The 72089-nt window shown below is 42.4% G+C and overlaps 3 protein-coding genes across 3 annotated transcripts; all 3 read left to right on the top strand.

The window, feature by feature from the left end:
• The first annotated feature begins 23965 nt into the window (after positions 1-23965).
• On the top strand, positions 23966-25977 carry LOC137341579 (potassium voltage-gated channel subfamily A member 1-like). Its single transcript, XM_068004797.1, has one exon. It carries the CDS (start codon positions 24037-24039, stop codon positions 25507-25509), a length of 1473 nt encoding a protein of 490 aa, XP_067860898.1. The 5' UTR covers positions 23966-24036; the 3' UTR covers positions 25510-25977.
• Positions 25978-36910: 10933 nt separating this feature from the next.
• LOC137341829 (potassium voltage-gated channel subfamily A member 1) lies at positions 36911-38466 on the top strand. The gene has a single exon (XM_068005341.1). It carries the CDS (start codon positions 36982-36984, stop codon positions 38452-38454), a length of 1473 nt encoding a protein of 490 aa, XP_067861442.1. The 5' UTR covers positions 36911-36981; the 3' UTR covers positions 38455-38466.
• Positions 38467-50466: 12000 nt separating this feature from the next.
• On the top strand, positions 50467-52056 carry LOC137341828 (potassium voltage-gated channel subfamily A member 1). Its single transcript, XM_068005339.1, has one exon. The coding sequence runs from the start codon at positions 50584-50586 to the stop codon at positions 52054-52056; it is 1473 nt and encodes a 490-aa protein (XP_067861440.1). The 5' UTR covers positions 50467-50583.
• Positions 52057-72089: the final 20033 nt, after the last annotated feature.

Raw genomic sequence — 72089 nt, 5'->3', positions numbered from 1 at the left:
CAGTTGTGTTCACGACTTGTTTTAGGTGACATGGTTAATAAATTGTAGTAATCATTTAGCCCTAACTCCAGATTATCCAGTAAACCTTTCGGTCTATAATAAAATACATGATAAAAAGTTGCCCTTTTTATTATGTATTATATTTCTTTAATTTTTTTAATAGAATTTTACATATTTTAACATTTGATGAGGTTGTACCTTTTGATCTCTTGCTACTTGCTGTAGTATGTACTGCTACACTGGGTTCACTAGCATGGTTGTGCATGGTGAACAAGGCATTGTTAATTGTGTCAGTACAATTCATTAGTTCATAAATAGGGGAGCTGAATGGAGTTGAGGAGAGGGGTCATAAGAGATCCTGCTTACACTAACTGGTGCTTACAATCATGGCCCTTTGCCAGGCTTCAATTGCAGTGCCGCTGCTAACTTCCCTGTCCCGTATCAGCCTGCTGTCCCCTCCTGGAGCATTGTTTACATATTTATGCAGGGAAGGAATATTTTGTATAATGTAAGGTTCTAAGTAGTGGTCCCAAACTGCCTGTTGCTTCCCCAATTCCAAATGGAGACCATATATCACCTGTCCTGATTGTCATGTTCTAAAGATCTTTCACTCATGATTGCTGTGTGGAGAACTGCACTTTGACGCAATGGAGGTGAAGAATGTGAAGATTTTGCTGGAGTATGTGCTGCTGGAAATCTTAATCTCTATCAGGCATTGGGCTGCATCTGCAGGGTTTCCAAGGGTGTTTGTGGGATTTGTGGGTTCCTGATTCACCATATGGAATGACTGGTCTATGATTCATGGTCAGAATGCATGCAATATTGTGTATCCAGCAATGATTGCATGAGATGGTGGAGCTTATTGAATCTATTCCACATGTTGACCACTGTTTCTCTAAAGAAGAATTTCCTAATATTAGTCCTAGTTTGAATCTATGTCCCACCTTTTGTTTTCATCTCGCAATTTAACATAATGCAATCTTCTGGACCTATCTTTTCTATTCTTTTAACAATCTCATATACATCTAAGATCACTTCTCAGATGCATCAGACCTTTAACTCCAGTGATCAACCTTGCTTCTCTTCTCTGCAATACATCCAGCGCTTGAATGTTTTGCTTGTGTCTCAGTGACCAGAACTGGACTCGATAGTCAGGTATGACCTAACCAGAGCATTATACACTTTATTCATGACTTATTTTGACTTGACTATGTAGTTCAACATTCTATTGGCTTTGTTGAATGCTGCTCTGCATTCAGTGAACATGCTGAGTGTCGTGTCTAAGACTCCTAGGTCTCTTTCAGCTTCATTGCTAGCTATTTCAAAACCATTCATAGATTATGTGTGTTGCTTATTTTTCATCCTATGTGCAGTACTTTACACTTGTCATGTGCTATTACTCTGTCCACTTATATATTTTATCCAACTCATTCTGTAATTTTTCAGTTGCCGCCTCCTAATTTGGTGTCATCTGCAAATTTGAGCACTTTGATAATTGATTCTATTATTTTACATGGGATAGAAGACTAATAAGTCTATATTTGCCAGTGTCTGTTTTGCCCCCTTTTTTTTGAATATGGGCATTACTTTAGCCTATTTCCAATTCATTGGTACCACATCAGTATCCGGGGTTTCCCTCATAATGGTTGTCAGTGTCTAACAAACCTCCTTCCTAGTATCTGTGAGCATTTTGCGTAAAATATAGTCCATCCCTGGTGACCTATTTGTTTTGAGCCCTTTTAGCCTGCCTAGGACTTGCATCTCATTTATATTGAAGTCGCTGATGTTACTTGGGATATCATTTAGGCCGGCATGTTTCTTATGTCTTCCTTAGTGAATGTTTGGAGGAGGTCATTCAGAATATTTCCTATTTTGTGCTCATCCTCCATTTCAGTTCCATTTGTACTTTTTTAAGGTTTCACCTCTTCTATCCCTACCCTCTTAGTTTGTAGTATTGATTTTTTGTTGTTTAGCCTCTGGTACTATGCCATTTCTAGGTCTCTCTTTGCCCCTTTGATCACCCTTTTAATATGTTTCTGTATTTGCTTATATTCATCCCCTTTCTCCCTGCAGGATTTGTAGAGGTTGTTTTTTCCTTCTTATCTAACTTTTAATTTGTTTCTTCTTCTATTTTTTAATCAAACATTTGTTTAGTCTGAGCTTGTTGATTTTTAGGAATGTATTTATCCTGCATGCTCAGTGTTATTCATGTAAAGGTGTGTTGTACTTGGCATCTATTGAAGTATTGTTGAACAACCTACCACAATCTATTTGCTTTATTTGTTCCCTCATTTCTTTGAATTTAGTCTTTTTAAAGTTATATACTGGACCCCTGATATTGGGCATTTCTGACTCCCAGATCATGTCTATCATTCTCTGGTTGCTATTCCCCAGGGTGCTACAAGTTCCATTTCCTGTGTGTTATCTGGGTTATTAATGAAAATCAGGTTAAGATGAGCACTGCCTCTTATGGCATCCTTGGCATACTAGGTCAGGAAGCAGTCATGCATTGCATCTACCAACTCTGTTTCAAAACCACTTGGGCTTTCCTAGTTTATATTTGTTGTATCAATCATGCAGGCAAGGTATGTGTATAATACATGTAGACAGGTAGAAGCAAAGCCCTGCAACTAACATCAAAAGAAACCATTCCTGAATTTGCCCATCTTAACCTAGGTAGAAAATATATCCCTGATTTTGGCATTCCAGCAAAAATTGGGGTTATGCTGGCCCAATTCAAAAGCAAACCTGCATCCATAGCTCAGGGATTGGGCAGCATCGAATTTTGCAATATAAGCTCTGCCACCCCACCCCCCCCCCACCCCCACCCACCACCCCAATATCAAATGGGTTACAGTCAAAGGAAAGCCTTTCCCAAAGTGCTTGGCCCTTTGCACATTTGGCTGGGGATCACAAAATGAGAATAAAGAGCAGCTCTTGAAAGGCTGCAGCTCACCATAAAAAGGGACGTTATAGTAGTGAAAGTAAAATTGACAAATTGTTCACCATGCACAGCAGAAAAACGTAGGCAACACTGCTTCCTATGGTGCTGAAGCATTGTCGGTCCTGTTGCAGGAGGTGCTTCAAAGGAGAATGGCTCTTTTTGGGGCTCAAGACCATCTTTCAGTAAAAGCACAGGTGAAGGGAAGTCCTTGACTGAGTCAATACCGTCATCCAGCTTCCCTGTGTCTGGCTGCTAATGAGGGAGAAGTATGCTAGTATCAAGGGGAAAGTAAAGTTAACTCCATTTTACTCACATTTCTTGTGGAGCCCATCAACTATGGTACAAATTAAACTTACAAACAGCTACACTGTTCAAACTTCAACTGGTACCTGCCATATAATAATTGGTTAACAGGGATTGATTCATTGAGCTAATCATGCCATATATTGATTGGTTAACAGCTTCCTGGATAATGGCCATTGATGCGCGTGATGTTTCTGTGGTCAGATGCAACCTGAACATTAATTGAATATAAACCGCAGTGGGGCTGGAGTGCTGGGGCATGGGGCGCTGGAAGCATTGGTAAGGAAGTGGCAGGATCTGTTGATTGTAAGAGCAGAGGGTCCTGTGGTGGTAGCACTGGCGTGGGGTTGCTGATTTGGTATGGAGCACTAGGGTAAAGTCCTATGTTGTCTCAGAACAGGACAGTAGAGTTCCCTGATTATTCATGTATTGGTGGGAGAGATGGTCCTAGGGCCTGGTATATATTAAAGCGGGAGGGGTGTGGGCACGCTGGTGAGGGAAGCCCCTCAGTGTGGAGGAAGGAGTCTGTGACCATGGATGTTTGTCATTTGCCTGGGGTTTACATGGGTCTTCCGCCGAAGTTATGGTGAACAATTGGGAGAATTCGCGCAGAATTTCAACCTCAAGAAATCCTGAGCGCTCTGCCCACAATTTTCCAATTATGTGCTGGCTATATGTAAGGGGTATGATTGGCCTCGTAACATTTATGTTATTATAATATCCAAAGCCTCCACTACATTTTAAGGTAAATTTTTCAGCATGTGCACTCCCAGTGGAAAGCCTCGCCCATTGGTAGCACAAATGTGGAAATCATGTACGTGGCGCATGATTTTTTTTTAGCCATTACAAGGCTACACACCAGGAGTACGCAAACAGAAATTTTACCAGATTAGATACGATTGCTGGTGTATGCTGACAGTTCAGATGAACTGGATTTTTGCATAAATAAGATGGAAATGTGCTTTAAAAAGTGTTTCTTGATTTGTTAGACAGTTTGTTTCAAATAAAAGCAAAAAAAGTAGAAAAGACACAGCAGGCGTACCAGCATCTGTAAAAGGAAAAGAAGATTTGTCATTTTGGGTGTAGGCCCTTCACCAAACTAAACATACAGACCTTTAATCAGTAATGTTTTTTCTTAAATCCCAGTTTGAACTCTAGACTTAAATGGCAGCTCAGCAGGAAGTAGTGATTGAATTTATTGTAATGGAAGTTTGACTCTAAGCCTGTTTGTATTGATGAAATTCACTGACCGGTTACATTGACAGATGCACCCTGAACATAAACATTTCTTACTGGATTTTGGTGATACCGACTGGGAAATTTCAAATGAGACAAATTCCTGCTGTTAATCTACTTACATCAAATAGACAGCACTATAATACAATTATTGTTCAGTAATAACGTGAGTAAAAAATGAGTACTTTACTGGTAGATTCCAAATGAGTTAATACATTGATCAATTGATACATTCTGATGATTTTATGGAGCAGAGGGATTATGTCATTCAGTATCTCTTAATGGATTTTCCTGTAGCAATGCTCATTGATTAGAGGAAGCCTTGTGCATGTCACTTTGTGACAGTCAATTCTAATGAATTAGAAAGGTTGGAAATGCTGCCTGATATGTGGCCACTTGGGAGTAACAGGTTCTTCACCTTCCCCAGCTAAGTATAATCAGGAATTACAGAAAGCATGTACAGCAGACTGCCCCTAGTTGAAGAATAGCTCATCTATTCTCCGATGTTCTGCACAAATCAACACATTTTCTGCATAAACCTTTTGACCCTTTTGCAGAAGGGATGTAGTCAATAGCAAAAGCACCTGATGGCTTTTATCTCACATATTGGTACATCAGCTGGCAAAACAACAGGATGTATCTGGAGACAGCTACAGTAAGGATACATATTGTGTTGGTTGGCTGGTAATTGATCGGAGCACAGAAAGCCACAAGAGCACCAATTGGGAAGTTATGTATCTGCTGTATTCCAAAAACCCTGCTTTTGCCTGGTGTAAACGGGCCGGTATCGTCTGCTGTTCTTTGGGTGGCCTCCAGCGGTCCCTTTAAGGACCGTTGGTTAGGCCACTCAACACCTGTACAAATGGGTGGAGCATCAGCTGTGCCCATTTGTACCTCAAAATTGCAATTGGGGTCCTGTATGCATCATAGGGCCATGGTTTGCATATTAAAATTGGCCTCCCACCTGAAAAAGGTGCGCACTTTGACTGCCCTTCTCAGAGCAATACCGAAGATGCCACAGTTGAGCGCCAGCATTAATGGGGTGGTAACATGGAAACAACACCACCTGCCAAGTCACACGCCATCCCGACTTGGAAATATATCGCCGTTCCTTCATCGTCACTGGGTCAAAATCCTGGAACTCCCTACCTAACAGCACTGTGGGAGAACCTTCACTACACGGACTGCAGCGGTTCAAGAAGGCGGCTCATCACCACCTTCTCAAGGGCAATTAGGAATGGGCAATAAGTGCTGGCTTTGCCAGCAATGCCCACATCCCATGAACGAATTTTTAAAAAAGTGATCCGCGCCATTTTCAGGCCATTTCTGCCCCATTTATGCCAGGAGCAGGCACAAAATCTGCCCCAACAGGTGGGCAGCAGGCGCGCTTCACCCGTCTACTGCGCCTCACCCGCTGACTGCGGCCTGGCCCACTGACCACCCATTGCACGCCTAAAATTAAAATTGGCCCTCTTGTTTGAAGAAGTAATGCTGTGTTCAAGTTATAGAGCTCTAGATAATGACACAATGGGCGGGTTCCACAGGGAGGTGATGTGTCAGGCTTCATTGCTGGCATATTGTGTGTGCCCTTTGGACTGTTATAGAATGCTGAGGTGTAGCTGCAGCACCTCTTGAATTTGTAGCAAAAACATAGAGGTCTGGCTTGAGCACTAACGACTCCAGTGGTGATAATTCAGTCAGAATCTTGTATTGGACTGATAGCGTGTGATGGGTGTGATGTTGGTCTCCTGAATGCCCCGATTTTGAATGCAAATGGAGCAGTAGCGGGCAGAAAATAAAGTGCCTGTTCCTCCTATGTGGTTATCACTAATTTTGGTAATGCCCCTGATTTTCTTCGAGTCATAATTCCTGGAAGCCAGAGTTTCCTGCTAAATCAGGCTGGAACCTCATCAATAATTTCAAATTGGGATCAGGTGACATAATTACAATGCCGGCAATATTTTCTGACTAACACTAGTTCCTGCTCGTCTGCCAATCGTGGGCGGTACATGCCATGAGGCGGCCATTTCAAAAGCTATTAAAAAGGATCTTTAGCTGCTCTCAGGCAAAGCTGTATGATGCTTTTGGAGATATTTCTTGCAGTAGCTTGTGGGCTTTTTGACCTTAACAGATTTGTAAGTGCTTCTAGTTGCTATTGTAGGTTCTGAGCTTTTAAAGGGCTTCAGGCATTTCTTGATAGGGTTCCTTCAAGGCATCCTATTTTGGGAGGAACAGGAAGGAACAGATGGAGTTGCAGCTACAGAGCAGTAAAAGGAAGTGTTCTTGGAGAGATCCATACTCTCCCAACAGAGTTTACAGGTCCAGAAGAACATACCTGCAGTTCTCAGAGGAACATTGCTCAAGAAGGCTTCAGTTCTCTTGGAAGTTAGTGTCAGAGTTGAGTGACATCCTGCAAAAAGACATGCAGCCAACTGCTACAGCTAATTGCTTGCTGCAGTCCTGGTCACTGCAGCCCTGAACTTCTTTGCCTCCAGCTACCAAAGGAGATATCAGCAACATCAATCAGTCTGCAGTCTATGCTTATATTAAACTGATGACTAAAGCCATATTTGCTGAAACGAACACATTCATCACCATCCCTAAGGATATTTGGAAGCAGTAGGAGAGTGGTCTGGGGTTCGTACAGATTGCAGGATTCCCACAAGTCCAGGGCATCATTGACTGCACCTACACCACCCTGTGGGTTCCTTTGCACAACAGCTGCCTTGATCCTTCTAGATTGTGTTAGCCATTTGTTGCCCCACTCTTTGCCCCTGCACAGCAAGTTAAAGGCTGGCTGATTGGAGAGAAGGGTTATCCCCTTCACATTTGGCTTATCACTCCTCTTAAAAATCCACGCTCAGCTGCAGAACTCTTCTACAATCAGATCCCTGGGTCAACTGGAGCCCTCATCAACAGACCATTGAAGTCCTCATACAATGATTCAGTGCCTGGACTGGTCTGGTAGCTTTCTGCAGCACAGCCTAGAAAAAGTGATCTGTATGATTGTGGTTTGCTATATGCTGCATAATTTTGCTTTATAACAGGGACAAAACTTGGAGCCACCATTGGTGGAGGACCTTCAGCATGATAAGGAAAAGAACACCGATGACAAGGATGCAGGGAGGAGCCAACAGTTGCCTGCAGCCAAATCTGATCAACAGCCGCTCATTGAAGAGAACTTCAGCTGAATAATCCATCCTCCCCTGCAATTAACAGTCAGGTCCAACATATATCCCAATTCTTCCATCCTACAATCAACAACATCTGTCCAAATACCCAAATTGATATTTGTATCATCTAACATTGAAAGATCACCACGTACTACAGGAACAATCTCTGCACATAAAGATTTGAAACAGCATTGTAGTTTTACTGGCTTATATTAAAGCCTACAAATTAATTCTCACCCCAGTGTGAGCCCTTAGTGCCTGTCTGAAATGCCCTTTTACCTACACCAGTGCTTCCACATGTTGTTCCTCCAGTGACTGCAATATGGGAAGAGGGAGACTACTATGGCTCATTCAAGGGCTCATAACCTCTAGGAACTAAGGCCAGATAGAGCCTGGCTGCAGACTACAAAAACTCAGCAACTGCCATGGCAGTCTTGCCCAGCTTGCTTTCTGGCACCAGGCGAACATTGGTTCAGGGGATCACAAGGCTGTAGGGGGTGGTGGTGTGTGTCAGCTTCACCTCTGACTTCTGAGCGGTTCGAATCGCTCCCATTCCCTGGGTTCTAGACCTTGGACTTATTTGTGGGTTGTGACAAAGTGCAGCAGACAACTGGTTTTGGTGCAAGAAACTTTGACCTTTATTCAAGAGAGAAAATACAACACAACAATCTTAACACTCTAATAAAATGGGGAACACTTCGGTACACACGAGGGAAATTACAGTAGAAAGATACCTCACCCCTCCCAATCCCACTGTACTAGCTAAGTTGGACTCTAAAGGGCCAGAGATAATGCTCACCAAACGAATCCTTGACAGTAATTCACCCAGAGGTAAGTCAGAAATAGATTGTAGAGTGGAAACTTTGCGGATCTTCGGTTTTCTCCCGAGTTGGTTTTCTTTGGTGGCCCAATATTACCCGATTGGTTGGTGGCAATATTCGGTTGGTTGTTTCGTAAGGCCCTTGTTGCCGCGAGGTGTCTGATGGTCACTGGGGCTGTTGCTCTGGTTTCTTCTCATGTGTCGGCCTGCTTCTAAAGCTGCTGACCTTCCCTGTTGCCCAGCTGTTGAACAATCCTTTGCCCTTGTAGGTCTGGTTGACCAGTTCTCTCACGTAGGGTTCGTTGGTTTCGCTGGAAAACTGCTCTTCCTTCCAGAGACAGGCAGAAAAGGACAAGCAGCACACAAGCGCCAGCAAGATCCAGAGAGAGAGAGGTTTCGAGTTTCCACTTCTATATCCCTCCCTTACAATGGTCTTCGTCACTTTTTAAAAAAAACACTTCATGTCTGTTTAAACAGTTCTTACAAAGTCCTTAAGAATCTTTGATGTCTTTTTGATGGTCCCTCATCATGTTGCAATTGCTTCTCCCAATGGGTCATTGTTTTGATTCTGATTTGCTGATCACCTAGTATGCAGGCTTCCTTTTGTATCCAACATCCTAGGTGTTGATCGGTTTTGCTTTAAAACAAAGACATGGCCCCACCACGTCTGGAGCAGTTGCCTCTTTCAATGGCAGTGAGTGTCGACCACCTGCTGTCGGTTTTGCATTAAAACAGAGACATGTCTGAAGCAGTAATTCTCCCACATTCCACTGTGTGTTGTTGATTTCGTCTGGTGACCTCTCACCTATCCTTCCATCTTAGGATTTTGGTCAATGGCCAAAGTTTTCCATACTCAGGTTTTTTTTAGGGTTTTTCTCCAAGTTTTGGGGGATCTGCGAATTTTTAGAATCTTACAGGCGACAGAATTATTGTCATCATAAGAAACGGCATCCTGTTCCATTCCCATTACATGACTGCCCCTTCTACTGGGTTGTGGCTCAGCACTCCTACTGATCCATGGGAGAGCACAGTCTAGGACAGCAGTAATCTGAGTGAAGCCTCTATCACTTAGTTGCCCAGTATGTCCAAGGCAGAGAAGATGGTTGAGCCCAAAGCCTACATGGCCTCGGAGAGATGCTATTACCGGGGTTACAAACTCCTGCAGGGATGGCTCACCTGGAACAGCCATTGTGGTGACTACTTGATCCATGGTTGACTACAAAATGTGCATGCCACGTGTGAGAAATCTCACAATTGGGTAGTTAGCTCCACTGTAACACATTTTACTGGCAGGCAAGTATTGCCAATGCATTCGGCAATTGTTGGTGCACAGAAATCAGCTTTTAAATGCTGGGCCCCTGAAATCTGCATCTCTATCCTCATCAGCAGAGGTAGGACATGAGCTGACTCTCTGGTTAGCTTGTTCATTGGCCTTCCTTATCACCTCCACCTACTCCTGCTCTTGCTCCTGCTCACTTATGCTGGTGAATTCCCCCTGGTGCAATCCCCAATAACTCATTATCTAAATCACGCAGAATACTGATTTCTGTGCTGCTGCTCAGCAAGGTAAGAGTGAGTGACTGTGTGCACTATTATCAGAATTTTCATCAGTCTATCTGGCACTATTGGTTAACCTAGAAAAAGGAGAGAGGAACAAGGGTTAGGATGTAAATGTGAGGAAAAGCAATAGCAAATCAATGGCAGTGCAGTGCCACACCTCGTGTCATGTTCAGGAAGTTAGTTAGTGCATGACTGAAAGAGTTAAGTAGGAAAGCAAGAAGAAAGGAAGCTGTCAACAAACTATGCTGTGCCAGGCCCCCTGTCTCACTATCTGCGATGTTGACTGCTGTCCATCTTCCTATAATGTTAATGGCACCTTCTTCCAGAGGGTGAGTGGTTGCAATGTGTCGTGGCCTCCTTCCGTGCTGATTGTGTGCCAGCTTCTTAAAGATTTCTGTTCTTTATCTCCTCCAGGCCTCAAAAACACCTTCTGGCCCGCTGTTGACCCATTCCTGTTACCTCCAATCCGGCATCCGAGCTACCCCATCCCACCCCCCACCCCCACCCCCACCCCCAACAGGACTTACCTATAGTTGGTCAATGTTCCGCCAGAGGAAACTGGTGAACTGCAGAAGAGCGTCCATTTGGCACCTGCAGCTCACCGAAAATAAATGTTAATGAAGCTCAAACCTGAAAACGGTTTGGGTCTCCTGATTGCCACATTGGGCGGGCTCTGTGAACACACCACCAATATTGCACCTGTTTAGTGCCCAAGTAGACAACCTCCCCCTTATCTCTTTGGAGTTAGAAATATGGAGTAGGGCAAAATTATTAGAAGATTGATTGAATCATAAAATGTTACAGCGCAGAAACTGGTCATTCATCCCAACAAGTCTGCATTGGTGTTTGCCTCCACTTGCGCCATCTAGTCAAATCTCACTCCCATACCTCTTTTTACCCTATCATAGCCCTTAATAATCTTGAAGACTTCTAGCAAGACATCCCTTAATCTTATCAGCTTTAGAAAAAAGGCCCTGACTTCTCAAATCTCTCTTCATAACTGTAACTCCTCATCCCTGATGATATTCCAGTCAATCTATGCTGCACCTTTTTCATTGCCTTTATATCTTTACTATAATAGGGTGTGCAAACAGTACACAATACTCCAATTTCATCCTAACTAATGTCCTGCACAAGTCAACATTACTTTCATGTTTTTGTATTCCATGCATCCAGATAGAAATCAAGGATTCCCTTTGAAAAAGAGAAAGAAAGTACTTGTATTTATATAGCGCCTTTCATGACCTAAGGACATCCAAAACGCTTTATAGCCACTGAGGTACTTTTGAAGTGAAGTGGCCTTTTCTACTTGTGTTGCCATTTTAATTGACCTGTGCACCTGCTCACCAAAGTCCCTTTGTTCCTCTGTCGTTTTAAAATCTTACCATTTAAACACATTTCCTTACCCTTACAATTACAGCAAGAACTTGCATTTATGTAGCAGCTTTTAATTTGAAAAAACGTCCCTAGGTGCATTTACTTATATTTTTCTACATTGAGCTGTATCTACCACCAATTACCTATCCTGCTAGCCTATTCATATCCTCCTGCAGTCTTTCATAATCTTTATTGAAATGTTACCATATTTACCCTCCCCCATCTTGGTAACATCACCAAATTTTAATATTTTCCCTCAATTCCTAAATCCAGATCATTTATGTATATGGTGAATAAAAGCAGCCCCAACATAGATCACTTAGAACACCACTCACCACAACTTCATTTTACATTTGCCCTTTGCTTTAAAATCTTCAACCGTCTTTTTCATTTAACATTTCCCTTATTTCCATGTGCCATTACTTTTGCCATAAGACTCTTATATGTAAGAAGATGGTTTAAAATAAGCATAGAAAATATTGGTTCGCTTAGTGTCTTGCATCTTAGCAAGAGGGCAGGTGTACGTAGGAGGGCAAAGGTCAGCATCACTGTGAGGAAAATAACTTACAGAAACCCAAGAGGTCATTGAAAGAGTGCTGAGGCATTAGAATAGTGAAAAACAGTAAGATTCAAGAGACAGCTTGTCCTAACCTAATATAAACATACTAAGACCTGATAACGGGGAAAGGCTATGTAAACACTAAGACAATCCTTGGTAGTTTTTGGAGAGTCAGCACAATGGGATGATTTATGACCATGAGATAAGACCAGTGGTGCTAACACATAGAACAACACAGCCAAATAGTATAAAGATAGGGCATGCTCCCTCCCAGAAGGAAGTTATGTTGAACCTTTATAAAGCACTGGTTCAGCCACAACTGGAGTATTGTGTCCAATTCTGGGCACCGCACTTTAGGAAGGTCATGAAGGCCTTAGATAGGGTGCAGAAAAGATTTACTAGAATGGTTCCAGGGACGAGGGACTTCAGTTACATGGGTAGACTGGAGAAGCTGGGGTTGTTCTTAGGGCAGAGATGGTTGAGAGGAGATTTGATATCAAGGGGATATAGACAGGCTGGGTGAGTGGGCGGAGATTTGGCAGGTGCAATACAATATTGGAAAATGTGAGGTTATGCACTTTGGCAGGAAAAATCGGAGAGCAAGTTATTATCTTAATGGCGAGAAACTGGAAAGTACTGCAGTACAAAGGGATCTGGGGGTCCTAGTGCAAGAAAATCAAAAAGTTAGTATGCAGGTGCAGCAGGTGATCAAGAAGGCGTTTATTGCTAGGGGGATAGAATATAAAAACAGGGAGGTATTGCTGCAGTTATATAAGGTATTGGTGAGACCGCACCTGGAATACTGCATACAGTTTTGGTGTCCACACTTAAGAAAAGACATACTTGCTCTCGAGGCAGTACAAAGAAGGTTCACTCGGTTAATCCCGGGGATGAGGGGGCGGACATATGAGGAGAGGTTGAGTAGATTGGGACTCTACTCATTGGAGTTCAGAAGAATGAGAGGCGATCTTATTGAAACATATAAGATTGTGAAGGGGCTTGATCGGGTGGATGTGGTAAGGATGTTCCCAAGGATGGGTGAAACTAGAACGAGGGGGCATAATCTTAGAATAAGGGGCTGCTCTTTCAAAACTGAGATGAGGAGAAACTTCTTCACTCAGGGTGGTAGGTCTGTGGAATTTGCTGCCCCAGGAAGCTGTGGAAGCTACATCATTAAATAAATTCAAACAGAAATAGACAGTTTCCTAGAAGTAAAGGGAATTAGGGGTTACGGGGAGCGGGCAGGAAATTGGACATGAATTTAGACATGAATTTAGATTTGAGGTTAGGATCAGATCAGCCATGATCTTATTGAATGGCGGAGCAGGCTCGAGGGGCTGATGGCCTACTCCTGCTCCTATTTCTTATGTTTCTTACTTCTAAGTGTTCAAAAATCATGACTGGTTTAGATAAAGTAAATAAAGAGAAACTGTTCCCATTGGCGGATCGAGAACCAGAGGACACAGATTTAAGGTGATTGGCAAAAGAACCAAATGCGATGTGAGGAAAAAATTTTTACACAGCGAGTAGTTATGATCTGGAATGTGCTGCCTGAAAGGGTGGTGGAAGCAGATTCAATCATAGCTTTAAAAAAGGAATTGGATAAATATGTGAAGGAAAAAAAATGGCAGGGCTACAGGGAAAGAGCAGGCAAATGGGGCTAACTGGATTGCTCTTACGAAGAGCCGGCAAAGGCTCGATGGGCCAATAGGCGGCCTCCTGTGCTGTAACCATTCTATGATTGTATGAAAAGTTAGAGCTCTCGAGAGGCCGGTCGGAAGTCCATTGCCACAGGCAGTCTGCAAAGGTCAGGTCTGATCCACCTGGATTTGTGGACAGGTCAGGTTGTATTGGTTGCTTTTCATTAATGTAAGCTGTAGACAGTTGTATTATAACTATAGTACTGTTGAATGTAATGTTGAAGACAGCTGCAGTGCAACTCTGTTATAAGTCATTCTATTAAACTTGCTATTTTATAACCACTTGGGCTAGAATCAAGCGGAAGTTGTTATTGATGGATTAACAATCTATAGCTGCGACAGTAATGAGAGAAATCCGCTAACATGATCTCATGAAACGTTTTTTGAAAATTCACATAAACCACAGTTACTGCATTTCTGTTACTTTCCCCTCTGTTATGTCTTCAAAGAATGACATGCCTTTTAGAAATCATTGCTGACTGGCCCTGATTAACTTGGTTTTCTCCGAGTGCTTGGTAATTCCATCCTGTATTAGAAACTTCAGTAGCTTACCGACAATTGAAGTAAGACTAACTCGCCTACAGTTTCCTTACTAATCCCTGTCTGCATGTTTTGATAAAATAGGTATTGGCAAATTGTTCACACTGGTGAGAAAGAAGGATGGCGAGGTTCAGATCTACCAAAAAGGGATGATTTGTTGTGGCTGGGAGTCTTTTTCTGCTGTTTCCTTTATTTTCTATTTCTGAAGGGTATGTTGGATAATTAATATCAACCCTTCCATATTTACAATGTTTTCAGAAGATATTGTCATAAACGATATGTTCTGGATAAAGTAAACAAATCAGGGCCTGATGGAGCAATTTTGCAATCTCAGCAGAAAGTTGCGCTCAGAGTTGGGCGTCGCAGAAGTAGCCTTATTTTAAACCCATGCTCCATGTGAGCACAGTTCCCCACTGTGAGGGTAGGATTGCATAATTACCCCTCTTGTATTGGATTCACATAACGTAGTCACTGAGCACTTTTTGTGAGTGGGCTGATCTAAGGTTCTTCACCAAGTTTATCACACTCCAGCACTTGAGTTATTGCTCCTCCATCTGTCTCTAATTTATTTTAGAAGGACAGTGGGAGAGTTGGTATCTTACCCACCTTTGCAGGTCAAGACCTACTGTGATGCTATTGCTAAGAGTGTCCAATTCAGCAGTAAAATCTCAGTAATGTTAATGTTACATTAGGGTTAGGCATTTTGAGGGAGAAATTCAAATTTGTTTTGCCCATTTTCAGGGAATAAAATGAAAAAATTATATCTACCTCTTTGACCAAGTGTTTGGTCACCTTTCCTAATATAGGTGGAGCTAAGAAATAACAAGGGACAGAAAATTAGCATCTTTGAAAGTAGATGAATCATCAGGCTGGATGAAATGTATCCCAGGCTGTTAAAAGAAGCAAGGGACGAAATAGCATCATTTTCCAATCCTCACTGGATACAGCTGTGGTGTCGGAAGATTGGAGGACTGCTAATGTTGTACCATTGTGTAAAAAGGGAGCGAGGGATAGACCAAGTAATTATGGCCAGTCAGTCTAACCTCTGTGCTGGGCAAATTATTGGAATCAATTCTGAGGGACAAGATAAACCGTCACTTAGAAAGACACAGAGTAATCAAGGACAGTCAGCATGGATTTGTTAAGGGAAGGTTGTGTCTGACTAACTTGATTGAATTTTTTGAGGAGGTAACGGGGAGGGTCGATGAGGGTAATTTGATGTAGTCTACATGGATTTTAGCAAGGCTTTTGACAAGGTCCCATTTGGCAGACTGGTCAAAAAAATACAAGCCCATGGGATCCAAGGGAGAGTGGCAAGTTGGATCCAAAATTGGCTCAGTGGCAGGAAGCAAAGGGTAATGGTTGATGGATGTTTTTGTGACTGGAAGGCTGTTTCCAGTGGGGTTCCACAGGGCTCAGTATGAGGTCCTTTGCTTTTTGTGAAATATATTAATGATTTGGACTTAAATATAGGGGGCATGATTAAGAAGTTTGCAGATGATACAAAAATTGGCTGTGTGGTTGATAGTGTGGAGGAAAGCTGTAGATTGCAGGAAGATATCAATGGACTGGTCAGATGGGCAGAAAAGTGGCAAATGGAATTCAATCTGGATAAGTTTGAGTTAATGCATTTGGGGAGGGCAAACAAGGCAAGGGAATATACAACAGATGGGAGGATACTAAAAAATGTAGAGGAAGTAAGGGACCTTGGAGTGCATGTCCACAGATCCCTGAAGGTAGCAGGACAGATAGATAAAGGGCTTAAGAAGGCACATGGGATACTTTCCTTTATTAGCCGAGGCATAGAACATAAGAGCAGGGAGGTTATGCTGGAACTGTATAAAGCACTGGTTAGGCCTCAGCTTGAGTACTGTGTAAAGTTCTGGTCACCACATTGCAGGAAGAATGTAATTGAACTAGAGAGAGTACAGAGGAGATTTACGAGGATGTTGCCAGGACTGGAGAATTTTAGCTATGAGGAAAGATTGGATAGGCTGGGGTTGTTTTCTTTGGAACAGAGAAGGCTGAGGGGTGATTTAATTGAGGTGTACAAAATTATGATGGGCATAGATAGTGTGGATAGGAAGGACCTATTTCCCTTAGCAGAGAGGTCAATAACCAAAGGGCATAGATTTAAAGTGATTGGTAGAAGAATTAGAGGGGAGTGAGAAAAGATTTTTTTCACCCAAAGGGTGGCCGGGTTCTGGAACTCACTGCCTGAAAGGGTGGTAGAGGCAGAAACTCTCAACTCATTTAAGAAGTATCTGGATGTGCATCTGAAGTGCTGTGATCTACAAGGCTACGGACCAAGTGCTGGAAAGTGGAAACACTGGTGAGAGTAGTTTATAGGCCCCCTAGCAACAGTTATAATGTTGGACAGAGTATAAATCAGGAAACTAGAGGAGCATGTAACAAGGGTAATGCAATAATCGTGGGGCCTTTAACCTTCATATAGAGTGGGCAAACCAAATTAGCAAAAACAGTTTGAATGACGAGTTCATGGAATGCATTCGAGACAGTTTTCTAGAACAATATATGGAGGCACCAACGAGGGAACAGACTATTTTAGATCTAGTATTGTGTAATGACATAGGGTTAATTAGTAATCTTATAGTTAAGGATCCTTCTGGGTAGAGTGATCATAATATGATAGAATTTCATATTGAATTTAAGAATGATGATGTTAAGTCCAAAACTAGGGGCTTAATTTTAAACAAAGTCAATTACATAGGTATGAGGGGCAAGTTGGCTAAGATAGATTGGGAAATTAGATTAAAAGATATGATGGTAGATAAGCAATGGTGAACTTTTTTTTAAAATTCATAATTCTCAAAGAATACATAGTCCCTTGAGGAATAAAACTCCACAGGGAAAATGATCCAACTATGGCTAACTCGAGAAGTTAAGGATAGTATTAGATTAAAAAAAGATGCTTACAATGTTGCCAAAAAGAGTAGTATGCCTGAGGATTGGAAGGGTTTTCGAAATCAGCAAAGGATGACTAAGAATTTGATAGAGGGAGAAAATTGAATGAGTAAATTAGCAAGAAATATAAAAACAGATCATAAGAGCTTCTACAAGTATGTAAAAAGGAAGAGATTAGCGAAAGTAAACGTGTGTTCCTTAGAGGCAGAGACAGGAGAAAAAATAATGGGGAATAAGGAAATGGCAGAGATGTTAAACAAATATTTTGTATCTGTCTTAACAGAAGACAACAAAAAAAAACAACAGTAATAGTGGGGAACCAACAGTCTAATGAGAGTGAGGAACTTAAAGATTACTAAAGAAAAAGTACTGGAGAAATTAATGGGACTAAAAGCTGACAAATCCCCTGGACCTGATGGCCTACATCCTAAGGTGGCTGCAGAGATAGTGGATGCATTGGTTTTGATCTTCCAGAATTCCCTAGATTTTAGAATGGTCCCTGTGGATTGGAAGGTAGCAAATGTAACTCTGCTATTCAAGAAAGGAGGGCGAGAGAAAATAGGGAACTTTAGGCCAGTTAGCCTGACATCAGTAGTAGGGAAAATGCTAGAATCTATTATTCAGGGCATAGTACCAGGGCACTTAGAAAATCATAATATGACTAGGCAGAGACAATATGGTTTTCTGAAAGGGAAATTTTGTTAGATGACTCTATTAGAATTTTTTTGAGGGTGTAACTAGCAGAGTGGATAAGGGGGAACTAGTGAATGTAGTATATTTGGATTTTCAAAAGGTAATCGATACATAAATAATTGTTACAAATGATTAGGGCTCATGAGATTGGGGGTAATATATCAACATGGATTAAGGATTGGTTAATGGATGTGAATTGGAGGTAATATATTAACATGGATTAAGGATTGGTTAATGGATGCGAAAAGGGGGTAATATATTAACATGGATTGAGGATTGGTTAAATAAAACACAGAGTAGGAATAAACGGGTCATTTTTGGGTTGGCAGGTTGTAATTAGTGGGATGCCGCAAGGATCAGTGTTTGGGCCTCAGCTGTTTACAATATAGTTTAATGACTTAGATGAAGGGACCGAGTGTAATGTATCCACGTTTGCTGATGATACAAAGCTAGGTGGGAAAGTAAGCTGTGAGGTGGATGCCAAGAGACTGCAAAGGGATATGGACAGGTTAAGAGAGTGGGTGAGAAGATGGCAGATGGAGTATAATGTGGCGAAATGTGAAATTATCCACTTTGGTAGAAAGAACAGAAAAGCAGAATATTTTTTAAAAGGTGAGAGACTAAGAAATGTGGGTAGTGAGAAGGGTTTTGAGTGTCCTTGTACATGAATCACAGAAAGTTAACATGCAGGTACAGCAAGCAATTAGGAAAACAAATGATATGTTAGCCTTTATTGCAAGGGGGCTGGAGTATAAGAGTAAAGACTTCCTGCAATTATATAGGGCTCTGGTGAGGCCACACCTGGAGTAGTGTATAGTTTTGATCTCCTTACGTAAGGAAGGATACACTTGCCTTAGAGACGGTGCAACAAAGGTTCACTAGATTGATTCCTGGAATGAGAGGGCTGTCCTACGAGGAGGGATTGAGTACAATGGGCCTATATTGTCTGGAGTTAGAAGAATGAGAGGTGACCTCATTGAAATGTATAAAATTCTTAGAGGGCTTGACCGGGTAGATGCTGAGAGGCTGTTTCCCCTGGCTGGAGTGTCTAGCCCTACGGGTCACAGTCTCAAGATAAGGGATTGGCAATTTAAGGCTGAGATGAGGAAAGATTTCTTCACTCAGAGGGTTGTGAATCTTTGGAATTCTCTACCCCAGAGGGCTGTGAATGCTCAGTCATTGAGTATATTCAAGACTGAGATCGATGGATATTTGGACACGAAGAGAATCAGGGGATGTGGGGATAGGGCGGGAAAGTTGAGTTGAGGTTGAAGATCAGCCATGATCTTCTTGAATGATAAAGCAGGAGTAGGGGCCATATGGCCTACTCCTGCTCCAATTTCTTATGTAGTATCTTCTTATGTGGCTCTGTGCCAAATTTTGTTTGATAACGTTCCTCTGATGCACCTTGGGACATTTTACTACATTAAAGGCGCTATATACATGCAAGTTGTTGTTGTTGTTGATAGGGCAAAAAGTTTGGGTCATGATCACCTGCGTCCGATCTCCCCCGGAAGTGCGCCAGCTGCCATATTGGATTGGTCAACTTTTAGTTGTCTGGGGTGGCCACCTGAATGTAATGGGGACTTCATTAAAATGTTAAAGTGATGGCCCTTTGCCTGTTGAAAGACCCTTTTCCCAAAATAAACTGGGCGTGCCTGATTCACTGATTCTGAAGCCCACGCAGTAATTCTTTGTGCCAGCAGTCAGGAAGTAGGCTGCCTCTGCTTAGTCTTTCTAGGCTGCTATTGGGTTGTAGGCCTTTTTGGCTGTCTTGACTGCTACAGCAGTGTTCAAAACATGTGGACAGTGACATTTTGGAATTTTAGCTCTATCTGTGCACACAGGCCTCAGCTAATTATGGGTGACATTATGGGCATGTTGCCCAGTCTGCCATTGAGGCTGGAGGATGCAGAGCAGGAGAAGGAGGGGAGTGGCAGGAGGACTTGCACCACGCGAGTGTTCCGGAATAGAGCATCTTATCTCAACTTAACTGAGGAACAGTGTGTCTGGCAGCTGACAAGGGAGGCTGTGACAGACGTATATCACCTGCAGCAGCATCAATTGCAACCCAGAACCAGGGCATACACATTGCTGCCTGTGGCTGTTATGGTCACTTTGGCCCTGAATTTCTACACCTTAGTGTCATTTCAGGCTACAACAGGTGACATATAACATAAGAGAATTTGCAGTTGAATGTTGCATCAGGCATGTTACAGATGCTCTCTTCATTAAGCACAACCAATTTATCATCTTCCCAATGGAGCCGGCAAAACAAGAAGAGTAAGCTCTGGGCTTCACCAGAGTTGCAGGCTTTCCACAGGTGCATGGCAACATAGACTTGCTTGCTCCATGTGAAGAACCCAGCATCTCCATTAACAGAAAGGGCTTCCACTCCTTGAACGTCCAGCTAGTGTGTGACGACAGGCAGTGGATCATGCTGGTCTGTGCCCAATTTCTGGCAGTAGTCACGATGCCATTATCCTGTGCTAGTCGTCAATTGCCTCTCTTTTCCACCCAGGCCATTGGGTGTTAGGTTGGCTGCTTTGGAACACTGGATCTCCCCTGACCAACTGGCTCATGAGTCCTGTCAGGAACCCGAGCACAGATGCTGAGGAGCACTACAATCAAAGTCATGCCTCAAAGGAGCTCTGATTCAGCCAACTATTGGTATTCTAAAACAAAGGTTCCACTGCCTAGATATGTCTGGAGGCATCCTTCAGTACAGTCCCAAGAACGTCTCCAGATTCGTTGTAGAATGCTGCATAGTCAATAACTTCATCCTGCAAAGGGAGCAACCCTCAAAACCACCTCAGGAGGAAGACAAAGACAAATTTTGTAGGACGTGATTAATGCCAGAATATCATAAGCTGGGGATCACAACAAAACACCATCTTTTAAGAAGGAGGATAAGGAATCTTCGTCCCCATGCCTTTCAGAAGTAATTTGGGGAAATAGAACATATTGACCATGGTAGATTACACATCCAGGTATCTGGACACTGTACTTGTGTTAATGGACATGGATGTGTCGTTAGAAATGTTTACTTGGGTTGCATTTCCAGAAGACATTCTGTCTGAGCAGGAGGCTAGTTTTATGTCTCAGCCAATTACACACTTGTAGCAATATTTTCTGATAAAATTGCGTTGAACCACCCTCAGATTAACAGGCTGGTAGAGAGGGGTAAAGGCACACTGACTCAAGTGCTGTGTACATAAGCTAAACTGTACCCCAAGGACTACCTATTGCTTGCAGTGATGGGCAAAAGAACCAATGAGGTGCTTGCCTGCCAGGTTTTAAGATCTTTGCCTATTTGGCCTAGGAGGAATTTTGGGTTCGTTTATATTGTGATATTGCTATTAAGGTAAATTTGGCCTACAGGGGGATATGTGCCAGCAACGCACCAGCAATCTAGAATGTGTATTAGATCCATTAGTTGGGAACAGACAAAGTAGCTAACAGAGTGTGTTTCTCGCATACTGTAGCCGTTTGAGACAATGGGGTTCATTAGTGCATTCCAGAGGGGAATTGGATAAAATGTTGGAACGGTTTCATAAATTTTAATACAGGAGTCTTAGTTGAACAGATAATGTAGGTGCCATGGTTGGGGGAGGGGGGAGAAGTTCATCAGTTGAGGTGACTGTTCTTATTGGCAAAGTTGCTCACAGGCTTTTTCAACCGTATCTTCCACACAAGGCGCAAACTGTGGGACACAAGGCGACAATGCGACCGCAGTCAGATAACTAACCCACCCCGGGACCAAATTCCAGTCACTGCCTGCTGTGCATGAGAATTAACGCAACTGGCAGGCAACGCTGTTTAAGTTTATGATGAGCTGCGATCATGGAGCCCCTGGCAGGGGTTCCAAAGTTGCCAACTCTGGACATATTTCTGGAGTTTTCATCACATGATCTCCTGCCTCCAAGCCCTACGCTCTCGTCATGTCAGTCAGCTTTTTTTCTAAGGGGTCTCCATATTTGACCGAAGTCCCTAGGCGTAGGTCCCGTAGGCCTGTGCATTAAGGCGTCCCTGGTTATGTTACAGTTTATGGCCTTTTCTGTTGGGAGCATTCGGAGTTAACATACTATGGCCATATAAACTCACTGTAAAAACACACCTAATGGCTGACCATCAAATTCATAACCAAAGAGTTGCTCATTTCTTTCTCTACTTCACATTCTAAGCTTTTATCAACAGGAAGAATTTGCCAGTAAACAGCCTTCAATTAAGAATGCTCTAATTAAATATACGTGTTGTGGTGTCGGAGGTTGCGAACCCCAAATGGGACTGTGAACAGCGCCTTCTGGTAACGTGGATTGGCATCAGTCAAATTACATAACTGGTGAAACATTAACTCCCGAGTCCAGTGACGGCCCTTTCTCTGTTAATTGTCAGGCTCGATCGATTTCCAGAACCATTTGAAGTTCACGCAGATGCTCTGTTTTCGCTGTTTTCAAATTGAAGGCCATCAAAACGCAAGAATGTCCTGGTTACGTTTTTAGCGCATTTTCTTTTTAACTGACTGCGCGTTTGTTCTTTCAAGTTTAGTTAAAATTGTGGGAATATAATATAAACGGGGAGAGGATGAGAGTTTTTTATAGATACACCAACAAAATCGTATTTCTCAAGTTGCCGATAATTCAGTTAAAACATCATCAGATTATGTCCAACACTTAATTGTAAACTGTCAACAGAATATTATGTGATGGGAACAATTGATCTGTTTTGCTAATCTTGAGCAAATAAAGGGCGGGGCATTGGCCTATTAAACATTGAAAAGACTGTAAGACAGTCCATCCCTGTAACTGTTTACAATTAATGTGGGCTGTTGTATGGCTGCTTGCTGCATATATATCTCCGTACAGTAACACTGTACCTGCCGGCTGAACTCGCGCTGCAGTGATTGGGTTCGAAGGTTTGCTACAGTGAGCTGCAGTCAAAGGAACATTGTCGTAAAATCTAACCAAATGATGCAGCAGTTTTCATGTTTATGGTGCGTTTTTTTTGCGAGTGTGCACGGCGTCGTGTGCACTGAGGATTTTACCGGGTTGTCTGCACTGCGTCTAAAATATCTCAATTTTTCGTATGTGAGAAATAGTAGAGATTTTTTTTAGGAAGCGGCTGTTCTCACTGTAATGTGGGACCTGCTTTGCTGGAGCTGTGAGGTTACTGGCCGGAGAACGGTGCCCTGTCTACACTCCACAAAACACTGCTCTTATTTATTTTTTGCTGATACTGCAATGCTAGGGGATGACCAGCTCGCTTGGCTTTAATGTATTCAGTCTTCCACACTGCACCACATGAGCCTTCAACAAGGGGCCAGGATGCTGTACCAGAAGATCTTTTTCCGTAACCTGCCATGAAGTCCGTGTGCACAGTTTAACGTATTTTTTCTCTGCACTTTAATTGGTGGTGTTTTAAAACAGCGCCGGCGAGTTTTCATTCTTAACCTAGACCGCTGCTTGCTGCAACCAACGTCAGGAACAAATGACTTGTAAATGGTGTCAGTACAGTATAATATAGGCTATTAATATTTCAGCAGATCTCATACACACAAAGCTGTAAACCGATATCCATAGTAAAGCGAGGTAGAAGTACGCAGGAAAGCTTTGCATTGCTCCGAGGCTGGGTCGCATTCCTGCACTGTTCATTTTGTCCTCCTTTACTTATCAGGTAAGGGTTTATTTTTCACTTCGCTCCAAGTGAACCCTGCAGTTGCAGAGTTCCTCCTGCTCCTCCTCCTCCTCCCTCCTATCCTAATACTGCAGCTGTTTTTTTTCCAGCGAAAAGCATTCGCTGCCTTCTGCGAAGATGTAAGAACGCGAGGTGCGGGCTGCTGGAAAACTCTTCAGTGCATGAGCTCCATTCACATAGGGTCCAACATTTGCCCATTTATGTCAAGCTCGGTTTTGTTTTATGCTAACCTTTTGTATTCCGCAGCACTTTGGTCCTGAGGGGGGTAGAAGCGCCACGGAATTTGCTGAGCTGCTGAGATCACTTGGATCCGTTTGAAGTGCTGAGTCCCACAATGGTTAAATCAGCCAGAAAACCCAGAGTGATCCGTTAGACCCGTTCTCCCTTAGAGCCCCCACCCATCCTCCCCACCCCCTCCAAAGTGCTGCCTCCGAATGTCCGATCGCGGGGGAGTAGCAGTCAGTGAATCGGACCCAGCCAAATCGCCCCACTGAACGCCGTCGGCCGGCAGGATGACGGTTCTCGCCGGCGACAACATAGACGAAGCCTCGGCTTTGCCCGGCCACCCTCAGGACAGCTACCCGCCGGACCACGATGACCACGAGTGTTGTGAGCGGGTGGTCATCAACATCTCAGGGCTGAGGTTCGAGACCCAGCTCAAGACCCTGGCCCAATTCCCCCACACCCTGCTGGGAAACCCCAAGAAGAGGATGCGCTACTTCGACCCGTTGCGGAACGAGTATTTCTTCGACCGGAATCGCCCCAGTTTCGATGCCATCCTGTACTATTACCAGTCGGGGGGCCGGCTCCGCAGACCCGTCAATGTGCCGCTGGAGATGTTCTCGGAGGAGATTAAATTCTACGAGCTGGGCGAGGAGGCGATGGAAAAATTCCGGGAGGACGAAGGGTTCATCAGGGAGGAGGAGCGCCCATTGCCTGAGAACGAGTACCAGCGCCAGGTATGGCTGCTGTTCGAGCATCCGGAGAGCTCGGGGCCAGCCAGGGGAATTGCCATCATCTCCGTGATGGTCATTTTAATCTCCATCGTCATCTTCTGCCTGGAGACCCTGCCTGAACTGAAGGACGACAGGGAACGGACGATGGAAGTCGGGAACACCACCATCACCTACAAAGCCAGCATCCTCACCGGCCCCTTCTTTATCGTGGAGACACTCTGCATCATCTGGTTCTCCTTCGAACTGACAGTCAGATTCTTCGCCTGTCCCAGCAAGGCGGAGTTCTTCAAGAACATCATGAATTTCATTGACATAGTGGCGATCATCCCCTATTTCATCACCCTGGGCACTGAATTGGCAGAGGAGGCCGAGGGCAACAAGAGCGGGGAACAGACCACTTCTCTGGCCATCCTCAGAGTTATCCGTTTGGTTCGAGTATTTCGGATTTTCAAGTTGTCCCGGCACTCGAAAGGCCTCCAGATCTTGGGACAGACTCTTAAAGCCAGTATGAGGGAGCTGGGACTGCTTATCTTTTTTCTGTTTATCGGAGTCATTCTGTTTTCCAGTGCCGCGTTCTTCGCGGAAGCTGACGACCGGACGTCCTATTTCACCAGCATCCCAGAGGGTTTCTGGTGGGCAGTGGTCACCATGACTACGGTGGGTTATGGAGACATGCATCCCATCACCATCGGAGGAAAGATTGTGGGATCCTTGTGTGCCATCGCCGGGGTCCTGACCATCGCCCTGCCCGTGCCCGTCATCGTCTCCAACTTCAACTACTTCTACCACCGGGAGACCGAAGGGGAGGAGCAGGCTCAGTACCTGCACGTTAGCTGCCCGAACATTGCTTCGGACAGTGATTTACGAAGCCGCAGCTCCTCCACTATTAGCAAGTCGGACTATATGGAGATCGAGGAAGACGTGAACAACAGCATAGATAATTTTAGAGAAGCAAATCTCAGAACTGGCAACTGCACTGTAGCAAACCAAAACTGTGTGAATAAGAGCAAACTGCTGACTGATGTTTAAAGAGCCACGGGCTCAGTGACGGCAGTCATGCTTCCCAGACACTGTTACTGACCCATGTATTGCTTTGTTGACCTCGTTGATGAGTTGTGGCATTGCAGTTATGCTCAGCAAAATAAGCTTTCAGAATTACGTGGAAGGTATATTTTCATTTATTTTTAAATGGCTTTCTTTCTCCAACTGGGTAACGAGGGAAAACATTTCCCGATCCCTTCTCGTGAGCATCCGTAGGTACCTTTTTATAAACCCGGACTTGTACCCGTTCACCAAACTCGAATGGACGTTTTTCTCAGTTCATTTACAAATACCAATGCATGTGTTAAGGTGCAATTTTGCAAGCTGCACCGTGCATCCAAATAACAAACAAATAACCAAATGCTTCATATTCCTGCGTTCTGGTGAAACATGCAAGCGTCTGCAGTATTCGCACTACTGATGAGTATTTCATTGCGAGAGGTGATGTGACGGTTTAGTTCCTCTGAAAAATACACCACCGTCCTTTATCAAATAAAACAAGCGGCTGCTTTTGCCTGAACTTTATGATGTAACAACGTATCTGCTGAAAACATCTGCAGTGTTACAATTTTGCAGATAGTGCAATTCGTGTGCTTCCAGGACTGAAAGTAAAATTCCCCTGTCCCCAATTTGATGCGAGAAACGTAATTCAAAAAGAAAATCCCATAAATAATAGCATGCCTTGATATTTATTATTGACTTTTGTCGTGGCATGCCTGGGACATTACCTCAAATAACAGGAATTAAGTTTGCGTTTTAATTTATATTTCTGGAGAGTCAGTTCTCATTTGCTTTCACCAAAGGTGCAATGAATGGCTTGTTATTTAATGTATTACTTCGAAGCACTCATAGCCTGAATGTTAACTTGTATGGGGTAGAGTAACTTTTCATAGCATGTTTAACTACTTAATATTATGGCCTCTTTGGGAAGGCTAACATGTAACCCACTATAACTTATGCATGACGTCAGGTTACAAAAGAGATTTAATCAGTAAAGGTAGAACATTGAGGGACCTGATGATGTTCCTGTAGAATTTCAGGGAAATGAGTTGGTTCGTGTCCTAACAACGCTCAAAATATGATGCAACAGAGCCCATTTACTTCTGGGAAATCTCTGAACCAAATGAAAGCAGGTTAGATAATGTGTATATCTATATATGATACGATTTAATTTAAAATGGAACTAATCACACTGATAAGAAAGCATGCCTTTGTGCATTTTAGCAGAATGTAAATGTAAAATATATATAAATGATGCCTCCAAGTTGCAACTCATTTCCTAATCTATCCCGATTGAGATAAGACATTTGTTTTTTTTTTGGTTTCCCTCTACTTTACTGCAGAAACTCAGTAAATGAGGTAGTTAGTTGCTAGTGCCTTTTAAATCCTCACGCTCCCGGACTGTTGGAAGTGCCTCCGTGTACAAAGAAAAGTTGAATGACCTGACGTCCACAGAAATCATCTTAATCTGTAACACCGTGAAAATGTACCACCTCATTTCTGTCCGACAGTCTGAGGGGAAATCTTTAATTGCGAGGGCCAACGGAAAGTTATCTTGGCAAAAAAGTTGGTGGAAAAAGCAGCTCAGATGTTTGTACACAGTTCTGAAGGTGACAAGATTTAAACCAGCTGGTGAGAGATCCGGAGGAAATGCAGAACACCTTTGCAACTGGGCATTGCAGCTGTGCAAGAGCTTCCTGATGAATGATCTTACTTGGAACTTCTTTGATATCCCTATCAAATTAGATTTTAACAAAAAACTACACTGAGATCAATGTTCACAACCTGCTAACGAATTGAACAGATTTTAATGACATCAATATGAATTGTTATGCTATTGAACTTTAAAACGCAGAACTTCGTCTCTTTCTGCCCAACTGCATAATCTGCAATGCACCAAAAAGGAAAATGTCGTTTCCTCAGCAGACTACCTCAGTTTAGCTTGTTGAAAAGGACAGTTTCATTGTGTGATTCCAGGCTGAGGGGATTCTTTTTCTGGAAACTCTGAATTCACATATACAGCTAATTAAGTGTAGGTTCTTCTGCAATATCCTTTATGTTCTTCTCTGGAGCAACATCTGCAAGTTAGTTTCAATGCTCCCTATGTTGCCAACTTCTCTCGTTTACCCTATCACTGTCCTTAGCTTAATTGTTTTGCAGAAATATGTCACATCTTACTCCGGCATACTACTTAAAGCCAGAAGCTTTCAGAGATCATTAGATGAGTACAAAAATATTTGGAATACTATATGGCAATTTCCCAAAAACCTGGCGAAACACGAGATGCATTTTTTAATTAACATCATGCTTGTTTTCGGACAGAGGGGTCTACCTGGATATTGATTTGTTTATTGCAAGAGACAGTTTGTCGTCGTTGGATAATCCAGACTGATGCAGATAGATCAAGACATGATTAGATCCCAAAAGGAATGGTGGCACTTGATTATAAATTGTACTTACTTTGAAATTTAAAGAATGCAAAAGGAAAAGATTTCACAAAGAATGAAGTCACTCCAAGAATATATGACTGAATTAATTGATACAACTGAACTGAGAGTATAAATGAAAGTTACATGGAGGAATTTAGCAAAACTGTTGATGAACTCCATGTAGATTATGTAATCCACCCATACTCTGGTTATTCTGACCCTTCTACATCACATAAACCTGGAGGTAGGAGAAAACTTTCCCCTGTGTTAAATGACTTGAATATTGTATTCAATAAACAGCAATAAATGATCCAATGCTGCAGAACTGCTTTGATAAAATTCTACGTGGCTTCTGGCAGCTCATGTTTACTTTAGCAATTGAGTTTCTAGTTTTGGGGAAATTGTTCCTTAGGTTAACGTTTATCTGCATGTGACTTGAGAAGCGTGCTGCATGCAGTTTCTTTGACAATGAAGGTTCTGAAAACCAGTGGGATGGGTTAGGGTTTGGTGATGTTTATTTGTAATCATTACAGCTGAGTACAGGAAATGGATAGAGAGAAAATCTGATATAATATAGGCATGTCTTTCTGGTTATACCGTTTTGGTAGATATTCTTAATCCTGGACCAACTTGGCAAACATATTGTACATAGGCCTGAATGTACACAAGATGGGTGGCTGTGAACAGAGTCATGAAAGAGCCTCTTTTTTTAAAAAATAGAACCATTAATAATAGTCGTGAAATTGAAGCAATTCAATATTCCAAGAATAACTGTCTTGGTGTAATGTTTTGTAAAGTAACTTTGCCCAGTTTAAAGTGGTTTGCACTGAATAATATTCATCAATGCAATATCATTATAATGAAGATGTCTCTATCATTTGTTTCTGAGGTAGAATTTGGGTTGATTTGATCTAGAAATCAAACAATAAAAAAAGGAGAGAATAGGAGACAAAATGGTGCCCGTGATGTAGCATAACATATTGCTGATGAGCACATTTCAATTCAGCTCAGCAATAAGTGACAGGGAGCTTCGATTTTAAATGTGTCAGGATCACAAGTAAAACATATTCTCACAGTCTTAGTCTGATACTTTGTAGATATGAGGATGTAGCAAAAACATCCCATAATTTATTCATTTTAGGTTTTTGAATCACTTCCGTTGAATGTGTAAAAAGTAGAATTGGCAGCTGATGAAGTCAAGGCATCTCTGATGTGGTTGAGGTGGCATTTTTGAGACTGTGCACATTGTTGGTTAACAACTTGTTTGACATGAAAGTATTGGTTGCTGAAGTAGAAAAAAAATCTTAATTCCTAAGTAGTGTCAAGCCTAACTTTAATTAAGCATAAAAATGCACTTTAAATTCAGCACAAATTGCCTTAACTGGTGTATTGATCATAAAAGTGAAAAGAGGCTCTGCAGCCTGTGTACCATCAGGTCCAGGGCATTCAAGTTTGAATGGCTATAGTATTACTACTGTCATTTATCAGGGATATCATTTTGAAAACAGCTGTGTTGACAGGCTTGTTCATTTCCTGTTTAGGGATCTCTTAATAGTTTGATATGCCAACATACTGTGATACATAAACTCCCCATAATCATAATCGTAATGCAGTCATTTATTTCCTTCTATGAAGATGATTGTAGCCACGATAAACCAAAATATTGTAATGTAGTGAAAGAAAACTCAGTTAAGGCAACTGTGAAAGACTTTACATGGACAGATTATATTTCTAATAAAATGGTAGAATTGATCAGAATTATTCCAAAAGTATCTGACTCTAACCATGTGTGTATTGTGACCAGCCAGGAAAAACCCAAAACATAATCCATCACAGACAAAAATGCTTCATTTTGGACAAAATGCACAGTGGGTAATGACTTCACTGGTTGAATTCAAGAGGTGATACTTTGTAAGGACTGATGGAAGCAAAAACCGGAATGATGTACCGAGCTTTTGCAGAATCACTTTTCCCTTGGATATCTTCATTTATAAAGAATATCTAAAAAGTGCGACCCTTTGTTGCTCAGGTTGCCTCTGATTTGGTTCTGAGCAAGCTAATGCTTAAGCCTAATTGTGCAAACTTTAGTTTGTTTCACTCTGCGCTGTTATTTTACTGTTGTTTTTCTTGCCAAGGACAATTAGTAAGCTGCACGCTTTAGTGGTAGGCTCAGTTGACTACTCATAGGGTAGTTCTCAAGCTGGTTGTGTGTTGAATGGTGCAAAATTTTATCTATCACCTCATATTTCTTCTTTTAGTTAATGCGTATAAAGCATTATCCTTTTATATAAATAGAATAAATGGATTTATTAATCAAGTCTTTTGGTAAACCTGTTACTGACAAAGACTGGAAAAACTGGTAATGGACTTTGTTCTTGTGTCACTTCCTGGAAGAACAAGACCCTGCAAAAAATTAGAGCTCACTCTATTTGTGCAGCAGCCACTTTATGGGGCATAGAGCAGGGGAATTCACTTCAGACAATCTGCAAGGCAGCTACTTAGAGCAATATACAATCTTTTGATTTGACAGTCAGGTTAGACAACATTTTTGCTGCCATGCTCCAAGCTGGCCTGAAGATGTAGATTCTTAAAGTAATATCAGTTTTTTTTTGTACTACTCTGAAAAACTCCATTTTTTGGAACAAACAAAGAAGAATACTACGTTACCCTCTTGTTATAAATTCTTCATGCAAAGAGTGGTGAATATGTGGACTAGATTTCTGAGGGCAGCAGTGGGAATAGAGTAGGTTATACATTTAGTGGGTGATGGATAGTGTTTTGGCAGCCAGGGCTATTGAAGGGTTTCTATATCTCAATGGATGGAAATTGTCTTTTCTGGCCTTCTAATCTTATGTTCCTAGAAACATCTACTGATGTATCATGGGAAACTATGCAACTGGCTTAATTTCCTTGAGGGTCAGGAAGGGATTTCTGAGTTTTTCCTGACATTGTTGTCTTCCTCATGTTTTTAAAAGAAGTTCAGCCTCCAGAACCAAAATCCCTTCCCATCATACACCCTCAATTCCCTTTCTGACCTTGTGCACTCAGAAGCTGCTCTAGTGAGCTACTTTATTACCTTTCAGTGCTCTTGTTATATGGGGCCTTAATACTGCCTCCTTCTGTAAAAGCACTTGACAAAATCTTGAACTAAGCATTTAATATGTCAAAATAGGAGAAAATGTACCTTGTTAAACAGGGTACAAATTTCTTAAATGGACACTATCCACAGGTGTTTTCCTTAATGGGATGATGTCAATATTCTATGTGGGAACACTATGGTGAAAGAGAATCTCCCTCTATATAAATTACTGGGGTATTGCTGTGAATCATTTGGTTTTTTATGTTGAAGTTTAACTTCTCTAAAAGAATGAAAGAAAGACTTGCATTTATAGTGCGTCTTTCACAACTTCAGGATGCCCCAAAGCGCTTTACAACCAATCAAGTACTTTTGAAGTGTAGTCATTGTTATAATGTAAGAAATGCAACAGCCAACTTGCACTCAGCAAAGTCCCACAAACAACAATGTGAAAATGACCAGATTTTTTTTTGTGATGGTTTTGGGACAAATATTGGCCAGGACACTGGGCAGAATTTCCCTGCTCCTCTTCGAAATAGTGGCATGGGATTTTTTACATCCACCTGAGAGCAGATGGGGTTTTGGTTTCATGTCTCATCTGAAAGACAGCATGTCCTACCGTGCAGCACTCCCTCAGTGCTGCACTGGAATGTCAGCCTAGATTTTGTGCTCAAAGCTCTGGCGTGGGGCTTGAACCCACAACCTGACTCAGAGGCAAGAGAGAGCTGCCACTGGGCCACGGCTGACTGTAAGGATGGTAGGGAACCTAACATTTATATCAGAACACAGCTACTACAGACTCACATTTTTCACCCAGATAAAGGCAGTGAGCCAACTACTTAATCTTTGCCCCACCACCAGCTGTTTGTCACTGATTGGCTAATTGCACTGCAAAAAAGAACAGCCACCTCAATTCAGGCACTTCCTCCTGCCCTCCCCGATGGAACATATATAAAATTATTTTGCTTCATTGGTTGGAGCAAAAAGAGACAGAGAACAAAAAAAGGTCTGTGACCTCAAAGTCTTCATACATATATTTTCTAAGAGTTGAGTTTTGTTTCCCCACAGATATGTGCCTTAAGGAGCGTCCATTGCACTTATTAAGGATACGCATCAGTTGCAAGGCCTCTTGTTCTTGATCTGTGTCTGACCACAACCCACTTAATGATTTGTCATTTAATGGGAGAGACACCTCATTTCTGGATTTATTTATCATGTTACATTGTTGAACAAGACAATGCAGATAGCCTATATGTATTGTATAAAATATCAAATTGGTGCTAATGATTCTGAAACCTCCACCATCTGCAGAATTTTTGGATTATGTCCAGGACTACATCAAGAACTGTTGGGGTCCTGGGTATGAAGAACATTTCCCCACCCCCACCCATCCATTTAAGTACAAACATGTGATAAAATGTCTTAAAAAGATTAAATATTCAATCTCCAGAAGAGCTCCAGAAGCATCTAAAAATTCTTCCACCATCTCTGCCCCCCCCCCCCCCCCGATTGGATGGGGTCTTCTAGTCTTCCTAATCTGCTCACAGGTTTCTTCAACTGCGTCTTCCAGGTCATGGCACCATGTCTGGGGCACAAGGCACAAGCGCAACCACAGTCAGGTAACTAACCTCCCATGTCTTCCCCTGCCCCCCCAACGCCCCCAACACCCAAATTCCAGTCACTTCTGTCGGTGCATGCCAATTAATACAGCCGGCAGGCAACCTTGTTTAAGGTTATGATAAGCTGCGATCATGGGGCCCCAAATGGGGGTCCTAGGGTTGCCAACTTTGCTTGGACATATTCCTGGAGGTTTCATCACGTGACCTCCCGCTTCTAACCGCCCCACCCCCATGCTCTCGCCATTGGTCATCCCACATGTAGGACCTCCTTCCTATGATAATTGGAAAGCAAGCAGACTTCATTACCCGATTGGATGATTCTTGACTGTCAGTCAAACAGCCTATTTTTGGCACCTTCAATATTTTCCTAACTAATAAACAAAAGTGTTCAACGAATATGAAAAAAAAACGTTTTTAATACCGGCAGGGTTTCTCCCTTGGCCTGCTTATAGTAGTATCCTGGATATTTTGTTTTGTTCGTTCATGGGATTTGGGCGTGGCTGTGAGCAGATTGAGGCCAGCATTTATTGCCCATCCCTAATTGCCCTTGAGAAGGTGATGGTGAACTCTTGGAGACTCCAGGACAACCCTGGATAATTGGCAACCCAAAGAGGCCGAGTTTCCGAGGCATAGGCCGTGTATTCCCGTGCATTTATACGTCTCTGGTTATGTTACAGTTTATATAGTTTATTTCTGTTCGGAGCATTTAGAGTTAACACACTGTGGTCATATAAACTCACTGTAGAAACAGACCTAATGGCTAACCATCAAATTCACAAACAAGGAGTTGCAGCAGCTGGTAATCATTTCTTTCTCTACTTCACATTCTAAGCTTTTACCAACAGTGAGGAAGAATTCGCCAGTAAACAGCCTTGAATTAAGAATTCTCAAATAAAATATACGTGTTGTGGTGTCGGAGGTTGCGAACCCCAAATGGGACTGTGAACAGCGCCTTCTGGTAACGTGGATTGGCATCAGTCAAATTACATAACTGGTGAAACATTAACTCCCGAGTCCAGTGACGGCCCTTTCTCTGTTAATTGTCAGGCTCGATCGATTTCCAGAACCATTTGAAGTTCACGCAGATGCTCTGTTTTCGCTGTTTTCAAATTGAAGGCCATCAAAACGCAAGAATGTCCTGGTTACGTTTTTAGCGCATTTTCTTTTTAACTGACTGCGCGTTTGTTCTTTCAAGTTTAGTTAAAATTGTGGGAATATAATATAAACGGGGAGAGGATGAGAGTTTTTTATAGATACACCAACAAAATCGTATTTCTCAAGTTGCCGATACTTCAGTTAAAACATCATCAGATTATGTCCAACACTTAATTGTAAACTGTCAACAGAATATTATGTGATGGGAACAATTGATCTGTTTTGCTAATCTTGAGCAAATAAAGGGCGGGGCATTGGCCTATTAAACATTGAAAAGACTGTAAGACAGTCCATCCCTGTAACTGTTTACAATTAATGTGGGCTGTTGTATGGCTGCTTGCTGCATATATATCTCCGTACAGTAACACTGTACCTGCCGGCTGAACTCGCGCTGCAGTGATTGGGTTCGAAGGTTTGCTACAGTGAGCTGCAGTCAAAGGAACATTGTCGTAAAATCTAACCAAATGATGCAGCAGTTTTCATGTTTATGGTGCGTTTTTTTTTGCGAGTGTGCACGGCGTCGTGTGCACTGAGGATTTTACCGGGTTGTCTGCACTGCGTCTAAAATATCTCAATTTTTCGTATGTGAGAAATAGTAGAGATTTTTTTTAGGAAGCGGCTGTTCTCACTGTAATGTGGGACCTGCTTTGCTGGAGCTGTGAGGTTACTGGCCGGAGAACGGTGCCCTGTCTACACTCCACAAAACACTGCTCTTATTTATTTTTTGCTGATACTGCAATGCTAGGGGATGACCAGCTCGCTTGGCTTTAATGTATTCAGTCTTCCACACTGCACCACATGAGCCTTCAACAAGGGGCCAGGATGCTGTACCAGAAGATCTTTTTCCGTAACCTGCCATGAAGTCCGTGTGCACAGTTTAACGTATTTTTTCTCTGCACTTTAATTGGTGGTGTTTTAAAACAGCGCCGGCGAGTTTTCATTCTTAACCTAGACCGCTGCTTGCTGCAACCAACGTCAGGAACAAATGACTTGTAAATGGTGTCAGTACAGTATAATATAGGCTATTAATATTTCAGCAGATCTCATACACACAAAGCTGTAAACCGATATCCATAGTAAAGCGAGGTAGAAGTACGCAGGAAAGCTTTGCATTGCTCCGAGGCTGGGTCGCATTCCTGCACTGTTCATTTTGTCCTCCTTTACTTATCAGGTAAGGGTTTATTTTTCACTTCGCTCCAAGTGAACCCTGCAGTTGCAGAGTTCCTCCTGCTCCTCCTCCTCCTCCCTCCTATCCTAATACTGCAGCTGTTTTTTTTCCAGCGAAAAGCATTCGCTGCCTTCTGCGAAGATGTGATGTGGAGATGCCGGTGATGGACTGGGGTTGACAATTGTAAACAATTTTACAACACCAAGTTATAGTCCAGCAATTTTATTTTAAATTCACAAGCTTTCGGAGATTTTCTCCTTCCTCAGGCAAATGTTTCAAGAGCTCCTTGAAGCCTACGCATTTATACATATTGAACAATACATGGTGTTTACAGACTGCCCCTGCAACTGCCCGTTGCCAAGGCAATCACCGTGTTCAGACAGAGAGGTGTCACCTGCAGAACCCCCGAATACACATTCAACAAAAAAACAAACAGGGAAAAAAAACAGAGAAAAAAAAAACACAGAGAGAGGCAGAAACATCCGGAAGGCAGAGAGAGCCAGCAAATGACCCATTATATTAAAAACAGATAAATTTTTCGCTGGTGGGGTAACGTGTAGCGTGACATGAACCCAAGATCCCGGTTGAGGCCGTCCTCATGGGTGCGGAACTTGGCTATCAATTTCTGCTCGACGATTTTGCGTTGTCGTGTGTCTCGAAGGCCGCCTTGGAGTACGCTTACCCGAAGGTCGGTGGATGAATGTCCATGACTGCTGAAGTGTTCCCCGACTGGGAGGGAACCCTCCTGTTTGGCGATTGTTGCGCGGTGTCCGTTCATCCGTTGTCGCAGCGTCTGCATGGTCTCGCCAATGTACCATGCTCTGGGGCATCCTTTCCTGCAACGTATGAGGTAGACAACGTTGGCCGAGTCACAGGAGTATGAACCATGCACCAGGTGGGTGGTTCATAGTCCTGTGACTCGGCCAACGTTGTCTACCTCATACGTTGCAGGAAAGGATGCCCCAGAGCATGGTACATTGGCGAGACCATGCAGACGCTGCGACAACGGATGAACGGACACCGCACAACAATCGCCAAACAGGAGGGTTCCCTCCCAGTCGGGGAACACTTCAGCAGTCATGGACATTCATCCACCGACCTTCGGGTAAGCGTACTCCAAGGCGGCCTTCGAGACACACGACAACGCAAAATCGTCGAGCAGAAATTGATAGCCAAGTTCCGCACCCATGAGGACGGCCTCAACTGGGATCTTGGGTTCATGTCACGCTACACGTTACCCCACCAGCGAACAAATGTTATCTGTTTTTAATATAATGGGTCATTTGCTGGCTCTCTCTGCCTTCCGGATGTTTCTGCCTCTCTCTGTGTTTTTTTTTTCTCTGTTTTTTTTCCCTGTTTGTTTTTTTGTTGAATGTGTATTCGGGGGTTCTGCAGGTGACACCTCTCTGTCTGAACACGGTGATTGCCTTGGCAACGGGCAGTTGCAGGGGCAGTCTGTAAACACCATGTATTGTTCAATATGTATAAATGCGTAGGCATCAAGGAGCTCTTGAAACGTTTGCCTGAGGAAGGAGAAAATCTCCGAAAGCTTGTGAATTTAAAATAAAATTGCTGGACTATAACTTGGTGTTGTAAAATTGTTTACAATTCTGCGAAGTTGTAAGAACGCGAGGTGCGGGCTGCTGGAAAACTCTTCAGTGCATGAGCTCCATTCACATAAGGTCCAACATTTGCCCATTTATGTCAAGCTCGGTTTTGTTTTATGCTAACCTTTTGTATTCCGCAGCACTTTGGTCCTGAGGGGGGTAGAAGCGCCACGGAATTTGCTGAGCTGCTGAGATCACTTGGATCCGTTTGAAGTGCTGAGTCCCACAATGGTTAAATCAGCCAGAAAACCCAGAGTGATCCGTTAGACCCGTTCTCCCTTAGAGCCCCCACCCATCCTCCCCACCCCCTCCAAAGTGCTGCCTCCGAATGTCCGATCGCGGGGGAGTAGCAGTCAGTGAATCGGACCCAGCCAAATCGCCCCACTGAACGCCGTCGGCCGGCAGGATGACGGTTCTCGCCGGCGACAACATAGACGAAGCCTCGGCTTTGCCCGGCCACCCTCAGGACAGCTACCCGCCGGACCACGATGACCACGAGTGTTGTGAGCGGGTGGTCATCAACATCTCAGGGCTGAGGTTCGAGACCCAGCTCAAGACCCTGGCCCAATTCCCCCACACCCTGCTGGGAAACCCCAAGAAGAGGATGCGCTACTTCGACCCGTTGCGGAACGAGTATTTCTTCGACCGGAATCGCCCCAGTTTCGATGCCATCCTGTACTATTACCAGTCGGGGGGCCGGCTCCGCAGACCCGTCAATGTGCCGCTGGAGATGTTCTCGGAGGAGATTAAATTCTACGAGCTGGGCGAGGAGGCGATGGAAAAATTCCGGGAGGACGAAGGGTTCATCAGGGAGGAGGAGCGCCCATTGCCTGAGAACGAGTACCAGCGCCAGGTATGGCTGCTGTTCGAGCATCCGGAGAGCTCGGGGCCAGCCAGGGGAATTGCCATCATCTCCGTGATGGTCATTTTAATCTCCATCGTCATCTTCTGCCTGGAGACCCTGCCTGAACTGAAGGACGACAGGGAACGGACGATGGAAGTCGGGAACACCACCATCACCTACAAAGCCAGCATCCTCACCGGCCCCTTCTTTATCGTGGAGACACTCTGCATCATCTGGTTCTCCTTCGAACTGACAGTCAGATTCTTCGCCTGTCCCAGCAAGGCGGAGTTCTTCAAGAACATCATGAATTTCATTGACATAGTGGCGATCATCCCCTATTTCATCACCCTGGGCACTGAATTGGCAGAGGAGGCCGAGGGCAACAAGAGCGGGGAACAGACCACTTCTCTGGCCATCCTCAGAGTTATCCGTTTGGTTCGAGTATTTCGGATTTTCAAGTTGTCCCGGCACTCGAAAGGCCTCCAGATCTTGGGACAGACTCTTAAAGCCAGTATGAGGGAGCTGGGACTGCTTATCTTTTTTCTGTTTATCGGAGTCATTCTGTTTTCCAGTGCCGCGTTCTTCGCGGAAGCTGACGACCGGTTGTCCTATTTCACCAGCATCCCAGAAGCTTTCTGGTGGGCAGTGGTCACCATGACTACGGTGGGTTATGGAGACATGCATCCCATCACCATCGGAGGAAAGATTGTGGGATCCTTGTGTGCCATCGCCGGGGTCCTGACCATCGCCCTGCCCGTGCCCGTCATCGTCTCCAACTTCAACTACTTCTACCACCGGGAGACCGAAGGGGAGGAGCAGGCTCAGTACCTGCACGTTAGCTGCCCGAACATTGCTTCGGACAGTGATTTACGAAGCCGCAGCTCCTCCACTATTAGCAAGTCGGACTATATGGAGATCGAGGAAGACGTGAACAACAGCATAGATAATTTTAGAGAAGCAAATCTCAGAACTGGCAACTGCACTGTAGCAAACCAAAACTGTGTGAATAAGAGCAAACTGCTGACTGATGTTTAAAGAGCCACGGGCTCAGTGACGGCAGTCATGCTTTCCAGACACTGTTACTGACCCATGTATTGCTTTGTTGACCTCGTTGATGAGTTGTGGCATTGCAGTTATGCTCAGCAAAATAAGCTTTCAGAATTACGTGGAAGGTATATTTTCATTTATTTTTAAATGGCTTTCTTTCTCCAACTGGGTAACGAGGGAAAACATTTCCCGATCCCTTCTCGTGAGCATCCGTAGGTACCTTTTTATAAACCTGGACTTGTACCCGTTCACCAAACTCGAATGGACGTTTTTCTCAGTTCATTTACAAATACCAATGCATGTGTTAAGGTGCAATTTTGCAAGCTGCACCGTGCATCCAAATAACAAACAAATAACCAAATGCTTCATATTCCTGCGTTCTGGTGAAACATGCAAGCGTCTGCAGTATTCGCACTACTGATGAGTATTTCATTGCGAGAGGTGATGTGACGGTTTAGTTCCTCTGAAAAATACACCACCGTCCTTTATCAAATAAAACAAGCGGCTGCTTTTGCCTGAACTTTATGATGTAACAACGTATCTGCTGAAAACATCTGCAGTGTTACAATTTTGCAGATAGTGCAATTCGTGTGCTTCCAGGACTGAAAGTAAAATTCCCCTGTCCCCAATTTGATGCGAGAAACGTAATTCAAAAAGAAAATCCCATAAATAATAGCATGCCTTGATATTTATTATTGACTTTTGTCGTGGCATGCCTGGGACATTACCTCAAATAACAGGAATTAAGTTTGCGTTTTAATTTATATTTCTGGAGAGTCAGTTCTCATTTGCTTTCACCAAAGGTGCAATGAATGGCTTGTTATTTAATGTATTACTTCGAAGCACTCATAGCCTGAATGTTAACTTGTATGGGGTAGAGTAACTTTTCATAGCATGTTTAACTACTTAATATTATGGCCTCTTTGGGAAGGCTAACATGTAACCCACTATAACTTATGCATGACGTCAGGTTACAAAAGAGATTTAATCAGTAAAGGTAGAACATTGAGGGACCTGATGATGTTCCTGTAGAATTTCAGGGAAATGAGTTGGTTCGTGTCCTAACAACGCTCAAAATATGATGCAACAGAGCCCATTTACTTCTGGGAAATCTCTGAACCAAATGAAAGCAGGTTAGATAATGTGTATATCTATATATGATACGATTTAATTTAAAATGGAACTAATCACACTGATAAGAAAGCATGCCTTTGTGCATTTTAGCAGAATGTAAATGTAAAATATATATAAATGATGCCTCCAAGTTGCAACTCATTTCCTAATCTATCCCGATTGAGATAAGACATTTGTTTTTTTTTTGGTTTCCCTCTACTTTACTGCAGAAACTCAGTAAATGAGGTAGTTAGTTGCTAGTGCCTTTTAAATCCTCACGCTCCCGGACTGTTGGAAGTGCCTCCGTGTACAAAGAAAAGTTGAATGACCTGACGTCCACAGAAATCATCTTAATCTGTAACACCGTGAAAATGTACCACCTCATTTCTGTCCGACAGTCTGAGGGGAAATCTTTAATTGCGAGGGCCAACGGAAAGTTATCTTGGCAAAAAAGTTGGTGGAAAAAGCAGCTCAGATGTTTGTACACAGTTCTGAAGGTGACAAGATTTAAACCAGCTGGTGAGAGATCCGGAGGAAATGCAGAACACCTTTGCAACTGGGCATTGCAGCTGTGCAAGAGCTTCCTGATGAATGATCTTACTTGGAACTTCTTTGATATCCCTATCAAATTAGATTTTAACAAAAAACTACACTGAGATCAATGTTCACAACCTGCTAACGAATTGAACAGATTTTAATGACATCAACATGAGGTGTTAAAGTGCTAAACTGAAAAACACAGAAGAATGTTAACTCCGTCTCCTTCTGCTCACCTTCATTATCTGCAATGTTCCAAATAAGAAAATGCGGTTTCCTCAGCAGACTACCTCAGTTTAGCTTGATGAACAGGACAGTTTCTTGCGTGATTCCAGGCTGAGGGGATTCTTTTTCTGGTAACTCTGAATTCACATATACAGCTAATTAAGTGTAGGTTCTTCTGCAATATCCTTTATCTTCTTTGGAGCAACACTTGCAAGTTAGTTTCAATGCTTACAAAAAATGTTGCCAACTTCTCTCGTTTAGCCTATCACCGTCCTTAGCTGTTATGCAGAAACCTATCACAACTCGCTCGCTCTGACATACTACTTCAAGCCAGAATTTCTCAAAGAGATCATGAGATGAATACAACAATATTTGGAAAACAATATGGCAATTTCCGAAGACCTGGCGAATCAAGAATTGCATTTTTGTAATTAACATCATGCTTGTTTTCGGACAGAGGGATCTACCTGGGATATTGATGTGATTATTGCAAACGACAGTTTGTCGTCGTTGGATAATACAGACTGATACAGATAGATCAAGACATGATTAAATTCCAAAAGGAATTGTGGCACTTGATTATAAATTGTACTTACTTTGAAATTTAAGGAATGCAAAAGAAAAATATTTCACAAAGAATGAAGTCACTCCAAGACTACATGACTGAATTAATTGATACAACTGAACTGAGAGTATAAATGAAAGTTACACGCAGGAATTTAGAAAAACTCTTGATGAACTGCATTTGCTGTTGGCAACAGGGCATTAACTTCCTCAAATAGATTATGTAATCCACCCATACTCTGGTTATTCTGACCCTTCTACATCACATAAACCGTGAGCTAGGAGAAAACTTTCCCCTGCGTTAAATGACTTGAATGTTGCACTCAATAAACAGGGTAAAACGATCCAATGCTGCAGAACTGCTTTGATAAAATCTACGTGGCTTCTGGCAGCTCATGTTTACTTTAGCAATTGATTTTCTGGTTTTTGGGAAATTGCGCCTTAGGTTCACGTTTATCTGCATGTAACTTGAGAAGCGTGCTGCAGCAGTTTCTTTGACAATGAAGGTTCGAAAAACCAGTGAGATGGGTTAGGGTTTGGTGATGTTTATTTGTAATCATTACAGCTGAGTACAAGATATGAATAGAGAGAAAATCTGATGTCTTTCTGGTTATACCGTTTTGGTAGATATTCTTAATCCTGGACCAACTTGGCAAACGTATTGTACATAGGCCTGAATGTATACAAGATGGCTGGTTGTGAACAGAGTAATGAAAGAGCCTCTTCTCTATTTACAATAGAACCATTAATAACAGTAGTGAAAATGAAGCAATTCAATATACCAAGAATGACTGTCTTGGTGTAATGTTTTGTAAAGTGACTTTGCCCAGTTTAAAGTGGTTTGCACTGAATAATATTCATCAAAGCAATATCATTCTAAAGAGGATCTCTCTCATTTGTTTCTGAGGTAGAATTTGGGTTGATTTTGGTCTAGAAAACGAACAATAAAAAAAGGAGAGAACAGGAGACAAAATGGTGCCCGTGATGCCCCACAACACATTACTGATGAGCACATTTCAATTCAGCCCCGCAATAAGTGACAGTGTTTCGATTTTAAATGTGTCAGGATTACAAGTAAAACTTAATCTCACTGTCTTAGTCTGATACTTTGTAGATATGTGGATGTAGCAAAAACATCCCATAATTTATTCATTTCAGATTTTTGATTCACTTCAGTCATATGTGTAAAAAGTAGAATTAGCACCTGATGAAGTCAAGGCGTCTCTGGTGTGGTTGAGGTGGCATTTTTGAGGCTGTGCACATTGTTGGTTAACAACTTGTTTGACATGAAAGTATTGGTTGCTGAAGTAGAAAAAAAATCTTAATTCCTAAGTAGTGTCAAATATAATGTTAATTAAGCATAAAAATGCACTTTAAAATTCAGCACAAATTGCCTTAACTGGTATATTGATCTTAAAAGTGAAATGAGGCTTTGCAGCCTGTGTACCATCAGGTCCAGGGCATTCAAGTTGGAATAGCCATAGTATTACTACTGTCATTTATCAGTGATATCATTTTAAAACAGCTGTGTTGACAGGCTTGTTCATTTCCTGTTTAAGGATCTCTTAATACTTCGATATATCAACATATTGTGATACATAACCCCCCCCCCCACCCCCATAATCGTAATGCAGTCATTTATTTTCTTCTATGAAGATAATTGTAGCCACGATAAACCAAAATATTGTGATGAAGTGAAAGAAAACACAGCTAAGGCAACTGTGAAAGACTTTAAATGGACAGATTATATTTCTAATAAAATGGTAGAATTGATCAGAATTATTCTAACAGTATCTGACTCTAACCATGTGTGTACCATGACCAGCCATGAAAAACCCAAAACATAATCCATCACCGACAAAAATGCTTCATTTTGGTCAAAATGCACAGTGGGTAATGATTTCACTGGTTGAATTCAAGAGATGCTACCTTGTAAGGACTAATGGAGGCTAGAACCGGAATGCAGAATCACTTTTCCCTTGGATATCTTCATTTATAAAGAATATTTGAAAAGTGCGACCCTTTGTTGCTCAGATTGCCTCTAATTTGGATCTGAGCAAGCTAATACTTAAGCCTAATTGTGTAAGCTTTAGTTTGTTTCACTCTGCGCTGTTCCTTTACTATTGTTTTTCTTGCCAAAGACAATTAGTAAGCTGCACGTTTTAGTGGTAGGCTCAGTTGCTCTGTTTAGCATGTGATTTGGATGGTTCTCAAGCTGGCTTTGGATAAGGTACTTCTCAAGCTGGCTACTCATAGGGTGGTTCTAATGCTGCCTTTGGATGGGGTGGATTTTATGCTGGCTATTGATAGGGTGCTTCTCAAGCTGACTTTGAATAGGTTGTTTCTCAGGCTGGATTTCAATAGGGTAGTTCTTAAACTGGCTTTGGATAGGGTAATGCTCGAACTGTTTGTTTGTCGAATGGTGCAAAAGTTTATCTATCACCTCATATTTCTTCCTTTAGTTAATGCATATTATCAAAAGATGCATTAATCAAGACTTTTGGTAAACTTGTTGCTGACAAAGACTGGAAAAGCTGGTAATGAACTTTGTTCTTGTGTTACTTCCTTGAAGAACAAGACCCTGCAAAAAAATTAAAGCTCACTCTATTTGTGCAGCAGCCACTTTATAGGCCAAAGAGCAGGGGAATTCACTTCAGACAATCTGTAAGGCAGCTACTTGGAGCAGTATACAATCTTTTGATTTGATAGTCAAGACAGGCAACATTTTTATTGCCATGCTCCAAAGTGGCCTGAAGATATAGATTCTTAAAGTACCATCAGTTTTTTTTGTACTAATCTGGTATACTCCATTTTTTGAACAAACAAAGAAGAATACTAAGTTACCCTCATGGTATGAATTCTTCATGCAAAGAGTGATGAACGTGTGGAATAGATTTCTGAGGGAGGCAATGGGAGTAGAGTATAAGTTTAGAGGTTGATAGATAATGTTTTGGCAGCCAAAGGTTTTGGATGGAATTCTGTTCTTAAGGGTTCAGGAAGGGAGTTCTGAGTTTCTCCTGACACTGTTGTCCTCCTCATGCTTTTGAAAGAAGTTCAGCCTCCAGAACCAAAACCCCTTCACAGCTTATCCCTCAGTTCCCTTTCTGACCTTGTGCTGTCAGAAGCTGCTCTAGTGTGCTACTGTATTACCTTCCAGTGCTCTTGTTATATGGGGCCTTAATACTGCCTCCTTCTGTAAAAGTACTTGACAAAATCTTGAACTAAGCATTTAATGTGTCAAAATAGGAGAAAATTTACCTTGTTGAACAGAGTACAAATTTCTTAAATGGACACTGCCCACAGGTGTTTTCCTTGATGGGATGATGTCAATATGCTAATGTGTTAGAGAATCTCCCTCTATTTAAATTACTGGGGTATTGCTGTGATTCATTTTGTTTCTTATGTTGAAGTTTAACTTCTCTAAAAGAATGAAAGAAAGACTTGCATTTATATTGTGTCTTTCACAACTTCAGGATGCCCCAAAGCGCTTTACAACCAATCAAGTACTTCTGAAGTGTAGTCACTGTTGTAATGTAGGAAATACAGCAGCCAATTTGCACACAGCAAGGTCCCACAAACAACAATGTGATAATGACCAGATAATCTTTATTTGTGATGTTGGTTTTGGGACAAATATTGGCCAGGTCACTGGGCAGAATTTCTTTGAAATAATGCCATTGCATCTTTTATGTCCAACTGAGAGAGCAGATGGGTCTTCGATTTATTATCTCATCTGAAGGACAGCATGTCCTACCGTGCAGCACTCCCTCAGTACTGCCCTGGAATGTCAGCCAAGATTTTGTGCTCAAAGCTCTGGCGTGGGACTTGAACCCTCAACCTGACTCAGACGCGAGAGAGCTGCTACTGAGCCACGGCTGATGGTAAGGATGGTAAGGAACCTAACACTTATATCACAACCCAGCTAATACAGACTCACTTTTTCACCCAGAGAAAGACTGTGAGCCAAATGCTTAATCTTTGCCCCACCCCCAGCTCTTCATGTCATGGAATGGCTAATTGCGCTGCCAATAAGAACAGTCATTTCAATTCAAGAACTTCCTCCTGCCCTCCCCCATGGTACCTTCATATGATGGAACATATATCTAATTATTTTGCTTCATTGGTGGAACAAGAAGAGAGAGAGAGAACAAAGAAAAGGTCTGTGACCTCAAAGTCTCCATACATATATTTTCTAAGAGTTGAGTTTTGTTTCCCCACAGATATGTGCCTTAAGGACCATTCATTGCACTTATTAAGGATATGCATCAGTTGTAAGGCCTCTTGTTCTTGCTCTGTATCTGACCATAACCCACTTAACAATTTGTCCTCCAATGGGAGAGACACCTCATTTCTGGATTTATTTATCATGTTACGTTGTTGAACAAGACAATGTAGATAACCTATATGTATTGTACAAAATATCTAATTGGTGCTAATGATTCTGAAGCCTCCACCATCTGCAGAATTTTTGGATTATGTCCAGGGCTGCATTAAGAAGTCTTGGGGCCCTGGGTATGAAGAACATTCCCCCACCGCCGCCCCAACCATTAAAGCACAAATATGTAATAAAATATCTAAAGATTACATAGTCAATCTCCAGAAGAGCTCCAGAAGCATCTAGAAATTCTTCCACCACATCTTCCCACCCTGATATGACGGGGTCTTCCAGTCTTCCCAATCTGCTCACCAACACGTCTTCCAGCTCATGGCACCACGTCTGGGACACAAGGCACAAGCACGACCACAGTCAGGTAACTAACACCCCACCCCCAACCACTCCCAAATTCCAGTCACTGCCAGCTCTGCATTTCAATTAATGCAACCGGCAGGCAACGCTGCTTAAGGTTATGATGAGCTGCGATCATAGGGCCCCTAGTGGGGGGGCCCTAGGGTTGCCAACTTTGCTTGGACATATTCCTGGAGGTTTCATCACGTGACCTCCCGCTTCTAACTGCCCCGCCCCAATGCTCCCGCCATTGGTCATCCCACACGTCCGACCACCTTCCCATGATAATTGGAAAGCAAACAGATACTTCATTACCCGATTGGATGATTCTTGACTGTCAGTCAAACAGTCTTTTTTTGGCACCTTCAATATTTTTCTAACTAATAAACAAAAGTGTTCAAAGAAAATGAAAAAAAAAGCATATTTTTAATACCCCCAGGATTTCTCTCTTGGGCTACTTATTCTATAATTCCTGGAGACTCCAGGACAATCCTGGATGGTTGGCAACCCTAAGGGGTCCCCATATTTGACCGAAGTACCTAGGAATGTGTCTCATATGCACTAATGCAGCCCTGGTTATGTTACAGTTTATGTCCTTTTTCTGTTGGGAGCATTTGGGCAGATAAACTCACTGTCTAAACACACCTGGTGGCTGACCATCAAATTCACAACCAAGGAGTTGCACCAGCTGATTCTAATTTTTTGCTCTACAGTTCATGTTCTAAGTTTTATCAACAGTGAGGATAAATTTGCCAGTAAACAGCCTTGAATTAAGAATGCTCTAATTAAATACACATGTTGTGGTGTAGGAGGTTGCGAACTTCAGTATTAGGGCAAATGGAACTGTGAACAGCGCCTTCTGGTAATGTGGATTGGCATCAGTCAAATTACATAAGTGGTGAAACATTAACTCCCGAGTCCAGTGACGGTCCTTTCTCTGTTAATTGTCAGGCTCGATCAATTTCCAGAACCATTTGAGGTTTACGCAGATGCTCTGTTTTTGCTGCTTTCAAATTGGAGGCCAACAAAACGCAGGAATCCCATGTTTACGTTTTTAGCGCATTTTCTTTTCAATGGGATGAGAACAGATCTGGCCCAGGTAAATTGGAATCAAAGTTTAGCAGGCAAAACCGTAATTGAACAGAGGGCGTCCTTTCAGGAGGAGATGGTTCGGGTACAGTTTAGGCACATTCCCATGAGGCAGAAAGATAGGGCAAATAAAGCCAGAGCTCCCTGGATGACAAAAGAGATAGTGAGTAAGATGAAATGGAAAAAAGGGGTGTATGACAGATGTCAGGTTGATAACACAAGTGAGAACCAGGCTGAATATAGAAAGTTCAGAGGGGAAGTGAAAAAGGAAATAAGAGGGGCAAAGAGAGAGTATGAGAATAGACTGATGGCCAACATAAGGGGAATCCAAAAGCCTTCTACAGGCATGTAAACAGTAAATGGGTAGTAAGAGGAGGGGTGGGGCCGATTAGGGATCATAAAGGAGATCTACTCATGGAGGCAGAGGGGATGGCTGAGGTACTAAATGAGTACTTTGCAACTGTCTTTACCAAGGAAGAAGATGCTGCCAGAGTCTCAGTCAAGGAAGATGTAGTTGAGATACTGGATGGGCTAAAAATTGATAAAGAAGAGGTATTAAAAAGGCTAGCTGTACTTAAAGTAGATAAATCACCCGGTTCGGATGGGATGCATTTTAGGTTGCTGAGGGAAGTAAGAGTGGAAATTGTGGAGATGCTGGCCATAATCTTCCAAACATCCGTAGATACGGGGGCGGTGCCAGAGGACTGGAGAATTGTAAATGCGACACCCTTTTTCAAAAAAGGGTGTAAGGATAAACCCAGCAACAATAGATCAGTCAGTTTAACCTCAGTGGTGGGGAAACTTTTAGAAACGATAATCCGGGACAGAATTAACAGTCACTTGGATGAGTTGGATTGATTAGGAAAAGCCAGCATGGATTTGTTAAAGGAAAATCATGTTTAACTGACCTGATAGAGTTTTTTGATGAGTTAACAGAGAGGGTAGATGAGGGCAATGCAGTTGATATGGACTTTCAAAAAGCGTTTGATAAAGTGCCGCATGGTAGGCTTATCATCAAGATTGCGGCCCATGGAATAAAGAGAGCAGTAGCAACATGGATACAGAATTGGCTAAGTGACAGGAAACAGAGAGTGGTGGTGAAAGGTTGTTTTTTGGTCTGGAGGGAGGTGTACAAGTGGTGTTCCCCAGGGTTCGGTGATGAGACCACTGCTTTTCTTGATATATATTAATGACTTTGGACTTGGGTGTAGGGGGCACAATTTTAAAAATTTGCAGATGACACAAAACTTGGAAGTGTAGCGAACAGTGAGGAGGATAGTGATAGACTTCAAGAGGATATAGACAGGCTGGTGACATGGGCGGACACCGTAGCAGATGAAATTTAACGCAGAAAAATGTGAAGTGATACATTTCAGTAGGAAGAACGAGGAGAGGCAATATAAACTGGAGAGCACAACTCTAAAAGGGGTACAGGAACAGAGAGATCTGGGGGTCTATGTGCACAAATCGTTGAAGATGGTAGGGCAGGTCGAGAAAGCGGTTAAAAAAGCATACGGGATCCTGGGCTTTATAAATAGAGGCATAGAGTACAAAAGTATGGAAGTCATGATGAACCTTTCTAAAACACTGGTTTGGCCACAACTGGAGTAGTGTGTCCAGTCCTGGGCACTGCACTTTAGGAAAGATGTGAAGGCCTTAGAGAGGGTGCAGAAGAGATTTACCAGAATGATTACAGGGATGAGGGATTTTAGTTACGTGGATAAACTGGAGAAGCTGGGATTGTTCTCCATGGAACAGAGATGGTTGCGAGGAGATTTGATAGAGGTATTCACAATCATGAAGAGTCTAGACAGAGTAGATAGAGAGAAACTGTTCCCATTGGTGAAAGGGTCAAGAACCAGAGGACATAGATTTAAGGTGATTGGCAAAAGAACCAAAGGTGACATGAGGACAAACTTTTCCAGGCAGGGTGTGGTCAGGATCTGGAATGCACTGCCTGAGGGGGTGGTGGAGATTCAATCATGGCCTTCAAAAAGGAACTGGATAAATACTTGAAAGGAAAAAAATGCAGGGTTATGGGGATAGTGCGGGGGAGTGGGACGAGCTGGATTGGTGTTGCACAGAGCCAGCGCGGACTCGGTGGGCCGAGTGGCCTCCTTCCGTGTTACAACCTTTCTTTGATTCTGTAACTGACTGCGCGTTTGTTCTTTCAAGTTTAAGTAAAATTGTGGGAATATAATATAAACGGGGAGAGGATGAGATTTTTTTATAGATACACCAACAAAATCGTATTTCTCAAGTTGTCGATACTTCAGTTAAAACATCATCAGCGCGCTGTGTTAGCAATCTTATCAAGATTATGTCCAACACTTAATATTCTGTTGACAGTTTAAAATTATGTGTGATGGGAACAATTGATCTGTTTTGCTAATCTTGAGCAAATAAAGGGCGGGGCATTGGCCTATTAAACATTGAAAAGACTGTAAGACAGTCCATCCCTGTAACTGTTTACAATTAATGTGGGCTGTTGTATGGCTGCTTGCTGCATATATATCTCCGTACAGTAACATTGTACCTGCCGGCTGAACTCGCGCTGCAGTGATTGGGTTCGAAGGTTTGCTACAGTGAGCTGCAGTCAAAGGAACATTGTCGTAAAATCTAACCAAATGATGCAGCAGTTTTCATGTTTATGGTGCGTTTTTTTTGCGAGTGTGCACGGCGTCGTGTGCACTGAGGATTTTACCGGGTTGTCTGCACTGCGTCTAAAATATCTCAATTTTTCGTATGTGAGAAATAGTAGAGATTTTTTTTAGGAAGCGGCTGTTCTCACTGTAATGTGGGACCTGCTTTGCTGGAGCTGTGAGGTTACTGGCCGGAGAACGGTGCCCTGTCTACACTCCACAAAACACTGCTCTTATTTATTTTTTGCTGACACTGCAATGCTAGGGGATGACCAGCTCGCTTGGCTTTAATGTATTCAGTCTTCCACACTGCACCACATGAGCCTTCAACAAGGGGCCAGGATGCTGTACCAGAAGATCTTTTTCCGTAACCTGCCATGAAGTCCGTGTGCACAGTTTAACGTATTTTTTCTCTGCACTTTAATTGGTGGTGTTTTAAAACAGCGCCGGCGAGTTTTCATTCTTAACCTAGACCGCTGCTTGCTGCAACCAACGTCAGGAACAAATGACTTGTAAATGGTGTCAGTACAGTATAATATAGGCTATTAATATTTCAGCAGATCTCATACACACAAAGCTGTAAACCGATATCCATAGTAAAGCGAGGTAGAAGTACGCAGGAAAGCTTTGCATTGCTCCGAGGCTGGGTCGCATTCCTGCACTGTTCATTTTGTCCTCCTTTACTTATCAGGTAAGGGTTTATTTTTCACTTCGCTCCAAGTGAACCCTGCAGTTGCAGAGTTCCTCCTGCTCCTCCTCCTCCTCCCTCCTATCCTAATACTGCAGCTGTTTTTTTTCCAGCGAAAACCATTCGCTGCCTTCTGCGAAGATGTAAGAACGCGAGGTCCGGGCTGCTGGAAAACTCTTCAGTGCATGAGCTCCATTCACATAGGGTCCAACATTTGCCCATTTATGTTAAGTTCAGTTTTGTTTTATGCTAACCTTTTGTATTCCGCAGCACTTTGGTCCTGAGGGGAAGAAACGCCACGGAATTTGCTGAGCTGCTGAGATCACTTGGATCCGTTTGAAGTGCTGAGTCCCACAATGGTTAAATCAGCCAGAAAACCCAGAGTGATCCGTTAGACCCGTTCTCCCTTCGAGCCCCAACCGTCCTCCCCACCCCCTCCAAAGTGCTGCCTCCGAATGTCCGATCGCGGGGGAGTAGCAGTCAGTGAATCGGACCCAGCCAAATCGCCCCACTGAACGCCGTCGGCCGGCAGGATGACGGTTCTCGCCGGCGACAACATAGACGAAGCCTCGGCTTTGCCCGGCCACCCTCAGGACAGCTACCCGCCGGACCACGATGACCACGAGTGTTGTGAGCGGGTGGTCATCAACATCTCAGGGCTGAGGTTCGAGACCCAGCTCAAGACCCTGGCCCAATTCCCCCACACCCTGCTGGGAAACCCCAAGAAGAGGATGCGCTACTTCGACCCGTTGCGGAACGAGTATTTCTTCGACCGGAATCGCCCCAGTTTCGATGCCATCCTGTACTATTACCAGTCGGGGGGCCGGCTCCGCAGACCCGTCAATGTGCCGCTGGAGATGTTCTCGGAGGAGATTAAATTCTACGAGCTGGGCGAGGAGGCGATGGAAAAATTCCGGGAGGACGAAGGGTTCATCAGGGAGGAGGAGCGCCCATTGCCTGAGAACGAGTACCAGCGCCAGGTATGGCTGCTGTTCGAGCATCCGGAGAGCTCGGGGCCAGCCAGGGGAATTGCCATCATCTCCGTGATGGTCATTTTAATCTCCATCGTCATCTTCTGCCTGGAGACCCTGCCTGAACTGAAGGACGACAGGGAACGGACGATGGAAGTCGGGAACACCACCATCACCTACAAAGCCAGCATCCTCACCGGCCCCTTCTTTATCGTGGAGACACTCTGCATCATCTGGTTCTCCTTCGAACTGACAGTCAGATTCTTCGCCTGTCCCAGCAAGGCGGAGTTCTTCAAGAACATCATGAATTTCATTGACATAGTGGCGATCATCCCCTATTTCATCACCCTGGGCACTGAATTGGCAGAGGAGGCCGAGGGCAACAAGAGCGGGGAACAGACCACTTCTCTGGCCATCCTCAGAGTTATCCGTTTGGTTCGAGTATTTCGGATTTTCAAGTTGTCCCGGCACTCGAAAGGCCTCCAGATCTTGGGACAGACTCTTAAAGCCAGTATGAGGGAGCTGGGACTGCTTATCTTTTTTCTGTTTATCGGAGTCATTCTGTTTTCCAGTGCCGCGTTCTTCGCGGAAGCTGACGACCGGTTGTCCTATTTCACCAGCATCCCAGAAGCTTTCTGGTGGGCAGTGGTCACCATGACTACGGTGGGTTATGGAGACATGCATCCCATCACCATCGGAGGAAAGATTGTGGGATCCTTGTGTGCCATCGCCGGGGTCCTGACCATCGCCCTGCCCGTGCCCGTCATCGTCTCCAACTTCAACTACTTCTACCACCGGGAGACCGAAGGGGAGGAGCAGGCTCAGTACCTGCACGTTAGCTGCCCGAACATTGCTTCGGACAGTGATTTACGAAGCCGCAGCTCCTCCACTATTAGCAAGTCGGACTATATGGAGATCGAGGAAGACGTGAACAACAGCATAGATAATTTTAGAGAAGCAAATCTCAGAACTGGCAACTGCACTGTAGCAAACCAAAATTGTGTGAATAAGAGCAAACTGCTGACTGACGTTTAAAGAGCCACGGGCTCAGTGACGGCAGTCATGCTTCCCAGACACTGTTACTGACCCATGTATTGCTTTGTTGACCTCGTTGATGAGTTGTGGCATTGCAGTTATGCTCAGCAAAATAAGCTTTCAGAATTACGTGGAAGGTATATTTTCATTTATTTTTAAATGGCTTTCTTTCTCCAACTGGGTAACGAGGGAAAACATTTCCCGATCCCTTCTCGTGAGCATCCGTAGGTACCTTTTTATAAACCTGGACTTGTACCCGTTCACCAAACTCGAATGGACGTTTTTCTCAGTTCATTTACAAATACCAATGCATGTGTTAAGGTGCAATTTTGCAAGCTGCACCGTGCATCCAAATAACAAACAAATAACCAAATGCTTCAGATGACTGCGTTCTGGTGAAACTTGCAAGCGTCTGCAGTGTTCGCACTACTGATGAGTATTTCATTGCGAGAGGTGATGTGACGGTTTTGGTCCGCTGAAAAATACTTCATCAAAGAAAGCAAGTTACTGCTTTTGCCTGAACTTTATGATGTAACAACGTATCTGCTGAAAACAACTGCAGTGTTGCAATTTTGCAGTTTCAGCAATTCATGTGCTTCCAGGATTGAACGTAAAATTCCCCTGTCCCCAATTTGATGCGAGAAACATAGTTCAAAAAGAAAATCCCTAAAATAGCATGCCTTGATATTGAAGATTCACTTTTATCCTGGCATGCTTGGGACATTACCTCAAATAACAGGAATGAAGTTTGCTTTTTAAATTACATCTCTGGAGAGTTAAATCTTATTTGCTTTCACCAAAAGTGCAATGGCTTATTATTTAATTTATTGCTTCGAACACTCATTGCCTGAATGTTAACTCGCATGGGACAGAGTAACTTTAAATCATAGCATGTTTAACTACTTAACATTATGGCCTTTTTGGGAAGGGAAATGTGTAACCCACTATAACTAATGCATGACGTCAGATTACAAAAGAGATTTAATCGGTAAAGATAGGACATTGAGGGACCTGATGATTTTCTTGTCGAATTTCAGGGAAATCAGTTGGTTCGCGTCGTAACAACGCTCAACATATGATGCAAAAGAGCCCAGTTACTTCTGGGAAATCTCTGAACTAAATTAAAGCGGGTTACATAATGTATTTATTTCTATATGATACGTTTTAATTTAAAATGGAACTAATCACACTGAGAAGAAAGCATGCCTTTGGTGCATTTTAGCAGAATGTAAATGTAAAATGTATGTAAATGATGCCTCCAACTTGCAACTCGTTTCTTAATCTATCCCGATTGAGATAAGACATTTTTTGAGCTTCCCTCTACCTTACTGCAGAAACTCAGTAAATTACGTAGTTGGTTGCTAGTGCCTTTCAAATCCTTACACTCCCGGACTGCTGGAAGTGCCTCCATGTGCAAAGAAAAGTTGAATGCGCTGATATCCACATAAATCCTCTCAATCTGTAACACCGTGAAAATGTACCAACTCATTTCTGTCCGACAATCTGGGCGGAAATTTTTAATTGCGAGGACAAACGGAGTTATCTTGGCAAAAAGTTAGTGGAAAAAGCAGATCAGAAGATGGTGAGAGATACGGAGGAAATGCAGAACACCTTAGCAACTGGACATTGCAGCTGAGCAAGAGCTGCCTGATAAATTATCTTTCTTGGAACTTCTTCGATGTCCCCATCAAATTAGATTTTATCAAAAACTACACTTAGATGAGCGTTCACAACCTGCTAAGGAATTGTACAGATTTTAATGACATCAACATGAGTTGTTAAACAGTTGAACTGAAAAACACAAAAAATTGTTAACTCCGAGTCTTTCTGCTCACCTGCATAATCTCCAATGTACCAAAAAGGGAAATGCAGTTTCCTCAGCAGACTACCTCAGTTTAGCTTGATGAAAAGGACAGTTACATTGCGTGGCTCCAGGCTGAGGGGATTCTTTGTTTGTAACTCTGAATTCACATAAACAGCTATTTAAGTGTAGGTTCTTCCTCAATATCCCTTGTTATCTTCTCTAGAGCCACACCTGCAAGTTAATTTCAATGCTTACATATAATATGTTGCCAACTTCTATCGTTTAGCCTATCACTGTCCTTGGTCTAATTGTTACGCAGAAACCTATCACAGCTTACTCCGACATACTACTTAAGGCCAGAAGCTCTCAAGACATCATGAGACGATTAGAACAATATTTGGAATACTATATGGCAATTTCCCAAAGACCTGGAGAAACAGGAGTTACATTTTTGTCATTAACTTCATGCAAGTCTTCAGACAGAGGGTTCTACCTGGATATGGATGTGTTTATTGCAAGCAACAGTTTTCGTCGTCGAAAAGTACAGACTGCTACAGAGAGATCAAGACATGATTAAATCCCAAAATGAATAATGGCACTTGATTATAAATTGTATTTTCTTTGAAATTTAAGGAATGCAAAAGAAAAAGATTTCACAAAGAATGAAGCCACTCCAAGACTACATGACTGAATTAATTGATACAACTGAACTGAGAGTATAAATGAAAGTTACATGCAGGATTTTAGAAAAAACACTTGATGAACTGCATTTGCTGTTGGCAACAGGGCATTAACTTCTTCAAATAGAATATGTAATCCACCCATACTCTGGTTATCCTGACCTTTCTACATCACATAAACCTGGAGGTAGGAGAAAATTTTCCCCTGTGTTAAATGACTTGAATGTTGCACTCAATAAACAGCAATAAATGATCCAATGCTGCAGAACTGCTTTGATAAAATCTACGTGGCTTCTGGCAGCTCATGTTTACTTTAGCAATTGAGTTTCTAGTTTTTGGGAAATTGTTCCTTAGGTTAACGTTTATCTGCATGTGACTTGAGAAGCGTGCTGCATGCAGTTTCTTTGACAATGAAGGTTCTGAAAACCAGTGGGATGGGTTAGGGTTTGGTGATGTTTATTTGTAATCATTACAGCTGAGTACAGGATATGGATAGAGAGAAAATCTGATGTAATATAGGCATGTCTTTCTGGTTATACCGTTTTGGTAGATATTCTTAATCCTGGACCAACTTGGCAAACGTATTGTACATAGGCCTGAATGTACACAAGATGGGTGGCTGTGAACAGAGTCATGAAAGAGCCTCTTTTTAAATAATAGAACCATTAATAATAGTAGTGAAAATGAAGCAATTCAATATACCAAGAATGACTGTCTTGGTGTAATGTTTTGTAAAGTGACTTTGCCCAGTTTAAAATGGTTTGCACTGAGTAATATACATCAAAGCAATATCATTATAATGAGGATCTCTCTATCATTTGTTCCTGAGGTAGAATTTGGGTTGATTTGGTCTAGAAATCAAACAACAAAATAAAGAGGGAATAGGAGACAAAAATAGTGCCTGTGATGCCGCATAACATATTGCTGATAAGCACATTTCAATTCAGCTCAGCAATAAATGACAGAGAGCTTCAATTTTAAATGAGGTTAGGATTACAAGTAAAACACATTCTCACAGACTTAGTTTGATACTTTGTAGATATGAGGATGTAGCAAAAACATCCCATAATTTATTCATTTCAGGTTTTTGATTCACTTCCATTGAATGTGTAAAATGTAGAATTGGCAGCTGATGAAGTCAAGGTGTCTCTGATGTGGTTGAGGTGGCATTTTTGAGACTGTGCACGTTGTTGGTTAACAACTTGTTTGACATGAAAGTATTGGTTGCTGAAGTAGAAAACAAATCTTAATTCCTAAGTAATGTCAAGCCTAACTTTAATTAAGCATAAAAATGCACTTTAAATTCAGCACAAATTGCCTTAACTGGTGTATTGATCATAAAAGTGAAAAGGGGCTCTGCAGCCTGTGTACTATCAGGTCCAGGGCATTCAAGTTTGAATGGCTATAGTATTACTACTGTCATTTATCAGTGATATCATTTTGAAAACAGCTGTGTTGACAGGCTTGTTCATTTCCTGTTTAGGGATGTCATAATACTTTGATATACCAACATATTTTGATACATAACACCCCCCCTCCCCACCCCCATAATCGTAATGCAGTCATTTATTTTCTCCTATAAAGATAATCATGGTCATGATAAACCAAAATGTTGTAATGAAGTGAAACAAAACACAGTTAAGGCAACCTGGACAGATTATAATTCTAAAAAAATGGTAGGAATGATCAGAATTATTCTATTTTCCTTATTCAAAATATATTTTTAAAATGAATATTGTACTATCAAAACCCATATTGTGACATCCCTATTCATTGGCATACAATGTTTCAATCTTCTGATCTGTTTATTCTTTTACCTGTTTACCTGTCATAAACATGCCTATAATTTGTTTTTATTAAATATTGTTATTTAAAAGCATAGTTTCTTGCCCTGTGCAATCTGCTCAATGTATCAAACACTTCCCCTTCCCCTTCTACTTAATAACAAATTAAAGATGAATTTCCAGGCTCTGATTCAGCTATGTCCTGACTGGTTATTTTCATATAACTTCTGAAATCATTAGTGTACAGGATATATCAGTAATGTATCATTTGAAATCATTAGTGTACAGGATATATCAATAATGTATGATCTAAAATCATTAGTGTACAGGATACATCAGTAATGTATCATCTAAAATCATTAGTGTACAGGATACATCAGTAATGTATCATCTGGCTCACAACAAAATTCATTTGTATCCACTCAATTTTAAGGCTGCTTCAAATCCATATCAATGAGAGATACTTTTTCTTGAAGCTGAGGTAGATTTAACATTTTTTTATATTTTATGAACAATATGGATCAAGGCCGTGTGTTTTTGTGTGCATATTTCTACTGACTTTGACTTGTAAATCTGAGTTAATTAAAATAAATACTGTATAAATAATATGTTCTCTGGAAGTCATCCCTTCCAAAAAAAATTACAGGATAGCTCAACAAAGACAGCTGAATATGGTGCAAGACCTATGACATAAGCAAGCTCTGATGCTCTTTTGTATGAATGAAAGAACATCATATTTTACAATCACGGGTGAGTTTTTCTGTTTTATTCTATATTATTATAGCTGCATCCTATTCTAGTTATATGCAAGTAGGTGGTATGCATGAAATTAAAAAGCATTATGTCACCAGTATGAATTATTGTTCTTTACCTTGTGTGATGCAGAACTTAGTTCAGGTTTTGAAGCTATCACTCCTAACCAGAACATTAAAAGGTGTTGCACAGTAATAGTATAAAAGAACCATTGAGCTGATAGCTCTAAACTTATATTACGTTAATCTCTTACACATGCACTTTTTAAATGTAGATTTCTGTCCCTTAGTCTTCCTTTCTTCTCTCCCCTGGCCTCTGATCAGTGCTTACTCTTGCTGGGGTGTGATTCCATTCTCTAGTACCTCAATCAGGTTGCCATTTTTCATTTATGAACCTAGACAGTGAGTATCATCAGGCTAGTCACCATGGGGTCATTGCAGCCGAGCCCCCCTCTCCCCTCATCTTGTCTTCACCTGGTGTCCATTCATGCACACTTCCCAGCAGCAGTTACTGTATAGTGATCAGGAATCATGGCTGAGCTTTTTTCCCTCCTTGATCCCAATTGTAGTTGTCCCTCAATGCTGCCTTGGACCAGCAGGGATCTAATATCTGAAGCCTTCTTAATCTAATATCAAATAGTGCATTTATACTCCATTGATGGGATTCAGAGTGAATCGCTCCTGAGCTTTCTTTGGGTTTGGAGGCCTCATTCACACAGGCATCTCTGAAACCTAAACTTAGCTCATAGGGATTCATTTGGTTGTGATGTGATATCATGAAGCACATACACCAAACATTTAAGATCATTTTATTTGGTTTTTAATTATTTGTTTCTTTATGTCCAGGAGGGATGAATAATTGGAGAGTCTTTTTTATTAATTAATTTTTTTTTCTTCTTGACCCAAACTGCAGCAGATTTTGTTTGCACTGAGTTCCGGGATCTACAGTTCAAGCCTCAAGCTAGCAGGTGGTGGGGATAGGAAGTCGGGCCTGGTGATTGAATTGATCTGCCAGCCCTTGATTACAAACCATGCTTGGTATCATTGCCAAATTGCAGCCACTTCACAGCAACATTAAGGATGATTTGCAAATGCATCCTAAAATCTCTTGGTCTGTGCGGCTCAGTGCCACACTACAGAGTGCATCTCCCACTAAGTCATCAGGAGGAATAATCATGATTAATATTTGGTTAATACTTGAAAATATGGTTTCTCTGGGATATGATCAAATTGGAGATAGTCAGCCCTGGTGGCCAGTCTGTAGCTACAGAAGGAATATCAAAGGATATTGCTAAGTACTTTTGTAAGCGTATTGCGCCATTCTCTTTGCATTTCACCTGTATACTTCCTTGTGTAATAATCTAATGAATGGATGTGCATGACTTGTCACATTGTAGATAGCTGGCATTATTTATAATCCCCATTCACCAAATTTTTAGTTATTGTAAACTGATAATAGAATTAATGCTTATTTTTTGTAATTGCACCAACAATTGAACTTGTTACTGCATTGCACCAATTGTTTGTCGTAGAAAGAAAGACTATCATTTCTATAGCGCCTTTCATGACCTCAGGACATCCCAAAGTGGTTTACAGCCAATTAAGTAGTTTTGAAGTGTGCCATTCAGTGTATTTGAATGGTAAGTCAGACAACGAAATGCTGTTTTTGAGAAACTAACTGCAGAGCGACACATCTCGGACAGCAAGTTCCAGATGATCGTGTTTAACCTTGCATCTGTGTAGGGTATACCTTATTTCCTGTGATTCTTGGAATTGGATGATTAGTCAAGAAAAGAAAGTCACCCTCACTCATGGTAGTTTCGTTAATCAAAAGTACTTATTTAATGATGTTATAATTCATACAAGCATCCATGAAGCAAAATCAAACCATACATATGACTTTCCTCTATAAAACCCCGTTATACATTTAATAATTCGCAACGTTATTATGTAATGACTTAACAATTCATACACACATCAGGCAAATCATTAATACATATGCAACCTTTAAACCAAGGCGTTTGCTCATTGAGGCCTGAAAGTTGATCAGCTCTTCAGTCCACGAGGTCCTCTTCTTCTTGCATGATGTTTGATTGCAGTGTGCGTTCCTTGTGACTGCTGTGTGGCGAAGAGACTGTTATTCTCTCAAAGTCTTCTTTTAATATTGATTTTACCAATAGGACTGTTGACCGGAAGTCACCGGTTATGGTTACTGGCCTAGTACAAAGAGGAGAAGAGTCAAATATCTCTTAACTCTCAATTCACTTTATTCATGCCGTTAGATCATATACATATAGCTTATACGTCTGGTTAGATAAAGACATGCAGTTTACACCAGATTATACAGTTTTATACCCAAACTAGGATCTAAACGCACACCCACTAGGTTTCTCTGACACTCCCTGAGTGGTCACAGAATATAAAGGATAATACCCAAAAAGGAGAGCTGACGCAGGCCAGGCGTTCCGTTCTCGCTCTCGACGTCGTCTCTACGTCTCTGACGTAGAGTCTTCCACTTCTGCGATGGTTGGCCTCCGCTCTGGCTCCACACCCTAGATCCTTCATTCTTATTCCGAATCTTATCTCTTCAAGCTGTGCTGTCTTTCTCTTTCGTTGGTTTAGGCTTTCTCGGTTACCCTGTGTCTTCTCCTCATTGGCTCTGTCCCAAGGACGTAGGTAGCATTACCTCATTACTCCATTTCTAAATAAGGACTTGTGTCTTATCACATTTCCTTTGTCTTTCACAAAACTTAGTTAATTCAAACCGGTTCCAGCCAGCTGAGGCCAGTGTCTGAACTCAGGTTACTTCAGTTCAAAAGTCGTTCCTGCCTGTGTGTTTCAGCAGCTGGGCTCAGGTTACTTTCTGCAGCCCCTAGCCAACAGGACGTAGGATTGGGGAGTGTCACTCTTTTTGTCCAATCGCTCCCTGCTGCTATGCCTCGATTGTTAACATACTTCAATGATTGACAGTTTAGGCTTTGATCATGTGGATAGAGACCCTTTGAAGTAGAAAAGAGCATGTGCTGGAACCATGGAATATAAAAGGCCCCTTTCCTATCTCTGTTTATGGCCTTTCACGAAGAGATAGCCCCTTCCATTTCTATACACAGACATTCTTAATGGTCCCGATGTCTCCAATTTTGATTGCTTCAATGGTTTCAAATCCATTCCTTATGACATTTGACTATATGCTGGATGCAATACTATTTGATGTTTTACAAATTCCAGTTCTTTGAACAGATTACCAGATAGGAATGAGAGATTTGAAAAGGCATGGGCCTATCATTGCTTTCCTGAACCGAAGCCTTTATGTGTGCCCTTGTTGCCTTCTCTTACATTACCCCCTGCTGTGTTGAAAAGCTTATTTGTTCAAAAGCCTATGTGTTTAAAAAACCTGACAACCCATTGAGCTCAATATTATCCATCTAGCTTATTTATTTAATAATCTAGATATCTATCCGCAGTATAATGTCTTCAATCTCGAAACCTACACTTTTCCAATACCACCAGTGTCATTGAAGGAAAAATAGGATTTGCAAGAACACAGTTTACTACATTACTGTGTTTGTAGGTTTTCAAATGTCTTTGTTTAAAAGGGGCACAGTTAACCCTTTCCTTCAAATGTCTTTTGTTAAAGGGGTTTTGAACCCCTCATCTGCCCTCACTTGAAGTTACTGTGCAATTTGCGCATAGATAACAGTGAGCATCGTTAGCCTCACCATTATTTTGACAGCAAATTCTGGTTTTTGAAGCAATAGCACATTTTTAACTTACTCTATTTTGAGTGATGCAAAAGTACAAGACCCACAAATGCAATTGGTGACCATCAGTCTGAAATGGATTTATTACTCCACAATATTCTGGTCCTTCCTCCAGCCAATACTGTCCTCACTCAGTGTCAATCCTTCAAATACTAATATTAGTCAGCCCTAAAAATAAAATCACCACCAAACAAAAATTGCATCTAACTTAATATTAAATCCATATTTATATCTGCCATCAGGTCAATCTCCACATCTCTCTCTGCTACAATTTCTTTCCTTGCTTTTTCTCAAATATTTCGCTAGTTTCCTACAGAAGCCATATCCTCCACAATGGCTGCAGAATGGAGTTTTCCAATATGATTACTTTCAATACTAGGGTGAGGAGTTGGATCCAATTGCTGTAAAGTATCACATACACTCAGCTGTCTATAACGCCTCCCCTCCTGCGACATTCATTTACTGCTGCCTCTTTTACAATTCCATAATGACCCATTATCACTCATTGGTGATGCAGTTCGGTTCACTTCTTCTATAAGAATCATGTACTGGGTGCCAAGGTAGCACCGAGCATTGGTATACTAATGCTTAATGCCGTGGAGCAGGAACAGATACAGATGTGAGTCCCGCTCAGTTAAGTGAGTTGTGTCAAGGGAGGAAATTGTCACATCTTCAATTGGACTGTCATATTTATGCAGTGCCTGTAACCTTCTGAAGGCTGGCTACAGGAACAAGTTGTACATCTGGCATCTCAATTGCAGGAATTGCACCATGAGTGCAAAGACAAGAAATAAAAATCAAATAAATGGCAGAATTTATTCAAATTACCCCATAAAAATACATATTGCTGTAAACTCTATGTACATAGCACCACCTTGTTGTGTAGCCTCTATGTATATGACATAATTCTGACTGATCTGCAGAAAGGCACTTAGTTTTATTTTAAATTAGTGCTTAGCCAAATTAGCAACAGACCGATTTCCAGCACTTAGACTGGAAACACTTTTAGTGTCAGTGTACGGTACTAAAAGGGTCAAATCATTCACTGTCAATTTCTGGAAATGCTACGTGACTTGGAGGCAAAACAAAACATTACAGTTGGCAACCAAGTGTACAAACGTGCATACTTGAAATGTAAGGAGATGAAAGTTATCTTCTAAGGCAAATAAACATTAGTTTCCAAGTTAAATTTCTGCGGCTCTCCTCGTGTATAGAGAGATGTCTCAGAGCTTTACAGAGCAGTGGACACCAAGCAGGAAGGAAAAAAAGAGAAGCACAGAATGGGTAAGTGGAAGCACGATTGGACAGAAGCATTTTTCAGAGGCTTTTGAAAGCAGGAAGGGAAGTGATAAAGTGGAGATGTTGAGGGTAGGAGTTCCAGGGGGTGGCTGAAAGAGCAGGGAACAAAGAGTAGACCAGAGTTGGAGGATTGGAGAGTGCATGAGGGGATATATGGCTGGAGAAGACCGCTGAGGTGGGATGATGTAGGGATTCTGAAGGTGAGGATGAGGATCTTAGAGTCAATTTGCTAGGGTATGGGGAGTCAATGGAGCTTGGCAAGGGCAAGGATGATGCTGGCATTGGTCCAGGTGAGTACGTGAGCTACTGCATTCTGGAGTTGTGGTTTGTGGAAGATGGAAAGAGGGAGGTTAGTAAGGACAGCATTAGTGAAATTGATATAATAAAGGCATGGATTAGGGTTTCAGCAGCTGTACGGAAGAGGCAGGCAATAATTTGGAGGTGAAAGAAAGCTGTCTTGATTTACTGCTTTTAATATTCCAGTAAGCACCAACAAAGGAAGGAATGGTGATAAAGTGCCTTAATATTTGAAGCATTTGTTTACTAAAAGTAATCTCAGTGGACATGGGTGTTGTTTGAGGAGTCTAATAACAGACATAAAAAGTTGTGAGTGAAACTGCATTAGTAGATAATGCAATCCATAAAGTTAAACAAATCTGGATTAATTCAATTTTAAATAGCTAACTAAATTGAAGTGTTAGCAAGTTTAGTTGCTTTGCTAATCATATCAGTAATTACTGTTGGTGTTACTAGCAGGTGAACACTTAAGACATTCGTATGACATTCCTCTGCTCATTATTTTAGTGGAGATGTTAACCCATTTAAAATAAGTAGGATTAATGCCTACTTTAACATTGGAATGTCACGTAAGTATGTTAGGCTTTTGACCACAGTAACTTATAGGCAATAGAGTTCAGTTTGCTTAGTAGGGAAAGAGGTAAATACATTTTAAAACAAAGGCCCTGAAATTCTGCAAGGGTTCTTCCGATTACTTGCTGTAACTTCAATCAGAGATCAGCAGAAGCCCCAGAGAAACAACATAAAGGGCTGAAAGTGGCTGGAGAATTTCCAGGCCAATGTTTTTACCATGTTCAAAAATTTGGCATTTGTCTGCAGTATCTTTTTTCCCTCTAGGGCAATGCACAATTAGATTAGGATATGAAGGATAAGATTACATCAGTAAAAATCTTCAAGATGTGGCCTATGCACTATCAGCAAACCTGCTTTGTAAATTTCCAAACCAAACTAGTGAATCTGTAACCAAGTGCAGTCACCACATTTTATGTATTGTAATACATTGTTGGGGTTTGAGACAATAGAATACTTTCCCATTAGTAGGGTAAACTTTCTAGTTAGTGGATTGTGTGTTTAGGGCTAAGATCTTTCTGCAATCGTCACGAGTCAGCTATAGAATGGAATAATATTTTCACAGCACATTCTGTTCCTCAGAGTAAAATTAATATACTTAATTAGTTGTAGTCTATATAAAAATAAATAGAATTTTATTAGGCGAAGTGAAAGAAAAGGAGGAATTTATCTTTCACTGCAAACGATGTAAATGCAGTACAGATGAGAATGTTGTCCTGTCGAAGGCAATTTGCATTGATCTTTTTGCGATGGGACATGTGCAGGAATGTGTTAGACTGCCCTTTTATATAGAGTCTGCATCTCCACATTTGTAATAACACAGCATTACACACCAATTCTTCATAAAACTAAAGTAAGAAATGTTCCATTACTTTTCATTATTAGTTTTTCACTAAGCAGTAATTAAAAAGAGACAGCGAAGGGATAATCCAGTACTGCTGCAGCATTTAAATGGCTGTAGCAGCTGATGGCTTAGGCAGCCATTTTATGCCAGCAACAATTTGGAGCAGCGTTGCGATGTCTAAGTCTAGTGCTTCAGTGCATAGAGCTGAGGTGTTATTGTCTGAAATCTGGCATTGGAGGCAGCAGATGTTTCGCTTAGAGGGAAGGATGCACATGAAGGGCATAGTGCAGGCACAGTGGAAGGAAGCAATCTTGGCAGTATGTGCTACCTCCAGTAATCCCCCACACAGCTACCAAATGCCAGGAAAAAGGTTAGCCAAGGTATGAGTTTGGCACTGGCAACTTGAACCAATGAAATGTGAAAAGCATCTTTCACATTTCCACCCACCTTGTTCTCCCTGTGTTGAATGCCATCTACTACTTAGCTGAAATGTCCACAAGATTATTCACACCCTCTTCCTTCTCCTTCAACAACACCCAGTCCCTTTTCATCAACCCTGTAATTACACCTCTCCCTCAGAACTACCCTTGGGGTGTGGAGAGTGTGGGGGGTGGGGGTGGTAATTAGTGAGACTGAGAAGATTTTACATGGTAACACCCAGATCATGAATGTCCAGGAAGAGCTGGAGTGGAAGAGGAGGAGACTCAGGACCCAGTTCTCAGTGGTTTGGCATTTAAAAGAAGGATCCTTGCAGAGCATCAAACAGGCAGTGGAGATGATATCACAGAATATGCTGCAAATGGTGGCTCAGCTGGAGAAGTTCACCACTCACATCTGAGACACCATGATGGATGTGCAAGCCATGCAGTTAGCCATGGAGCGCACAATCTCCCAACAGAGGATCTAAGTACAGTCATAGGTTCTGACATGGCAGCGGCGACTGTTATCATAGATACCTTGGGCACCAGATTGGACAGGGCTATCTCTGAGTGCTTCATTGATTTGATTGGTACCATACTTGTTTGCTGATCAGTGGCCAACCAGACCCAGAGTCCAGTGCTGGTGGTTTGGCAGGTCTGTGCATGCATGATGACGCTGTCTTTCAAGACAGTGCTACAAGTGTGTCCTCCCACCAATGCTGATGCCTAAACATATGGGATAAAGCAGCAAGGGCCAGGCAGACCTACCAACAGCACAGGAGACCCAGCCTGCAGCAGGTCCCTCTAAGACCTAAGTTGTCCTGAGAAAAGGGCCACTTCAGTCCCCCAAGGTACGTGCTGGAAAGCACCAACCCACAATCTTCGAACTTCCTGCCACTGAGGAAGCATTGAGAATAGGTGGCTAGGACTCAAAGTTTACACAATTATAAGCACCAAGGAGCGGCACGGTGGTTAAAAACAGTCAGAAGACACTCATTTTTTTGGAATAAGATTTTTTGGTCATTGTCAGAATATGTGCAGATTGATATCGAGCAATATGAGCGAATGTTTGTGAGAATGAATAGCAAAATATTTTCCAAATGGGAGACTTTGCTGTAGAGGAGAACTACATGTCAGCAAATGAGTTGATGTGGTTGCCAATGATATAAACTGGATAGCCAGGTGGTGAAGGATAGAATACTAGAGCCTGGTCTTCAGTTGCTTCCAAGCCTTTATTCACAGAGATCCACATTACACCCTCACCACACCCTAGATAAGCTCTCTTACATATGGATACAAGAGGATACAATTGATACACACCACCTGAATACAATTAACACTAATTGATATAAATCACACGGATACATTCAACAGCCAAGGGGGAGGGGCATGATGACAGGACTGATTTTTCAGTAGGCAATGATCTTATTTAGGTGAAAGTATCCCTTAAAGCTGTGCTGGCACTGCTTGCTACGGTGTATGAGTGAAAATGATTTCAGAAATATGTGTACGGAAGAGGAGTTGGAATTGAGACTGACCATAATCCCTTGGAGAGTATTGTTGAGAAAGTTCTCCGACCTGCACCCAAGCAGTTGCAAAGAATTCTATTGCATCTGCAGAAGTACACTCTGAAAATGAAACACAAACAAGGAAATACAGTAATATGATGCTTTAAGTGCTTCTTTAGACTGATAAAGCCAGGGAAAAATATTAATTTTGAAGTATACCTGACTAAAGCCGAAGGTGAATTTATTGAAGAGATCAAGAATATTAACATGGTCCAATGCCTTGTTCTTTCAGAATAGGCTCTACCTGAAATTCAGCTCAAAACTCAGAAAGATGAAGCCCTATAAAATGTTAAGCACACTGCTCTGACTGGATGATCAAAATGCAAAAATGATGTTCTTCGTGAGATTAAAGAGTATTACCACCTCTGAGATGAACTGTCTGTTCAAGTTGACATCTTGTTTAAAGGAGATCATCATCTCTGAAGACCTGAGGGTAGAGATGGTGCAGAAAAGATACTGCAACCATGTTGGGATTGAATGGTGCATGTGCAAAGTCAGAGATTGCAATACAACTGGCCCAACATACTGGCTGAAGTCAAAGACTACAGCCTAGAAATTGAAGGAGTGAGAAAATGACATTATCTGGGCAGACAGGTAGAATTTCATAATGGATCCAGTCCTATTGCCATATTTCTGCCTAATGTGTGAGTAGTCAAACAATGTCCATGTTTGCATATGGGTAAGCTTATAATGATGACATGCAAATGAGAGAAATATGTATTTCCTATCATTTGTGCCCTACAACACTGATCACCTGGCATGTCCCTGGCATCCAATGTTGCTAAATAGCTTCATGGTAGAATTTTAAATTTAAACGGCCAGCACAATAGAGAATGAGCAATCGTTTATATGTTTTTGAAATGTTCCCCACTTATGCTGCAACATCTTGCTGCAGTGATTTTTTAAAATAGTATTGTTGTAGTTATAGCACAGGAGGAGGCCATTCGGCCCATCATGCCTGTGCTGGAGCTATCCAATTAATCCCATTCCCCTGCTCTTTCCCCATAACCCTGTAAATTTTTTCCTTTCAAGTATTTATCCAATTCCCTTTTGAAAGTTACTATTGGATCTGCTTCCATCACCACATCCCTTCTGTATTACGGGTTCTGGAGCTGCACACAATCCTCCAGGGTGACCTGACCAATGACCTGATCAATGATCAATATCATAACAGAATTACATCCTTTGCTCTACACTCCATCCCTCTTTCTATCCAACCCAACATCCCAGTTGCTTTTCTGACAGCAGCCACACATTGACTTGATATTTATTATCACCTCAGGACCCTTTTCCTGATCCATCTTGGTCTGTATTTTCCCATTAATCCTGTAATCCCTCTGCTGTTCCTTCAGACTACCTTTACGTGGCATGTTTCCTGAACCTACTGCTTCAAAAAAAATTACCATTACCTATTCATAAGTCAGTCATCAGCTACATTGCCAACATTATTAATGCCAATATTTATTGCTGGGAAAATTTCAGGACTGATTATATGAGTTGGTAAGCAGTGATACATGGCAGTGTCTGCCCATGTGAGAAGCCTGAAGGAGAAGTGATGACAGTGGAAACATGAACAGCAGTAGCCTGTCTACCTCAGATGGGTTGTTTGGGTCTCATATGTCATAGTAATCAGGGCAGTCATCAAGACCCATTCACTTTCCAACAAGGGTCAGCGGCCTAGAAATTCGATGGCGCTGTGCCTGTTTTTTGGGCATTAAACGGGCGCTTAAACCTCCAATATGGTGGGCAGGAAGCACACTCATTACGAGCCAGAAGTGCGCCACCCGCCCGATTGATGTAGGCAGAAAAAATAGGCGTCCCAGGGCCCTTGACTGAAACTGTCGTTGATTCCTTTGCATGTTCAAATAAGGGGCCTAACATCTATTTGAGGCCCCCTGTGCAAAATTGGATTGCCCTGAACACAGCCGGAGCTGGGCCACCTGCGTTCAGGAAAACCAGGTCTACGTGCAGCCTTAAAGGGACCACTGCAGGCCGCCACCAAAAAGGTAAGTTTATAAAAAAATACTTACCTGAATGTGGGGTCGGGAGGAGACCGCCACCTCGAACCCCGTCTTGATTGGTCCCTCTTCTGATCTCCTTCCCCTTTAAGCACTTACCTGAGGGCTGCTACCGAGGAAGCAGTGGCTTGAAATTCAAAGCCTCTTCGTGGCGAGCTGCCTTAGGACGTCCAGCAGGTGTCTGAAAATTGCCAGCCTCAATTAAATGAGGCTGGAGGCCCAATATTGGGCGTGGGTCGGGCCTATCCGTTCATGCGCAGGATCGTTCACTACACCCACTTTGCGTAGGCAGGGAATGAATTTCTAAGCCATTATCTTTGTGTGTGAAAGACTGCCACCAATCACCACATAATGAAATGGCATAATGGCTACCAACAACTTCAGTAAGGCTCATTTCTACCACGTTTCTTCATTCAACAATTTAGAACTCAGGATTGTGCGCAGCTTCTCTGGCATAATTCAGTCTGTATCTGCCTAATGGGAACATCATAGCTGGGATTTCTCCTCTGATCTGATCTCTGGCAATGCAGTGGCGAGGTGAACTTTGCATCCATCCCACTGACCCTGGCGATGTTTCCAGGTTCAGCCTCATTGAAAATGTTTCGGTCAAGTTTTGCCAGTATTGCCACCTGCGTTTCGGAGCTTGCTGCTGAGGGGGTCAGGAAGTGTAGGAGTCAAATGTCTGTAGCAGGTTAAAGGGCCAGGCAGCTTCATCACAGCTTTCATTCTGGTTTGCTGGCTTTGCTGGTTTTAATGTATTTCCCTCAATCCTCCCGTTCCTGCACCTCCCGGCTCCACAATCAGGTAAATGATCGGTCGACTGAAATGGCTGCTGTATCTAAAAACTGGCATTCTTCATGTCCAGCTTGCTGAGGCCAATAATGATGGAAAATGTGACGTGATGCCAGTCCGTCATTATTGCCTCATTTGAATACACCCGCCCATATTTAGGTTGTGCTTCCAATGTCCGCTGTCACTTCCAGGAAAATTTTCCATCCCCTGTCCACCCTAATACCATTGCAAAACTGATGAAAGTCAGGAGAATCCTGCCTCACCGATCTGTTCTGCAATCTTAGCTTTGGCTTACCCATTTGCAGATAGATTATCTGCATTTCCCAAAACATTTGTGTACACTTCCAGATGTAGGAGATTACATGAAACCCCACAATCTAGCAGAAACATTGTCATTGTCCTTCATTGTCACACAGAACTTCCTTGGAATAGTATTTCTTTTTCCATATCCCCTGCTGCTTTAATTATGCATATGTTTTTATCATTTTGTTCATTTGCCTCTAGGAGGTACAATTATTTATTTTCTTGTCTCTGCTTTACATTTATTTTTAAACTGTGCGTGTTCCACGTCTATCTGAAAGTTGGAAATTGATTCTTATTCTTCGGATGACAAAACTGGCACTCAGTCAATTTGCCTCTATTAACTTGGGATTCTTTTTGCTGGGTTCCTGACCAAGTAGTTTATTCCTGGTGCTCACTTTTAGCCTGACTATATTGATAGGTTCCTCCCATTGAGTGTGTGAAAATTCAGCTGTTCTTACGATAGCTACAGTTTTCTTGAAGTTGAAAAGAAAGAAAGCGCCTTTTACGACCTCAGGATGTCCCAAAGTGCTTTACAGCCAATGAAGTACTTTTGAATTCTCACTGCGATAATGTCGGAAACATGGCAGCCAATTTGTACACAGCAAGGTCCTACAAACAGCAATGAGATACATGACCAGATAACCTGAAGACAGTGAGTCATGGTCACCAAGACGTGCTTTGTGACTGTGACCGTAGCTCACTGTTGCTTCTTGTCCACTGCTAAACATTCCATTTTGCTCCATCAGCTATCTGCCACGGTCTGTCTTTGTGACACTGCTCTCTCATTATTCCATTCATAGCTGTCTCAATGCAGTCACTGCATTGCCTCTAACAGTCCTCCTCCCTTGTCTGCACGGTCACCTCAACTGTGTCCCAGAGCTTCATCCATGGTTTTCTCCTTTTCATCATTTACATGCTATCCCAAAATGACATCATTTGCAAGCATGAGGTCATCTTCAACTTGTACACCAATGACACCCAGCCTTGCCTGTCTGCCTACACCACTGACTCCAAGGCTGTGGCTATATTTTCCCACTGCCTATTTGACATCAACTCCTGATCAGCAATGCAAAAGACAACAACACCTCTGAGCTGTTGGTCTGGGCTCTATCCATTTCCCCAGGTGCTCCTTTAGGCTCAATACAGACATGCTGAACCTCAGTATCCTGGTTAACCCCAAGCTGATCTTCCTACACTACATGAGGTCCATTGCCAAAACCACTTTCTTTCACTCCTAGAACTTACACATGATCACACTTTCCCCCTTGCCATAACCCTTACCTACAATTCATCAACTTCTTCAGTGCATCACCCTTCATAAACTCTAACCTGTCGAGAATTTCATGGCCTGCATTCTCTCCTGCATGAAGTCGGCACTCCCATCACCCACACCCTTTCCAAGCCCCACTGGCTCCCTGTGCCTCATCGAATAGATTTCAGGATCCTCCTTCTCATTTTCAAATCTCTCCACAGAATCACTCTAACTTATCTGAGTGATCTTCTCCACGTGTACATTTCACATTGGGTTACTGATCATTCACTGCTCTCTCAACTGCACTGACTGTTTCAGTTACTGTGACTCTACCTCTGGAATATTTCTTTCAAAATCTCTTCAACTTCCTATGCCTTGCCTGTCTTGAAAAGTCACTTAAAAGCCTCCTCATCATAGCGTCAGTCGGGGGGGCGAGCATTTCCAATCAGCCCGACTAGAGTGCAGTTGCTCCCATGTGAATTTCCAGGATCAGGTAATTAGCATGGCCTGGCTTGCACCAGAGTGGGAACACAATCTTGACAATGGATGGATGCCTCAGGTCGGTGGAGGGAATGTGTGCACTGCTGCAGGCCTGAAACCTCTCTTCTCAACTTCTGAAGGGGCTGACTGCTACCTCTAATGCCCACTTCCTCTGGATAATCCTATTGTTAAGCATCCATCCAAGATGCGAATGAAGGAGACCTTCTGATGTCACTCCTACAGCATTACCATCTAATTTAAATATTGAAATTGGGGGAGCTTCCCACACATGCTGATGGGTGCCTGCAGAAATGCACATCAACTGAAAATGGGCCTCTGCCTAACATCTTAGAAACCAGCTCCATGCAGGATGTTGAGCTGAGGAAAATTATACTCCCACCTCCCAACAGTACCTTCAGCCTTTCTCCCCCCCACCCCCCCCCAAATTCTTTTTTGTCCTTTTTTCATCTTGTTAAGCACTCTGAGACATTGGGCTATAAATTTGGTCGCGTAGCGCCCATTTCTTAGGTGCTATGCAGCCTCCTAAGGCCCCAAAATGGCATCCGGAATGCATGCGCATGCTTCTAGTGTGACAGGCGCCTGATGCCATCTTGGTAAAGGCATTTGCGCACACGCAGATAACAAACGCTGGCACCATGTAAAGTAAGGAGGATATGCGTTAGATCAGTGTGCAATGCTGATTTAAAGGGACAGATACAATTTTGGAACTCAATTCTCCAGCTAACACACTGTCTTAACCATGCACAACAGAACAGGTCGTGGACGGCTTGAAGAACTCCCTCACCAGCACTATTTAAGGGGACCACGCAAGATTTACAGGTTAATTGCTGGATTATTGCTTCTGACTGCTGATGCAAATATACCTGTTTTTGCAGGTCTCCTATACCTGATTACGAGCAGTAGGGCAAAAATTAGAGCCAGGACTTCCCAGAAGTTAGGAAACGCTTCTACATGCAAAGCGTGGTAGAAATTTGGAAAACTCTTCTGCAAACAGCAGTTGATGCTAGTTCAATTGTTAATTTTAAATCTGAAATTGACAGATTTTTGTTAACCAAAGGTATTAAGGGATATGGGGCTACGGCGAGTAAATGGGGTTAGGTCACGGATCAACCATGATCTCATTGAATGGCGGAACAGGCTCGAGGGGCTAAATGCCACTGCCACTTTCTGCCTCCTGTTGTGCGCCACCTTCTCCTGCAAGAAAGAGGGTCATGTGTTGGTGAGTGTCCTGCAGGATGTTTGGGTGATGTGCCTGTCATGGTGGAATAGCTGCCAGTGCGTGTGACCTGAGAGTTGTGAGTGTGCGGCTTGCAACAATGGTAATGTGTGAGGGTGAGAGGAAACATCTGATTGGAAGAGTTGAGTAGTGATTGAAAGAGTTTGTTGGTA

Source organism: Heptranchias perlo, chromosome 24 (genome assembly GCF_035084215.1).
Source record: "Heptranchias perlo isolate sHepPer1 chromosome 24, sHepPer1.hap1, whole genome shotgun sequence".
Lineage (NCBI taxonomy): Eukaryota > Metazoa > Chordata > Chondrichthyes > Hexanchiformes > Hexanchidae > Heptranchias > Heptranchias perlo.
The sequence above is the reverse complement of the archived record's forward strand: the minus strand, read 5'-3'. Positions and strand labels throughout refer to the sequence as shown.

What these genes read in the sequence shown, in the direction of transcription:
- LOC137341579 (XM_068004797.1), top strand. Translation starts at nt 24,037, where the DNA reads ATGACGGTTCTCGCCGGCGACAACATAGACGAAGCCTCGGCTTTGCCC.
- LOC137341829 (XM_068005341.1), top strand. Translation starts at nt 36,982, where the DNA reads ATGACGGTTCTCGCCGGCGACAACATAGACGAAGCCTCGGCTTTGCCC.
- LOC137341828 (XM_068005339.1), top strand. Translation starts at nt 50,584, where the DNA reads ATGACGGTTCTCGCCGGCGACAACATAGACGAAGCCTCGGCTTTGCCC.